At 35.1% G+C, this 72,089-nt stretch overlaps 6 protein-coding genes across 11 annotated transcripts in view; 5 read left to right on the top strand and 1 right to left on the bottom strand.

The window, feature by feature from the left end:
* The first annotated feature begins 25,442 nt into the window (after nucleotides 1-25,442).
* Nucleotides 25,443-29,705, top strand: LOC123883803. The gene is made up of 3 exons (XM_045932740.1): nucleotides 25,443-26,857; nucleotides 28,606-28,639; nucleotides 29,278-29,705. The coding sequence occupies exon 1, from the start codon at nucleotides 25,682-25,684 to the stop codon at nucleotides 26,843-26,845; it is 1,164 nt and encodes a 387-aa protein (XP_045788696.1). The 5' UTR covers nucleotides 25,443-25,681; the 3' UTR covers nucleotides 26,846-26,857; nucleotides 28,606-28,639; nucleotides 29,278-29,705.
* A 2,539-nt stretch (nucleotides 29,706-32,244) lies between these two features.
* On the top strand, nucleotides 32,245-37,633 carry LOC123883800. Of its 5 annotated transcripts, none has more exons than XR_006800462.1 (3): nucleotides 32,245-33,643; nucleotides 36,384-36,541; nucleotides 37,264-37,633. XR_006800462.1 is itself a non-coding variant. In XM_045932734.1 (2 exons), exon 1 carries the CDS (start codon nucleotides 32,342-32,344, stop codon nucleotides 33,629-33,631), a length of 1,290 nt encoding a protein of 429 aa, XP_045788690.1. In that variant the 5' UTR covers nucleotides 32,245-32,341; the 3' UTR covers nucleotides 33,632-33,643; nucleotides 36,384-37,383. The 5 variants fall into 5 exon arrangements, 2 of the variants coding, with proteins under 2 accessions (XP_045788690.1, XP_045788692.1); XR_006800461.1 differs by having other exon boundaries at nucleotides 37,191-37,383; XR_006800460.1 differs by having other exon boundaries at nucleotides 36,990-37,383.
* A 1,690-nt stretch (nucleotides 37,634-39,323) lies between these two features.
* LOC123883797 lies at nucleotides 39,324-46,519 on the top strand. Its single transcript, XM_045932732.1, has 11 exons — nucleotides 39,324-39,723; nucleotides 41,036-42,010; nucleotides 42,394-42,621; nucleotides 43,031-43,260; nucleotides 43,363-43,656; nucleotides 43,795-43,899; nucleotides 44,078-44,203; nucleotides 44,285-44,521; nucleotides 44,843-45,023; nucleotides 45,105-45,224; nucleotides 45,743-46,519. The coding sequence occupies exons 1-11, from the start codon at nucleotides 39,706-39,708 to the stop codon at nucleotides 46,229-46,231; spliced, it is 3,003 nt and encodes a 1,000-aa protein (XP_045788688.1). The 5' UTR covers nucleotides 39,324-39,705; the 3' UTR covers nucleotides 46,232-46,519.
* Nucleotides 46,520-57,376: 10,857 nt separating this feature from the next.
* On the bottom strand, nucleotides 57,377-59,800 carry LOC123883799 (protein FAR-RED IMPAIRED RESPONSE 1-like). Its single transcript, XM_045932733.1, has 2 exons — nucleotides 59,426-59,800; nucleotides 57,377-58,978 (listed from the first exon to the last, which is right to left on the bottom strand). The coding sequence occupies exons 1-2, from the start codon at nucleotides 59,751-59,753 to the stop codon at nucleotides 57,405-57,407; spliced, it is 1,902 nt and encodes a 633-aa protein (XP_045788689.1). The 5' UTR covers nucleotides 59,754-59,800; the 3' UTR covers nucleotides 57,377-57,404.
* Nucleotides 59,801-61,546: 1,746 nt separating this feature from the next.
* On the top strand, nucleotides 61,547-64,569 carry LOC123883802. 2 transcript variants are annotated; one of them, XM_045932738.1, is made up of 2 exons: nucleotides 61,547-62,908; nucleotides 63,957-64,569. In XM_045932738.1, exon 1 carries the CDS (start codon nucleotides 61,721-61,723, stop codon nucleotides 62,894-62,896), a length of 1,176 nt encoding a protein of 391 aa, XP_045788694.1. In that variant the 5' UTR covers nucleotides 61,547-61,720; the 3' UTR covers nucleotides 62,897-62,908; nucleotides 63,957-64,569. The 2 variants fall into 2 exon arrangements, with proteins under 2 accessions (XP_045788694.1, XP_045788695.1); XM_045932739.1 differs by lacking the exon at nucleotides 63,957-64,569 and adding an exon at nucleotides 63,437-63,907.
* Nucleotides 64,570-71,801: 7,232 nt separating this feature from the next.
* Nucleotides 71,802-72,089, top strand: part of LOC123883801 — a 1,656-nt gene continuing 1,368 nt past the window's right edge. The window contains exon 1 of the mRNA XM_045932737.1: nucleotides 71,802-72,089. This exon is cut by the window's right edge and continues 1,368 nt beyond it. Within this exon, the coding sequence (XP_045788693.1) occupies nucleotides 72,085-72,089 (5 nt within the window). The 5' untranslated portion in view covers nucleotides 71,802-72,084.

Below are 72,089 nucleotides of genomic sequence, written 5' to 3'. Positions count from 1 at the left end.
ATATATATATGTATATATATATGCATGCTTGGTTTGATTGGAATCCGCTGTTGCTTTTCATGTTAAATTTCATGATGCTCCGTGTGTATGCTTGTGTTTTAATTACCGCGTGGCACTCTGCCTTTACACTTGTTGAAAAGTTTTTAAAATTACGTTTTTAAGGGTAGTATGGGTTAGGGTGTTACAATAGTGGTATCAGAGCAGGTCGGTTCGTGTGAACCAATTAGGACTTTTCTTTTCCCCGTATGAGCATGTGTAGGGAACACTGTTAGTACTTTCTAACGTCTAGTTGTGATTCGTTCAGGAATCATGGCTGCTGCAAGAACGAATGCTCAGATTGCGGAGGCTTTGGCCGCACTCACCAACATAGTGGTTAGAGATCATCAACCTGGAAGAGAGGTGGAGATGAGGTTGGAACGGTTCATGAAGCAGAAACCGCCAACATTTACCGGAGGTTACAACCCGGATGGAGCTCACAAGTGGCTGGAGGAACTTGAAATAATTTTTGAAGCAATGGATTGTTCCGAGGAGGGGAAGACAACCCTTGGGACGTATGTGTTGCGTGAGGAAGCGAACGTGTGGTGGAAGAATGCCAAGTTGAGGCTAGGACCCGGTGGTATGGCTATACCATGGGCAATGTTTAAAAGAGAATTTTTGGTTAAGTATTTTCCTGTGGATGTGAAGAATAAGAAAGTGGTGGAATTCATGGAGTTGAAACAGGGAAATATGACGGTAGCTGACTATGCCGTCAAGTTTGAGACTTTGTGTGCGTTTAGTCCGCATTACAACACTATGGAAGCGGAGAACGACAAGTGTGTGAAGTTTGAAAGTGGTCTACGTCCAGACATTAAGCATATGATTGGATTTTCGCAGATAAGGGATTTTGCGACCCTTGTGAACAAAAGTAGGATTTGTGATGAAGATGGTAGGGCCAAGGTGAACTACTACAAGGCTGCGAATGACCGAAAAGGGAAAGGACAAGAGCGCGGAAAACCTTATGATAACCGTGGTAGGGGTAATACAAGTGGTGGTAAGAAGCCGGTGAATGGAAGTTGTTACAAATGTGGAGAGCGGGGTCATATGTCGTATGATTGCCAGAAGGAATTGGACAAGTGTTTGAATTGTGGGAAGTTAGGCCACAAAACTGAAGTGTGTAGGACAAGAGTGTTTTGTTTCAACTGTGGTGAGGAGGGCCACAAGAGTATAATCTGCAAGAAGCCCAAGAAGGTGATGGGCAAGGTGTTTGCTTTGAGTGGAGAGGATGCTAGCCTTGAGGACAATCTCATTAGAGGTACGTGTTTCATCTATGACACTCCTTTAATTGCGATTATAGATACGGGAGCGACGCATTCTTTTATTTCTTTGGATTGTGTGAAGCGTCTTAGTATTCCTTTAACGGATATGATGGGTAGGATGGAAATAGAAACTCCTGCTAATGGTTCAGTGATTACCCGACAAGTATGTCGTAACTGCCCCGTAACCATTTTTGGTAGGCATTTTGGTATGGATTTAGTGTGTATTCCACTTAGTGGTATGGATGTAATTTTTGGTATGAATTGGTTAATCTTCAACCGAATTCATATCAACTGTCGTGAGAAGGCCGTTGTTTTTCCGAAGCCGGAGGAGAACTTGCATTTGATGAGCGGGAAGGAAGTATCGGAAGCGTTGAAAGAACATGCCGAGATGTTCATGATGTTTGCATCATTGAAACTCGAAGGAGGAGTTAAGATAGAAGAGTTACCGATCGTATGTGAATTCCCAGATGTGTTTCCGGATGATATATCTGACGTGCCTCCAAAGCGAGAGGTAGAGTTTTCTATCGACCTAGTACCTGGAACTAGTCCGATATCGATGGCGCCGTATCGAATGTCAGCGTCTGAGTTGAATGAATTGAAGAAGCAACTTGAAGAGCTGCTTGAGAAGAGGTTTGTTCGACCGAGTGTTTCGCCATGGGGAGCGCCGGTATTGCTTGTGAAGAAGAAAGATGGAAGCATGAGATTATGTATAGACTATCGTCAGTTGAACAAAGTGACGATCAAGAATAAATATCCACTCCCGAGGATAGATGATTTGATGGATCAACTAGTTGGAGCTTGCGTGTTTAGTAAGATCGATTTGAGATCTGGATACCATCAGATTAGAGTGAAGACGGAAGACATACCTAAGACTGCATTTAGGACGAGGTATGGGCACTACGAGTATTCAGTTATGCCGTTTGGTGTGACCAATGCACCTGGAGTTTTCATGGAGTATATGAACCGAATTTTCCATTCATTTTTGGATAGATTCGTGGTGGTGTTCATCGACGACATTTTGATTTACTCAAAATCCGAGGAAGAGCACGAGGAGCACTTGAGGATTGTTTTGCAAGTCTTGAAGGAGAAGAAGTTGTATGCCAAGTTGTCTAAGTGTGAATTTTGGATGAAAGAGGTGAGTTTCCTAGGGCATATAATTTCAAGTGGAGGAATCGCGGTAGATCCCGCGAAGGTTGAAGCTGTGTCACAGTGGGGGACGCCGGAATCTGTCTCAGAGATTAGAAGTTTCCTTGGTTTGGCCGGTTATTATAGAAGATTCATCGAAGGTTTTTCGAAGTTGGCTTTACCGTTAACCAAGTTGACGAGGAAAGATCAAGCGTTTGTTTGGGATGGTATTTGTGAGAAGAGTTTCCAAGAGCTCAAGAGAAGATTGACTACTGCACCCGTGTTGATTTTACCCGATGCCAAAGAGTCGTTCGTCGTGTATTGCGATGCTTCGAAGTTAGGACTTGGTGGAGTGCTTATGCAAGGGGGTAATGTGGTAGCATATGCTTCAAGGCAACTGAAGGTTCACGAGAGGAACTATCCAACGCATGATTTGGAGTTAGCCGCAGTGGTGTTTGCTTTGAAAGTGTGGAGACACTACTTGTATGGATCGAGGTTTGAAGTGTTTAGTGATCACAAGAGTCTGAAGTACTTATTCGACCAGAAGGAGTTGAATATGAGGCAACGGAGATGGCTCGAATTCTTAAAGGACTACGATTTTGAATTGAGTTATCACCCCGGAAAAGCCAATGTAGTGGCCGATGCATTAAGTAGGAAAACTTTGCATATGTCATCATTGATGGTGAAAGAGTTAGAGTTGATTGAAGAATTCCGAGACTTGAGTCTTGTGTGTGAGGTTACTTCTTCAAGTGTGAAGCTTGGAATGTTGAGATTGACGAATCCTTTTCTTGAAGATATTAAAGAACGTCAGAAATCGGATAAGAAATTGATGGAGAAGATGGTACTCATCAATGAAGGTAAGGAGACCAATATCAAGATTGACGAAAGTGGAGTCATGAGATTTCACGGAAGAGTTTGTGTACCGGATGTACCCGAATTGAAGAGAATGATCATGGAAGAAGGTCACAGAAGTGGTTTGAGTATTCATCCTGGAGTAACCAAGATGTATCAGGATTTGAGGAAGTTGTTTTGGTGGCCGGGAATGAAGAGGCAAATTTCTGAATTTGTTTATTCATGCTTAACTTGTCAGAAATCGAAGATTGAGCATCAGAAACCGTTTGGTTTGTTACAACCAATGTTTATACCCGAATGGAAATGGGATAGCATTGCAATGGATTTTGTAGGAGGTTTACCGAAGACCAAGAAAAGTAACGAGGTGATTTGGGTAGTGGTAGATCGTCTGACGAAGTGTGCTCACTTCATTGCTATCAGGAAAGGTACTTTGGTGCCTAAGTTGGCCGAGATTTATGTGGAGCAGATTGTGAGGCTACATGGTATTCCAACAAGTATTATTTCGGATAGAGATCCGAGATTTACTTCCAGATTTTGGGAAAGCTTGCAAGAAGCTTTAGGAACGAAGTTGAGGTTGAGTTCAGCTTATCATCCTCAGAAAGATGGTCAGTCGGAGAGGACGATACAATCCTTAGAGGATTTGTTGAGGGCTTGTGTTTTGGAGCAAAACGTGAATTGGGATTCTTGTTTGCCGTTGGTAGAGTTTACATACAACAACAGTTACCATTCTAGTATCGGAATGGCACCGTTTGAGGCTTTGTATGGGAGAAGGTGTAGGACACCTCTGTGTTGGTATGAAACTGGAGAAGGTGCAATTCTTGGACCAGAGATTGTACAAGAGACAACAGAGAAGATTCGGATGATTCGTGAGAAGATGAAAGCGTCTCAGAGTCGACAGAAGAGTTATCACGATAAGAGGAGGAAGGACATTGAATTCCAAGAAGGGGATCATGTATTCCTACGAGTTAAATCGACTACTGGAGTAGGACGTGCGTTGAAGTCAAGGAAGTTAACATCGAGGTTTATTGGACCGTTTGAGATTTTGAAGCGAGTTGGGAAAGTTGCGTATAGGATTGCATTACCGCCATCATTGGCGAATTTGCACGATGTTTTTCATGTATCACAGTTGCGCAAGTATGTGTCTGATCCGACACACGTGATTGAATCGGACGATGTTCAAGTGAGGGATGACTTGACCATCGAGACTGTGCCTTTGAGAATCGAAGGAAGAGAAGTGAAGAGATTGAGAAACAAAGAGATTGCATCCGTGAAAGTCGTGTGGGGAGGACCGGCTGGTGAGAATGCAACGTGGGAGTTGGAAAGCAAGATGAGAGATTCGTATCCCGATCTGTTTCTAGGTAATTTCGAGGGCGAAATTCTTTTAAGGGGGGTAGGAATGTAACGACCCATTTTTCGTATTCGTATATTTTATTAAATATATTTTATTTATTAATTGGCTTTTATTATTTTAGTGAGCGGCGAATAATTATTTAGCCGAACGTAAGTTATTAGACGCGAGAACCATTGTTTTGGGCTTAAAGGGGCGTGAGAGGCATGGGCCTAAGCCATTTGGGCTTGGTTCATGACCATGAGAAGTAGTATAAGTAGCAAGTCAAACATATGAATAGTATCATAAATTCATTTCTTTGAGTTTGAGTGAGTAGAAGCAAGATAGAGCAAGAGCTAGGGTTTTGGCTAAGAGAAAGCTTGAGCAAGAGAAGGCTTGGATCATCATCTTTGCTTAAGGTAAGAGATTAGAATTCATGATTCTTGAGTGGTAAGGAGAGGGGAGATTGTCTATGTCTCCGTTCCCGAACTCTCCCACTCAATTTCTTTTAGACTTTTGATTAAGCTTTTGTATGTGAGGATGATGTTCTTCATCATCACTTTGTATGTGTTAATCATTAGCTTGATTCCATGAAGAATATTTATGTATTTGAACCATGTTTGAAAAGTTTGAGAAAGTTACTTAAAACTCAAGTAATTGGCATGATTTTGATCATTAGAGGTATTTGGATGTTTGGAAGGGATGATTAATGTTCCTTGATACCATATATGTTTGGAATGGCTGTTTATATGAATTTATAACATGTTTGAATGAATTTTTGAGTTGATTTAATGTTAAACCGCCTTAGAAACTCAAGAACAGATATTTTCTTTCTGGTGTAGTTCGCTAAGCGACCAGGAGTTCGCTGTAGCGAACAGGTTCGCTGAAGCTCGCCAATGCTCGCCATGAGCAGGTGACTTCCGGGTGAGGTTCGCGTAGGCTCGCTAAGCCTTCGCTCAGCGAATAGTTCGTTGAAGCTCGCCAATGCTCGCCATGAGCAGGTGACTTCCTGGTGTGGTTCGCTATGTCTCGCTAAGGCTTCGCTTAGCGAGGGCCTCTGTGACAGCAATTCTTGTTGATGTTTATAAGTGTGATTTGGCACTTGTAACATGGTTTAAGAGTATCCTTACATGATTGTTGATACATGTTGATACTGTTAATGCTTATTGTTAATCGTTATATGAATGATAAACGTGTATGCAATAAGTTGTAGCTTAAAGTGAGCAATGTTATGTTTTGGCATTAATTTGCAATGTTAAGTGAATGTGTTAGGATTGTGTTCCCGCATTCATAAAAGAGTAGCTTCGAGCTAGAGAAATATCATATTGATGATATGTGTAAACATACATGCATTCATGTATATATATGTTGAATTGGAAACTAGGGTTCCAATAGATTTAAATGGATTTTTGAGTCCATAAGGAAGCCGAGGATCGGATTAGATGAATCCATAAGATCTAGAGCAGCTATCCAGCAGGATATAAAACTGTTTAACTTATCCATGAGGGATATGAAGGTTTGGTAAGTTCCGAACAATCCGGCAAGATGTAAAACTGTTTAACTTATCCATGAGGGGTAAAAGGCAATTGGTACCACATGCATTAGTCGTGTCTAGGGATGGCATGACATAGAATGATTGGCATTAGATACATTAGGGTAAATGCGCATATATTTGATAAATGGTATGTGACATTATCTGGTTGAACTGTGCTAAACTTTATTAATTGATAATTGTTTAATGCGATGTTTTGGCATGAGATAGAATATGTATGAGGTAGTTCGAAAGTATAAGACTTTCTTATGCTCGTATGATATGCGATTATGTTTCTAACTCTCTGCTTTGTGTTATTTGCTGGACCTTTGGGGGTTCAGATATTCAGGCTGAGGACTGTGCCGACGTTTAGACTGCGGTATTAGCTGGGTGTTGAAGATACCTTTTGGTGAGGAGACTTAGCATAGATTACTCCTCTTAGTACTAGCTTTTGACTAGGGTTTGTAAATAGTAAATGCTCTGGTAATGTAACATCGAGTCGGGGTTACGCTTGGATTTCATCGTATATCGGTGTTACCTTTTGTTATGCTAGTTCTTGTATAAGTGGCATCCTTAGGGATGAATTTGGCTTATGTATATATATATATGTATATATATATGCATGCTTGGTTTGATTGGAATCCGCTGTTGCTTTTCATGTTAAATTTCATGATGCTCTGTGTGTATGCTTGTGTTTTAATTACCGCGTGGCACTCTGCCTTTACACTTGTTGAAAAGTTTTTAAAATTACGTTTTTAAGGGTAGTATGGGTTAGGGTGTTACAGTTTGGTCCACTTGCAGACGTAGGAATACTTTGACCACAATTTGATCCAAAGTTGTTAATTTCTTGTCTCCTATCTTGATGATGAACTAACTGTAAAGAAGGAAACACTAATTCAGAACAATAATGTAAGACATTTGAATGTAATTGATAATAACAAAGTTATGTTTTATCTTACGGGATCTGGAATGTTTGTGTTTATATCTATTGATAGTTCTTCATGATCCACTATCTGTAAAGAATAATAAAATTAACAATATTTTCAAATAAAAATAAATATCTATGTAATGTTTAAATGAAAAGTATGATATAGATTACCAAGTTTGGAGTGTTTGCATGTTCCAGATTGGGCTGCTCAATAGTAGTTCCAATTGTAATAATCTCTGGTACAATGTTATTAGTTTCAGGCTTATTATCAGGTAAAATTCTCATCCAAAATCTATTTTCTGCTGGGACATAACTCAAGGTAACTCTTGTTGTTTTCATAAAACCAAAACACCTTGAAACACTTGATACATTAGTCAGAACCATCCCAGTGTTAGTTTTTTGATAGAAGACCTCAACATTCTTATAGTTAGGTCCTCTAATCCAGCCAAACTCATGATTGTCAAAGGATGTTTTCCATTTCTTATAAAACTCACCAGGAATGGAAATGGCTGCCTAAATATAATGAACAATAATTAAATGAATAAGTATATATCAGAACTGTTATTAAAAACATTAAAATCCCAAATCAAATACAGACAACTATACCAATTTAGGGTCAATCACAGTGTCAAATTTGTTCCTGTATTTTTCAATATCTGCAGCAGTTGGTACTCTGAAAAAAACACAAAAAATGAGAACATATGAAACACATAGTAGTATACAATCTGATAAAAACTAACACCACAAATGAAACATAACCAAACACACATGATAGATGATAGATAAATTAAACATCAACATATGACACATATAGTACATCAAATTAAGTAAAATGACTTAAAAAATCACCTTTTGGAAGAAGAGCTTTTGTCTGGTAAAATTGTCATCCAAAATCTATTTTCTTCTGGGACATAACTAAATCCCACTCTGGTTGCTTTGACAAAACCAAAAAATTTTGAAACCGTTGATGCATTTGTCAGAAACATCCCAGTGTTAGTTTTTTTATAGAACACTTCAACCATCTTATAGTTAGCTCCTCGTATCCAGCCACATTTGTGCTTGTCAAAACTTGTTTTCAATTTGTTATAAAAATCATCAGGAATGGAAATTGTTGCCTAAATAGAATGAACATAATTTAAATGAATATTTATATCAGAAATGTAATTAAAACCATTAAAATCTCAAATAAAATACAGACAACTATACCAATTTAGGGTCAATCACAGTCTCAAATTTGTTCTTGTATTTTTCAATATCTGCAGCAGTTGGTACTCTGAAAAAAAGACAATAAATGAGAAGTTAGAATTTATCATTATTTCCTATTTCTAAAGATATAATATTTATTAGGTTTAATTACTCTATTGGTCCCTTAAAGACATTTTAGGTTTCACAATAGTCCCTTAAAGAAAAAACAGTCTGGATTGGTCCCTTATTAATATCACTATTGCCACATTGGTCCTTTCCATCCATTTTTTCTTGAAGACGTTAACTATTGACAGGTGGCATTGGAGTTGAGATCCCCTACAGTCATATATGCTTCATTTTTCCAATTGTTTTGATGGATGAGTGACACGTGGAATAGAAACTAATCAACGGTTGAAATTAAAAAACGAAAACCAGATTGAAAGATCTATTCCCCTTCTTCTCACTATAGTTTGTTACTTTCTCCCTGTGATCTTCCTCTTCTCCATTGAAACCCAGTTACCTCTTCATCTCTATGTCACCACTTCAGATCTCCTTATGTGTCTCCCACAGCCACGTTGTCTCATCTGTATCGCCACTTTCCCCTTTCAGTTTGAAGATGGGTTGATTGAAATCGAAGATTGTCATTGAAGATGGAAGTTTGTTTGATAGAAATTGAAGATTATTTCAATTTTATGCTGTAAATTTAGATTGTAATCTTCCCCTTTTGATTATTTTGAATCGTCTGAAATTTTTTATGCAGAAATAAAATTTGTACCAAATTTGTGTTATGTTGTAATCTTTCCACCTTTTGTGTTTTTTGTAACAATCTTGTACCTAGTGGTGATGGCGAATCTGAGATATGTGGTGGTGGTGTTGATGAATAACATGAAATTGGTGGTGGTGGTGGTGAAGAAGAATATGAAATTGGGTGTTGATTTGAGATTTTTTGGGTATTGTTTGAAGGAGTGAATTGAAAGGGAAGAGTTTGTGTTATTTGAAGGATCTTTGTTGAATTGGCAACTATGACAATTTTTTTAAAGATTTGGATATTTAGGGATTTATGAAGAAGATGATGAAGGATTTGATGAAGATGATGAAGAAATTTAGGGTTTTTGTTTCAACATTTTGGGATTTTGTGAGAAGTTAAAATTTAGAAAGTTTAATTTTTTTTCTCCTGGGTTTGTTTGAAGATGAAAGAAAATCCAGAAATGATTGATGAATATATGAATAATACGAAGATGAATGGAAGAAGAAGAAGAAGAAATAGAAAAATAATTTACTTGGTAATGGTACACCATTAGATTTCATGGAGATGCAAAATCCAATGGTTTCAATTTTTACAATAAGATCAAATGGTTACAATTAAAAGATTGATTGAAGTATATGGTGGACCGCCTATAATGTTGGTCCACTTAATATATTTTGGGTTAAAAATTTAACGGAAGGACCTTTTCGACTAACAGAGCTATCAATAAGGGACCAATCTGAACCTTTTTTTCTTTAAGGGACCAATGTGAAACCAAAAATGTCTTTAAGGGACCATTTTACTAATTAAGCCTATTTATTATTATCGCATAATATGCATACCCAAAAAGTCATTTATTACATGAAAAAATAAGGTGAATTCTTTTTTTTTTAATTTTATAAATTTTGTGGTGTTATGCATGTAGTAGTTGGTTGGAGGTGATTTTTTGTGATTGATAGGTTTGAATTCAAAGTCATATCTAATACTCCCTACGTCCCAAATTTTTAGTTCTTTTAAGAATCTAATGCACAATTAGTGATACTTTACCATTTGTATCCTTACTAAAGCTAAAATACTAATTAAATATATTTTCTCTTTCTTAATAAAATAAGGGTAAAAATGACTTAACTTATAAATCTTTATCATTTCTTAATCTCCGTGTAAAACTCTAAAATGACTAAAGTTTTGGGACGGAGGGTGTACATGAGAATAAAGGAAATGCAATTGTGTATGATTTATTAATATTCATATTTTAATTTAAACTTCATAATATATTGGTGGTGTCATGCATGTAGTTGATTAATGATGTTTTTGGAGCGACACAACTTATTGCTCTTTTTTTTTTATGGAGCAAGATAAACTTAATGTATTTCATTAATCAATAAAATGTTCAATACAAAAGGAATAAACTCAAATCTATAAAAACTATAGAATTGACTGCCCTAGCAAGCTGTCATAGCAAGAGTATGAACAACCAAATTTGTTTGTCTCATAACAAACTTTACCACAAAGTTTACAAACGAGGACATAATATAAGTAATATTAGCAACAATTAAACTAAACTTAGAATTGTCTGTTTGCTTCAATCGGATTGCATCTACCAACAATTGATAGTCGCTTTCAAATTGAACATGAACAAAACCTCGAGCACATGCCTCTTCCATTGCACGATGCAGAGCAATAGCTTCCCCCCTTCACAGTGGATAATAATGTGTGTTGTCGCGTGGTAACACAACCACAAACTAAACTTCATGGTTACAGAAAGAACACGTTGAAGTAGTAACACCTGTTTCAACCAAAAAACATGCATAGATATTACATTTTATCTATCCAACGCCTGGTTTCGTCCATTGATATACAATGCTAGTCACACTCAAGTCTCTTAAAGATTGTTGTAGTGTATTAACTTAAAACCACTCATTCCACATGACGAAAGTTGGCCTTCCTACCTGGCATGCACTGATTTTCATTCCAAACTTATTCATTTCGATTATTCCATATGCACTAGAACAATGTTGCAACACGCCTTACTATACCACTATCCTCATTGCAAATTGCAAAAATGCGAGCAGCTACAGACTCAGGTCAATACTCCATTGTATAGGACAACATCAACTCCTCAAGGCATGTTGCCTGCCAGCTATCTCACACATGCAAGTCATCTTCTCCATCATGATAAAAAATAGGGCATAGCAACGAACAATCCTTATGCCGTTGTGACAAACGAGATCTCGTTGGGAGACATCTCTACAAAAACACCAAAGTAAATGACTGGTCTAATTGGAAGCCTAAGTAAGACCTTTACTTTTTAGGGATGATGATTAACTTAGAGTTTAACTATTAATTACTAGGTCTATTTAAGGAGGTTGTGGATCTTTCCTCTATCGTGCTGGTAGCCTCTAGCTCCAGACTACTCCACTAGGCCATTAATACCAAGTTTAGGGTCTAAAGCAGTTTGACCAAATAAAATGCATGACTATTTCATGTGATTGGATCATCTCCTCCACTCTCCTCTCCATCTCTCTCCATCCTCTCTATCTCTATCTAAATCTCACTCTCTCGCATTATTATTTTAAAACTTTTTATTGAAGAGAGAGATTGAAATTAAGAGAGAGATAGAGAGGATGAAGAGAGATGGAGAGAAGACTGAAGGAGATGATCCAACTCCCTATTTCATGGCCCTTTTAATGAGTCCAACACAACAGGGCGAGATATCAAGTGGTTAGGAATTGACCTTTAATTTATGGGTTTTTAGGTTGAAAAAAGTGAGAAGAGTTTTTTAATGATGGTGGTGGCATGGGAGAAGATTTAGAATTGAAGAATGAGTTTTTCAGACTTCCGGATTTTAAATTTGATCACAATAATTTGAACAAATTTTGATTTTCGTCCTTATAATTTGTCAAATCAACGCACTCTGAACACGTAACAGTGGTCCGGTCAACAGATTCCAAACATACAGTGTTTGTGTGTGTGACATACATTAAAAACTAGGCTTTGTCTAACATGCACAACCACATTAAGTGGTGCATGGTGCACAAGTTAGCCATATCACTATAAAGAATACGAATTTTACAAAATTCACCGTTGGATGGAAAGTTTATATCGTTTAGATCATCCATAAATTTTTTAAATTTTTTTGAAAATCATTTGATATGTTATTGAGACCCATCAAGATTAACGATATTCAATAAATATCCATAAACCATTAATTTTGATGGATCTCAATAATATATCAAATTATTTTCAATTTTTTTCAAAAAATTTATGGATGATCTATACGATATAAACTTTCAATCCAACGGTGGATTTTGTAAAATTCGTATTCGTTATAATATTTTCGATTACTTGTGCATGATGCACAATTTGAGAGACTTGTGCACCATAGACTTTGCCTAAAAACTAAAACTCAAATTCATTAGAGGAACAAAAACACATTTTTACCCATAATCTTTTATATTATAAGCTTGTATACACAAGCAAACACTAAACCCTAATTTGTTTTTCTTGTTTTCCCTCCATTTTATCTTACAATTTTTATTAAAAAATAATACAATTTTGTCTTGACTAGGATTCGAACCTGCAACCCTTCAGTACAAGGCAATATTTCCAACCACTATGGCAAGTATACCAATTGTGATTAAAATTATGTGCAATAATTGATAAGCACCGTCAATTTTAAAAGTATATCATATCAAAATTATTGTTGACTATATTATTCATCACGAAATATTTTTATGTCTTTCCTGATCAATGATTTTTTTTTCTATCGGATCATAAATTTAGATGATAATTATCATGTGAGATTTGGAAAGTTATTATCACGTGTGATTTGGAAAGTTATTATCAAACTCAATTCTGCTAAATCAATTTTTTTTGCAATACAACCAAACACAATCATAGTCATGTCACTAATCACATTCATTATTTTGATTTTAACATTGCAGATTTAATATTAATCGATGATCAATTGATACAATATGCACTAGCAGATATTGAGATGATGTTACGTAGTTGTGGGAAGAGTTTAAAAGATTATCCTCCAATGCCTAGAGCAGACACGTCATTAGTTCCTGATATACAAAATAGTTTAATACACGATGAATTGAATTATAACAGACAATCATTAGCTGAGGAACATGTTAGATTGATGTCAACTATGACTTCAGAGCAACGTAAAGTATATGACACAATCATGACAAGAGTTAACGAAAACAAACCTGGTGTGTTTTTTATTTATGGTTATGGCGGTACAGGGAAGACATTTATCTGGAGGGCCATGTCAGCCGCATTACGCTCAAAATGTGAGATAGTTTTAACAGTTGCCTCAAGTGGGATCGCTGCATTGCTTATACCTGGCGGTAGAATAGCACATTCAAGGTTTTGTATTCCTTTAAATGTTGACGAGTTTTCAACATGTACCATAGTTCCTAAAAGACCTTTGACGCTATTAATACAAAAATCAAAGCTCATTATATGGGATTAAGCACCAATGATGCACAAATACTGTTTCGAAACTGTTGATCAAACTTTAAAAGATATTCTCAAGTCTGTTGATGAAAAAATAAACACATTCTCAAGTCCGGTGGAAATGTTGTTGTTTTTGGTGGAGATTTTAGACAAATTCTACCAGTAATACCCAAAGGTATAAAGCCAGAAGTTGTTCATGCTACTATTAATTCTTCGGTTCTTTGGAATTTTTGTGAAGTTTTAACATTTAGTAAAAACATGAGGCTTCTCGGTGGTGCTTCGAGTGCAAACGTTGAACAAAGAAAATTGTTTTCTGAATGGGTTTTGGGTGTTGGCGATGGAGAAATTGGAGATGACAACGACGATGATTTAGAACTTGACATTCCATCAGATCTATTGATTCCAAATTCAGGTGATCCTCTTGCTTCTATCGTTGAAAGCACTTATCCCCAATTTTTACAAAACATGAACGATATAACGTATTTCCAAAATAGAGCTATACTAGCTCCTAAAAATTCAATAGTCGACACAATAAATGATTATATGTTGGATTTAATTCCTGGTGAAGAAAAAACATATTTGAGTTATGATACTCCACTCACACAAAATGTAGACGGTCAAACAGTGGATGATGTTCATACTCCCGAATTTTTGAACATGATTTCTACGTCGGGACTTCCAAATCTCAAGTTGAGGCTTAAAGTTGGAGTTCCAGTTATGCTATTAAGGAATTTGAATAAAAAATTAGGATTATGCAATGGAACAAGACTTATTATTACGAGATTGGGAAAACGTGCTCTTGAAGGAAGTAATATTGGTGATCAGGTTTTCATACCTAGATTTTCTCTGACACCATCTAACGTGAGAATTCCTTTTAAATTTCAACGGATACAATTTCCTATAATGATTTCTTTTGTGATGACTATTAATAAGAGTCGGGGACAATCTTTAAAGCATGTTGGGATATATCTTCCGTCGCCAGTGTTTTGACATGGTCAGTTGTATGTTGCAATTTCAAGAGTTACTTCTTGAAAAAGACTAAAAATATTGATCATCGATGACAACGGTGAAGATACGACTAAGAATTTGAATGTGGTCTATAAGGAAGTCTTCCGTAATATAACATAATTTTCTTTGTATGAATATTTATCCAAAATTATTGTTGAACTATCGTTTAATGTTACTCAACTTTTTTTATATACCTTACATTATTGGAATTATCATATTTTATTTAATCATTATCTATATATTATATGTTTAGGAGTTTCTCTCTCTTGATCACTTTCATATGTGGCATCTGTTGGGAAATCGTTTCATAAAACACTTTTATAAACGCAGCGGAATTTTAAAATTAAAATTTCCCATCAATGGATTCTTGTGAATGAGCATGATCAGGTCTAGAATATTACCTTTGAAGAACAAATCTGTGGCCGCCTTTGTCGATCACAAGCGCCGCACTTGCAGCACCTCCACTTAGTCCACACGAACAGGAACCTTCGATCTCACAGTGCTAGCTGTTCTTGGATGAAGGCTGAGGGAATTTTGTGCGGTTTAGGGTTTAGAGAAATTCAGAATTTTTCTAAACTCAGTTAGGGTTTCAAAAAACGTAACTACTGAACTTCATAAGCCTCTATTTATAGAGTTTCTTATGAGGTCTTTAGTTTACACGAAATTGGGCTTCTCAAGCCCAATAACCGTTTTTCACTAACTGCACCCCCACAATAAGTCTTACTTATTTTTCCCTTCATAACTGTCCTTATGTGTGTGACCCTGTAGGTTCTTATGACGTTGGCAATAATATTAATCGAAATATTATAAACAGTGAGCGGTATCTAGCAACACATCACTGTTACCCAAGTCACAGGAATGTCACGTGATCTGACTAACCTTTCCGTGATAAATATCTTGTGCACAATTACCCTTTTGTCCTCATGTCTATATTGAACACAAGGCATAGTATGTCATCCTTGTCTAGTTCAATATTGGGCCCATAGACATATCTCCTGTTATGTAGGAGGGACAAATTCCATCTAGGTCACTCATGTCCCTCAGCATGATTCGTGGGATACCCATCAACCAACTTTATAATTATCCAGTTACGGATAACGTTTGAATGGCAACAAGGTATTACACTCCTGCATCTAGGGTACATAGTGGTTTCAGGTCGAAGGGTGGAATACACCTTTTATCACTATGAGAAAACTTATGACATTTCATAACACTCTATGTAGTATTCTCATGGTGGGTCAATCCGATATAAAGTTACCCTTAACATTTATATCTATGTGAAGACTTGATAACTCATTATCCATGATCAGTGAGATATGATCATCAGTCTACCAACATAATAGTCTTTATGCTTTAACGTTATCCCATTTCACAATAAAGCTCGACTATGGATATGTTTAAGAATAGTGTTCTTATATTTAATGGAATCTCACGATTAAGTCATACTTAACGTTCCATACAATGAACTTACTATTCTAGGGACTCTATTATTATTTAACACATAAACATAATAAAGAAAAGCCTTTATTTAATAAGTAAATTATTCAATACATTTATTATGCAATTATGAATAATTGGCCTCTAGGGCTTACACCAACAATCTCCCACTAGCACTAGAGCCAATCAGGCATACTCCTAATACCTATGCCCCTAGTGTGGCCCTCATGCTTCGGCTGAGCAAGAGGCTTTGTAAGTGGATCAGCATCATTGTCAAGTGTTGGTACTCTGCATATTTTCACATCTCCTCTATCAATTATTTCTCGAATAAGATGATAGCGCCTGAGTATGTGTTTGGACTTTTGATGAGATCTAGGTTCCTTAGCTTGTGCGATTGCACCATTGTTGTCACAAAATAATTCAATGGGATCCACAATGCTAGGGAATATGCCAAGTTCAGTAATGAACTTCTTTATCCAAACAGCTTCCTTTGCTGCATTTGATGCAGCGATGTACTCAGCTTCGGTTGTAGAATCAGCAACTATATCTTGCTTTGAACTCTTCCAGCTCACAGCGCCACCATTTATGCAAAACACATAGCCTGATTGCGACCTAAAGTCATCCCTATCTGTTTGGAAGCTAGCATCAGTATAACCAATTACATTTAGCTCTTCTTGGCCTCCATATATTAGGAATGATTCTTTAGTCCTCCTTAAGTATTTAAGGATGTTCTTGACAGCCACCCAATGAGCCTCACCAGGATCAGACTGATAACGGCTTGTTGCGCTTAAGGCATATGAAACATCTGGTCGAGTACATATCATGGCATACATGATAGATCTTATAGCCGATGCATAAGGGATCTTACTCATGCGGTCTCTTTCTTCCTTAGATGAGGGAGACTGTGTCTTTGAAAGACATAGGCCATGTTGCATAGGAATGAATCCTTTCTTGGAATCATGCATATTAAAGCGTCTTAACACTTTATCTATGTATGTACTCTGGCTCAGGCCAAGCAGTTTTTGTGATCTATCTCTATAGATTCTTATTCCTAATATATAGGCTGCTTCACCCAGATCTTTCATAGAAAAGCAATTCCCTAACCAAGTTTTAATTTGTTGCAAGGTAGGGATGTCGTTTCCTATTAGTAATATGTCATCTACATATAATACTAGGAATGCGACAATGCTCCCACTAACCTTCTTGTAAACACAAGGCTCATCTTCATTTTGAATGAATCCGTACTGTTTTACAGTTTCGTCAAAACGAAGATTCCAACTTCTGGAAGCTTGCTTCAATCCGTAGATTGATCGCTGTAATTTGCATATCTTTTTGGCTTCTCCTGGAATGCAAAAGCCTTCAGGTTGTGTCATATACACATCCTCAAGGAGACTCCCATTAAGGAAGGCAGTTTTTACATCCATCTGCCAGATTTCATAATCATAGTATGCAGCGATGGCAAGTAAGATCCGAATGGATTTGATCATCGCAACTGGTGAAAATGTTTCATCATAGTCTACCCCATGAATTTGTTTGAAACCTTTAGCAACCAATCGCGCTTTGTAGGTCTGTACCTTTCCATCCATGTCAGTCTTCTTCTTGAAGACCCACTTGCATCCTATGGGTTTAATCCCATCAGGAGTTTCCACCAAGTTCCAAACTTGATTTGTGTACATGGAATCCATTTCAGATTTCATGGCTTCAAGCCACTTCTCAGATTCAGGGCCAGTGATGGCCTCTTGGTAAGTCACAGGCTCATCTTGATCCATGAGTAATACATCACCTTGTTCCGATATGAAATATCCGTATCTTTCAGGTTCTTGACGTATCCTGTTGGACCTACGTGGTTCTTGTGTTACATGAGCAGGATTTTCTGTCACAACATCTTGTGCATCCTGCTCTTGTTCCTCCATTGGTGTGTCACTACTTTGTGGATCGTGAATTTCTTCAAGATCTACTTTCCTCCCACTGATTCCTTTGGAAACAAAGTCCTTTTCTAGGAATACTCCTGTTCGAGCGACAAACACTTTGCCCTCAGAAGGATTGTAGAAGTGATATCCTTTTGTTTCTTTTGGATATCCCACAAAGAAGCACTTGTCAGATTTAGGTTCAAGTTTAGTAGAAATTTGACGTTTTACATAAACTTCGCAACCCCAAATCTTTAAGTAAGACATATGTGGTTTCTTGCCACTCCATATCTCATATGGTGTCTTTTCAACCGTTTTAGAAGGAACACGGATAAGTGTATAAGCTGCTGTTAATAGGGCGTGTCCCCAAAAGGAGTTTGGAAGATCAGCGTGACTCATCATAGACCGCACCATGTCCAACAAGGTTCGGTTTCTTCTCTCAGACACACCATTCCATTGTGGTGTTCCAGGAGGAGTGAGTTGGGATAAGATCCCACACTCTTTTAGATGGTCATCAAACTCTAGGCTTAAATACTCACCTCCTCGATCTGATCGAAGGATTTTGATTTTCTTTCCTAGTTGGTTTTGTACTTCATTTTTAAATTCTTTGAACTTTTCAAAGGATTCGGATTTATGCTTCAATAGATACACATATCCATATCTACTGTAGTCATCAGTAAATGTGATGAAGTATTGAAAACCTCCTCTAGCATGTGTGTTCAATGGTCCACATACATCAGTATGTATGAGAGCCAAAAGATCACTTGCCCTTTCACCTTTACCAGTGAATGGGGTCTTTGTCATTTTTCCCAATAAGCAAGATCTGCATGTTTCAAAAGATTCATAATCAAATGAATCCAAGAGCCCATCTTTATGGAGCTTGGAAATGCGTTTCTCATTTATATGGCCTAAACGACAGTGCCAAAGGTATGTAGGATTTAACTCATTAGGTTTAATCCTTTTTGTATCAATGTTATATATTGGCATTTCAAGATCAAGAATATATAATCCATTACTCATTTGTGCTGTGGCATAAAAAATATCATTTAAATAAATGGAGCAACAATTGTTCTTTATTGTAAATGAAAAGCCAAGTTTATCCAAACAAGAAACAGAAATAATATTCCTGCTAATGGCAGGTACATAAAAACAGTTCTCTAACTGTATTATTAAACCAGAAGGTAAAGTCAAATTATAAACTCCTACAGCTAATGCGGCAACTCTTGCTCCATTTCCCACTCGTAGGTCGACTTCACCTTTAGCCAATCCTCTACTCCTTTGCAGCCCCTGCACATTAGTACAAATGTGAGAACCACATCCGGTATCTAATACCCATGTAGAAGAAGTAGATAAATTAATTTCAATAACAAAGATACCTGCTGAATTAGAGCTCTCTACTCCATTCTTTTTATCTTCCAGGTATTTTGGGCAGTTCCTCTTCCAATGTCCAGTCTTGTTACAGTGGAAGCACCTACCCTCCTTTGCAACTCCCCCAGTGGGCTTCAAGGCTTTAGGGGTAGGTTTGGGTTTGGCAACTTCCTTGCCCTTCCCTTTGACTCCCTTCCCTTTGTTGCCCTTCCCTTTGTTTCCATTGCCAATCATAAGAACATGGTTGGACTTCCCTTTTGTTTTCATATTCTGCTCAGCTTGCCTCAACATGCCTAGCAGTTGTGGCAGAGTCTTCTCCATGTCCGACATGGTGAAGTTCAGAACAAACTGATTAAAACTCTCCGGCAACGATTGCAAGATCAGATCAGTTGCAAGCTCATTTCCAAGTGGAAATCCCAATTTTTCTAAGTTCCCCACGTACCCAATCATCTTGAGCACATGTGGACTTACTAGAGATCCCTCAGATAGCTTGGCTGAAAACAGGGCTTTGGAAACCTCAAACCTCTCAATCCTGGCTTGCTCTTGATAGAGCGTTTTCAAGTGTTCGATCATATCGAACGCATTCATGTCCTCATGTTGCTTCTGAAGCTCAGAGGTCATGGTAGCCAGCATGAGGCACTTTGCATCCATGGCATCATCAAGACGCTTCTGATAAGCATCCCTTTGTGCCTTTGGAGCATTGGCGGCAGGTTCATCCTCAGGGTTAGGTTGGGGTTCCTCAATAGCATACAGCTTTTTCTCGTGCATGAGGACTATCCTCAAGTTACGATGCCAATCAAGAAAATTTGTCCCAGACAATTTCTCTTTGTCAAGAATGCTTCGCAAAATGTTGTTCGAAGTATTGGTGTTTGACATGGTGATCTACAATTATAAAAGTGAAAATATAAGTATTGAACAATTTTTAATACACATTTAATTAGGCCTTTAATTAAACATGCTCTCTCACTATTTTACTCAAAACAAATGACCCTCGACATTTGATTCGGAAAATCCCGTTGGAAGATTTTCTAGTGAGAATGAGATCCATATTTCACTTCGTTTTAAGTCAGCGTTGGGCTGATTACACAAAACTTAGTTATTTAGGTAGGAAACTCCTTTCCAATTGTATCTCATACAACTCTCATATCCTTTCTATTGGGTGAATAACACTTATTCTAATCCATCACATGGAATAACCCAATACTTGCTTCTAAAGTTATATAATCTTATTATATTTTCTTTAGTTAAGTTTGACCCATTAAATAGCGATCGGATAAATAAATTACCTCACCGCAACTTATCAATATTGACAATGCACTTCGCGTTGGCAAAACCTACATTGATCGATATTGATCTTGAAGGGCGCTATTCGTTGGAAAGCAATAAAACTTAATATTAATTCCTTTGAGGGCTTTTATAATTAATTTGATCTCACCTTACCACGGCTTACATACAATGACGTCACTCCATTCATAACATGCATCAACATACATAATATAATAAAATGATATGGTTATGGCCCCTAGCGTAATTGTTCCCTCAAGCCATTGAGAGAACCTATGCTATATCTAAGAATGACCTATACTTCTCCAAGATAGATCTTCATTGATGTCCTTCCTGTCCTATTTGCTAATCTTATATTACATCACTACAAGAAACTCGTGTTCATACGAGGGAGTGAGATGAGAAAAGAAATTACATCAAGAAAATATAAGAGAGGCACGACACGCAGGCCGTATTTAAAATCCCAAATAAAACGAAAAAGAACTAAGGCCATAACCATTCTTCATGCAACTTTAATAACAATAAACACACAATTTATTATTATTACATTAGTCCAATTAATAAAATACCATGATTGATCACCTTACGCAGAGTTAGCCGGGGGTTTCGCTGCCCGGAAGCTAAATTTCGATGAACACTTCATCAATGAATCCTAATCGCACCAACACTTGATGCTTCAGATACAAACCCTAGCCGTACTCTGTTTTTATAACGACACAACCCTTGTATTGTTACAGTAATTATTCATCAAAACGTTTCAGGATTTTGTTCACCATAGACGATTGGATATATGATGCTTCACCAGTTATCGGTTCCGAAGCTCACGCTCACAATCATTCATGCTCACGACAATCACTTAAAACTTTCAATGAACAATATGTTCTGTTTATATAACAACACAACACTTGTATTGTTATAAACCCTAATACAACCACCATTCATCAAAACGTTTCAGGACTGCTAGTTCTAGATGAACGATCGGATATATGATGCTTCACCATAAACGGTTCCGAAGCTCACGCTCACAATCATCCAAATTAAACGCCAATCACTCAAACATTCGAATGAATGACACGATCAATGTATCACATACACTGATGCGTCGTATCAGAAATATATATCACATATATATTTTAAACCGATCAATCAAATTTTATTAATCCTTGTTGTTCTTATTATTAATACCGATTCAAAATCATATTAATAAAACAGTAATAAAACAGCAAACCGATTCATGGTTTCACAAGTGGCTCTGATACCACTGTTGGGAAATCGTTTCATAAAACACTTTTATAAACGCAGCGGAATTTTAAAATTAAAATTTCCCATCAATGGATTCTTGTGAATGAGCATGATCAGGTCTAGAATATTACCTTTGAAGAACAAATCTGTGGCCGCCTTTGTCGATCACAAGCGCCGCACTTGCAGCACCTCCACTTAGTCCACACGAACAGGAACCTTCGATCTCACAGTGCTAGCTGTTCTTGGATGAAGGCTGAGGGAATTTTGTGCGGTTTAGGGTTTAGAGAAATTCAGAATTTTTCTAAACTCAGTTAGGGTTTCAAAAAACGTAACTACTGAACTTCATAAGGCTCTATTTATAGAGTTTCTTATGAGGTCTTTAGTTTACACGAAATTGGGCTTCTCAAGCCCAATAACCGTTTTTCACTAACTGCACCCCCACAATAAGTCTTACTTATTTTTCCCTTCATAATTGTCCTTATGTGTGTGACCCTGTAGGTTCTTATGACGTTGGCAATAATATTAATCGAAATATTATAAACAGTGAGCGGTATCTAGCAACACATCACTGTTACCCAAGTCACAGGAATGTCACGTGATCTGACTAACCTTTCCGTGATAAATATCTTGTGCACAATTACCCTTTTGTCCTCATGTCTATATTGAACACAAGGCATAGTATGTCATCCTTGTCTAGTTCAATATTGGGCCCATAGACATATCTCCCGTTATGTAGGAGGGACAAATTCCATCTAGGTCACTCATGTCCCTCAGCATGATTCGTGGGATACCCATCAACCAACTTTATAATTATCCAGTTACGGATAACGTTGAATGGCAACAAGGTATTACACTCTTGCATCTAGGGTACATAGTGGTTTCAGGTCGAAGGGTGGAATACACCTTTTATCACTATGAGAAAACTTATGACATTTCATAACACTCTATGTAGTATTCTCATGGTGGGTCAATCCGATATAAAGTTACCCTTAACATTTATATCTATGTGAAGACTTGATAACTCATTATCCATGATCAGTGAGATATGATCATCAGTCTACCAACATAATAGTCTTTATGCTTTAACGTTATCCCATTTCACAATAAAGCTCGACTATGGATATGTTTAAGAATAGTGTTCTTATATTTAATGGAATCTCACGATTAAGTCATACTTAACGTTCCATACAATGAACTTACTATTCTAGGGACTCTATTATTATTTAACACATAAACATAATAAAGAAAAGCCTTTATTTAATAAGTAAATTATTCAATACATTTATTATGCAATTATGAATAATTGGCCTCTAGGGCTTACACCAACAGCATCCTCTCATTTATCATAATCTATGTGGCAACTTGTGAGAGCATCTTTTCCTATGTGGCAACCTTTGAGAACTTCAATAGTATGTACTCATATAAGGGATTTTTTTTTTGTGTCCTTCTCAATCAAAATTTAATGCTAATTCAAAAATAATCATTCAAAAGGAAACAATTGAATACATTTCAATTTTTTTAATGACAATGTCAATTTTTACTTTTTTTTTGGTGTCCTTCTCAATCAAAATTTAATATTAATTCAAAAATAATCATTCAAAAGGAAACAATCGAATACATTTCAATTTTTTTAATGATAATGTCAATTTTTACTTCTAATTTGATTATTTGATATTTTATTCATTATTATTATTATTACATTATTATTATTATATTATATTTTAGAAACAAAGTCATTTTGTCCCATAATTTGTCAATTAGATAATTGCTATTAAATGACATTTATAATTTCGATCTTCATTCTATTAATATAAATAGCTGTGATTTGCAACCGATTTCACACACTATTGCAATTCAAAATTATACTTTTTGCAATCTTTTATCTCTATTCTTTTTTTGGGTGATTTCACTCTCATTTCCTTCAACTTTTTCGTTGTTCTATTTTCTTCTTTCCATGTTTTTTTTTTCAAGTTTAATATTATATAGTATATTTTTGTATTTTGATGCTATCCTTTTTTGTGCCTACATGGAGATAATCTTCTTTTCTTATTTTACCGCAGGTGCCCGTCTTTTTTGTGCTTACAAGGAGATAATCTTCAACTTTTTCGTTGTTCTATTTTCTTATTTTCGAAGATGTTATATGCATTTTTTTTATATATATATGCTTTGTATTTAAATGATGTTTATGATTAATCATAATTATACTAATTTTGAGCTATAATTTTTTATTAGCAGGTCCATATGGAAGAACATATTGTTCGTTATTCAAATTAGGATTAGGTATTATCAACTGATGTTAGAGTTTTAAGTATTTATTTATATTTTTTTATATTTTATTGTCATTTTTTTTAATCATGTTTACTTATTAAAAAACACTTTTTGTTCATATTATTTTTTATTGGTGTAAATCATGCTTATAAATGTTTTTTTACTATTATTAATAAATGTTGTACTCTTTTTTTTACTCATTATTGTTTTGTTTGTCTAATTTTTCATGTGATATTTAACAAATATACTGATAAAATAATAGAAAATCCTCGAAGGACTATACTATAGAACGAATTGCTTATCAAAAAAAATTATATAGAACGAATTGGCCAAATGTGGAACTGAGAAATTGAAGGCTTAATATGTTTCAAAACAAAATTGAAGACTTAAGAATCTCTGAACAAAAATACTCACCTTAAAAGGAATATAAAAAAAAATAAAAATAGTAATTTAATTGTTCACAAAAAAAGTTATTCTTAAACTTCATAATTATCGAACAGAGAAAATGGTTTGATTGTCTGAAATATAAAAGGAACGAAGTAATTGACTTCATAGATTATTTTTCTATTTTATTTTATTATTTTATTAATTTTATTAATAAAAAAAAGTTACATAGTGATTTATACCAAACATAATATTACAATAGGGGGTATTGATCAAAAAATAATCTACATGGAGGTATTAAGCAAAAAATAACTTACACGGGGTGAGACATACATTTGTAGATTTTATTATATAAAAAATACGATAAATATCAATTGAAAGTAAGGAAAGTAACAATGATTTTATATATAAAAAAAGAAAGAATTAAAAGTAATAATATCATGTATTACTTTGTTTTTATTTTCCAAACATCACTGTAAGATAAACAAATAGATAAATTTTTTAAAATTTGCACCATTAACAAATGAGATATGCATAAAAAAAATGATATAATTTTTTTTTTGTCAAGCAAATGATAAATAATTCTACTGTTCATTACACAAATGTGAAAATTTTTCACACGGGGACATGAGCTAAAATACTCAAGAATAAAACAAATGTCTAAAGGAGAGAGATGACGATTAAGAACTAATATATATTAACCGTTAGATTAGTTTTTGCTTAATGACATTTTTTTATGAAAATAAAAGAACAAATATACGAACATGTGGGTTGGGAACGGGGAGTGGAGTATCACTCTCCGTTCTACCATTTCTCCTTAAAATATCCAAAATTTGGATCATTTATCATATTTAAATAAATTATTACATTAAATATAAAATTAATTTTACAAATAATTAAAAAAAACCACAAAATATTAAAAATTTAATAATCCATATTTTTCATGTGTCAAAAAAAATATATTTTTCATTGAACATTAACCCGTGCATTTGCACGGGTAAGTTATACTAGTATATCTTACAACTAATCAGACCCGTGCACTGCACGGGTTGATGTTCTAGTTTTATCGGAGTATAATAATGCCATTGTGTGATGTGAAACCAAATCTCATGCTAGTATGACCCGCCGTGAAACCACCTAAGCTGAACCATGAAGTCACCATTCCACCGTCATCCTCCGAGAAGAATAGATTGAAGGTAACAACACAACACTATTCATCTTCATCACTTTCACTCTTTTAAATTTGAACCCTTTTCTTCAAAAGTTTCCACTTCAAAATAACAACGCTCATTTTCGTTCAATTTTCACCCCATCAATAATTCATCATAATGTTCAAATTGAATTCATGGCGCCACAAAACCCTAATCTATTATCTTAAGGAATTAACATTACAATCCCCAAACCCTAACCCTCTTTTGTTTTCTCTTCATTTCTGCACCAACACTTCCGATTCAACCTCATTTGCTGCTTCCTATCTCATCAACAATTTTGGGTTTTCCCCAAAATCTGCTCCCAAACTTTGCTCCACTTACAATGTTCGTTTCAAAACTGCTCAAAAACCTGATTCAGTTCTCAATTTCTTTAGAAACCATGGTTTCTCAGACACCCAATTACGTAATATCATTGCAAAATCACCATGGCTACTTTCCTGCAATCCCTCCAAAAGGGTTTTGCCAAAGTTTGAATTTTTCCTCTCCAAAGGTGCTTCTAACTCTGACATTGTTAACCTTGTCAGTAAGTACCCTATGGTCTTGTCTCCAAGCTTGGAGAATCATATAGTCCCAACCTATGAGTTGTTGTATAAATTCTTGAAATCTGACAAGGACGTTATTGCTTGTGCATTTGGCAATCCAACTTTACTTACTCACCATTTTGCGCCACATAACATTAGAGTGATGATTGAGAATGGAGTGACCGATTTAAACATTACAAGAGTGATTCGGAGACAAAGCAGCATACTATGCAGAAGTGACATTTTGATGGAGGTGGAGGAATTGAAGGGTTTGGGGTTTAATCTTTCACAATCATTTTTTTCTGAAGCACTGATTGCCAAAAGAAAAATAACCAAAACCAGATGGGAAGAGAAAGTTGATGCCATTAAGAAATGGGGTTGGTCTGATGCAGATGTTTTAGAAGCATTTAAAAAGCAGCCTCATATTATGTTAACATCCATTGATAAAATTAATTCAGTGATGAGCTTTTGGGTCAATCAGTTAGGTTGGGATGCTAGGGCCATTGTCAAACTACCAAGGGTTTTTGGGTCCTGTCTAGAGAGAAGGATCATACCAAGGGCCGCAATTCTGCAATATATTCTGAAAAAAGGTTTACTGAATAAGAAAGCAAGCTTAACTACTCCATTTGTAGTCAGCGATAAGTTGTTCCTTGAAAGGTATATAAACCGTTATAAGGAGCAGTCATCTTATCTATTAAAGCTTTATGAAGAAAAACTGAATCTTGCACACGCCAGGGACGAAACTGATACTATGTCATGAACAACTTTTCAGGTATTTTAGCCTTAATTTGTATCTTATATCTTGTTCGATTTGAATACTTAATCAAATGTTGGTTTTGATTGATATTTTTTTTCAAAATTATGATGTATATCATTCTGAAAGTAATGCCTGATAGTTTCGTAGTAATACAGGTAAAAGTTGAAATTTTCTTGCATTTATGGGCATGGAATATTTTTTTTTTATTGTGTCATTTCTTCATCCATGTTTGTATAGTCCAATAATGTATTGCATAAGTTAAGCTATACCAGATTAGGTTGCTGAGTTCAAACTAATTTTAGGTTCCAGTAGCTATGGTAGTAATTTCCCAAATGCCAAAAATGCAAATAATTGTTCACTGATGCAGTTGTCAGTTGTCATAATGGTCACGGTATAATTGTTAAGAGCTCCCAAACTTAATATTAAGGTTGTAATTATGATTATCAACTACAATTATTCAAAACACTATGCAATTGTCCTATGTTGTCAACAGAGCACTATAACAAAATAGCATAGCGTGGTAGGATTCGGCACAACGCCATCTCTCCTTGTGGCGCCAAGTAATGGCGGTTGTAGCAGATGCAAATTGCGGAAATCCCACTTTCTGCTATACCGCTATGGAATTCTAGACTCACTAAAGTTGTGCCTAATGGAGATGAGATGAGGAGTTGGAGGTGGAAGAACAATAGTTTGAATCAAGTGATGAACAAGAGAATATTGATATGGTGAAGTGAAAATGAGGCAGACGAAGATGCAAAGCATGCTTTGGATTTCCTTTAGGCTATGTTTGGATTGATGGAAAACAACGGAATGGAATGGAATGGAATAGAGTGGTATGGAATGAGATTCCATTGTTTGGATATTTTAAAATTGAATGGAATGGAATGGAACACAATGGAATCTATTCCATCTCATTCCATCCTTTTTCTTATTTTCTTCCCTTCCAATTTGGGGTGTATGTGTATGGGATGGAATGGAAGCTATTAAAATTTTTTTTTAACCAAACAAACTTACTGCATTTCATTAATTATCAAAAGTTCAATACATGAAGGAATAATCTCAAATCTATGGAAACTAGTCCAAGAATTGGCCGCCCTAGCTAAAGTGTGAGCAACCGAATTGGAAGCTATTAAAATTTTAATGACCAAAATATCCCTTTTTTATTACTGTATATATATTTCATCATAAAAATAAAAACAGGGAAGTAGTGTTCTATGTTCACCACATATCGCAATAATACCACGTGGCAACACAAACTAGCAGTATCGTAATAACTCGTAACATTAGCACAATTTTAGAACTGGATTTTAATGGCTTGTCATTTTGTTTACCTAGAAGTTAGAACTTGATTTTGTCATTGTTTCTTAGTCTTCACAATAAAGGTGTATTTTACTATTTTTAGTATCTATGTTTCTTGTTGGAGTTTATGTTTACTTTGTACATTGTTTTTTAGTCTTCACAACAGCGGTCATCCTGCTATCCGCTATACCGCTATAGCATTTTGGGGTTCGGGGCTACACGCCACTATCTGGGATTAACAGCATAGCAATTAGCATTATGACATAGTCACATAGTTCATAAGTATTATTTTGATGAATGCCCCTTGGTATTTTGTCCATGTTCTGTAGTTTAGTTGATATGACTACATCATTCATTCAACAACAAAATTTCTCTAATAACTTATTAAAGAAAACAATAGTTGATATGTTTCATTTGATTCAATTGCTACGTTTCCAACCAACAATGTAAACTCGTTATTGCAGGTTCACACAATTCCTGAGGATGACTTATGTATTGGTAAGTAATATTTCTGATTTCTATATACTTTTCCTCCGGTTCTCTAAACATCATTATTCCAAGGGAATATTTAATGTATTTTCTATTACTGATGTACATTGAGATTCAACATTTTTGCGGTCTTCTTGAGCCACTAAGGCTCATTGTTTTATTTAATTTTCCCATTTTAGACGAATATCTTATCCACCTCTTAGATATAGTTTGCAATATATTTTTCTTCTATAAAAAATGGAAATGGAAAAATTCCCATTGAGAGACTGTTTGGCAGATTTCACTTCTGTTTTAGATCAAATTTTGACTGTCTGTATGTGAAGAGGAGTGATGTATTCGTTTTACGGATTGACGTTTCTGTTCAATTGACATTCTACAGAAAAAGTATCAGCATCATCATCTACTTTCATAACTTTATTTGAAGTTGAATGATAAGTTCTATAGTAATATTGTGGAGCTTATACTGCTACATAAGCATGTGCAAATATACATTGTAGTTGAAGTAACTTAACTTATCGTTTAGAAGTGAATCAAATCTATTAGCAATTGGATATATTCATGTTTTAATGAACAGCTTGGAGTTTTTACTATGATCTTATAGTCCCTGGTAGAGTTAACATTTTACAAAAATTGCTGTATGGTCCCAGGTTGATGTATTGATGTAAATGGTTGGTTGCCTGAAGTGACAACTTCCTAAATTTTCAAAGTGAATCCGAGGCTTTCAGAAAGATCGTGTCGTGGCTGTAGCTATCATGTGTCAAACTAGAAAAAGTGCATTCTTACCTCCAAAAACCATCAATGACCAGCCCTCTCAGATTTTGTCGCTAGATGCGCTTTTAATTGCAAGACTAATGTTTATGTTTTATGTATCACATCTTTTCATCGTAATATTCGAATTACTTGTGTGTGAAGTCATTTTATTTTGTACCATTTGTCTTCTTTAAAGGTACAACCAGTTTTCAAAAAATGAAATGATACATTGCATTGTTTGGTCTGTACAGTGTTAGAATGAATTGATAGATAGATCATGGATGCTAATAATGGTAGGCTTGTGAATTGTGATGTTTGCGGTAAACAAGTAGAGTGTTCGGGGTTCGAATTCAGACTCTGTATATATAATTTGATGTCCCTATCAATTGGAGACGTGGCTAGAAGGAAGATGAGGAGAGGCGACGATTCTCATAAACATTTTTAATTTTTTTTTATATTAGTATGATACTACTTCATCCATCCCAAAATAAATGACTCAAATAGAAGAGAAATTTGTTCCAAAATATTTGACCTATTCGACTTTCAATGCAATATTTTACAATAATACTCTCTAATCATTACTAATTTCATGACTCAAATAAGTCATCAATACTTTTTAAGGAAAAAATAAATAAAAGTAACGATATTTCTCTTCTTCTTTTTTGGTACAAATAATCGTTATTTTTTTTTTTTTTTTGTTAAGTAGCCTAGTGATTAGAGTTTTACACATTTAAATGTGGAGAAATGTGGAATTTGGGGTTCGAACACCGGCCACTCCAATAATGTTCCCGGTAGCTACGATTTGAGCTACACGGGACGATCGTTATTTCTCTTTAATTATTACAAATAAGTCATTTAAAATGGGAAGTGTGAATTATATTATTTGTTTAGTTTCACTTATGATTCTTCTATTTTATTAAATCCGTGAAAAATGTCCCCTTTTTTAATTCAATCTTTCACCTCTATTTTTATATTGGTGTAAATTTGATCCCAACCGATGTTTTTCTAACTAAAATTAGTATTTTTTTTTTATCCATAAAGTGATTTATCGTCCTAGCATTGAATTTAATGAAAATATCTCTTGAAATTAGAATTCACATTTTTTATGGAAAAAAAATCATAGTTTTTATGCCAAAGTGCATGAGCTAAAATTTAAGACCAAAATTACAATAAATATGAAAATAGAGACCAAAAATTTGATTTTAAAAAAGTTGCCTATAAATTGTAAATTCACAGTATTAACTATAGATTTATCTTAGAATTTCTTTGATATGTTTCTTTTTTTTTTCTTTGACAGAATAACTTGAATATGTTGTGCTTTCAAAAGTTAATTTTTTTTTTTTTTGTCAAAATATAAGTTAATTTTTTTTCTTTACTAAATTATATTTCTATGTGAGTAGTTAAATAGAACATTACTTCCTTAATTCTCATATATAAACGAGGGTTAAATATGTTTTTGGTAATTAACCAAAAAAGTAATATGTTTTCTGTCAATATAAATATCTCAAATTTTATGTTTAGTCTCTATAAAATTTTTCTAGCAACTTTTGGTCCCTAAAGTATTTTTTATCATGATTTATTGTCCCTACTTTTTATTCAACTCATGCATATCATTTTACATTTTAAAATTTTTTCCGCAGTCATGTTTAGTACATTATATGAACCTCTCTTGCAAAAATTTAATTTTTTTTAAGAGATGAATAAAATAAGAATATTTCAATTTTTTGCACATAAAATTCATAAATAATTAATCTTATGGTAAAAAAATTCTAAATATTTTATGTGAGATGTTTTTATAATATTATAAAAATACGAAAAATTATTAAAAAATGTGAAATTACACAAGAGTTTGATTAAAAGTAGGAACAAAAAATTGTGATAGAAAATACTAGTTGAGAGACCAAAAGTTTCTAGAAAATTTTATAGGAACTAAAAACAAAATTCGAAATATTTATAGAGACCAAAAACTTATTTAAACTAAAAACAAAATTCGAAATATTTATAAAAATCAGAAATTTATTTAACCATCTCCCAAGACGTCACTTGGTTGAGGAGTGAATCTTCAACTTAGAGGAATTCGGCACCGAGAAAAAAAGTTATTTAACCATGTAAACAAAAATTCTTTTTGTAGATTTATTGAATAATTACTTATTTACCATATACATTAATTTTTCAATAAAATTGAAAAAACAAAGTTTCCTTATACAAAGCCTGCCAATATGCCATAAGTAGAGGTGGGAACAAGCCAGGCCGGCCTACATGGCCTTAAGGCCTAGCCTACATAGGCTCAGGCCAGGCCAGCCTATTTCTTTAAATAGAGCAGGCCAATGCTTTTTTATAAGCCTATTTAGCTAAAAAGGCCAGGCCGCATGCCATTAAAAAAGCCTTTGAGGCCTACTAGGCCGGCCTATTTAAGTTAACATGAATAATATTTTTATTACGATTATTATTTATATATTAAAATTTATACTTTGATTAAATTATAAATCTATTAACTTTTTAAGTAATTTAAGTTTATTAATCTACATTAGTTTTTAACATATATAAATGTATTATTATAAACTAGAATTGAAATATGATGACATATATAGTCAAATTCTCTAAAATATCAAATGGAACATTATTTTATTAGTTCATAAGTATATTTCAAAATAAATATAATTATTTATTTAAATATGTTCATATGAAATAGGCTTTTAAACAGGCTAACAGGCCACATCAGACTTTCAAAAGGCCAGGCTCAGGCCTAGAATTTAAGCCTATGATAGGCCACAGGCCAGGCTCAGACCTTCAATTTTTTGACAGGTCAGGCTCAGACTTGGCAAAGCCTAGCTCGGCCTAGCCTATTCCCACCTCTAGCCATAAGTGTGAAACCAAATCTCATGCTGAACAGCCGTGAAAGCACCTGAGCTGAACCATGATGAAGTATTCATCTTTTTCCCTTTCATTCTTTCAAATTTGATGGTAACAACACATCACTATTCATCTTCTTCTCTTTCACTCTTTCAAATTTCAACTCTTTTCTTCAAAATTTTCCACTTCAAAATAACAACTCTCATTTTCGTTCAATTTTCACCACAATTCATCATCATGTTCAAGTTCAATTCATTTTGCCACAAAACCCTAATCTATTATCTCAACGGATTAACATTACTATCCCCAAACCCTAACCCTCTTTTGTTTTCTCTTCATTTCTGCACCAACACTTCCGATTCAACCTCATTTGCAGTTTCCTACCTCATCAACAATTTTGGGTTTTCTCCAAAATCTGCTCCCAAACTTTGCTCCACTTACAATGTTCGTTTCAAGACTGCTCAAAAACCTGATTCAGTTCTCAATTTCTTTAGAAACCATGGTTTCTCAGACACCCAATTACGTCATATCATTGCAAAATCACCATGGCTACTTTCCTGCAATCCCTCCAAAAGGGTTTTGCCAAAGTTTGAATTTTTCCTCTCCAAAGGTGCTTCTAACTCTGACATTGTTAACATTGTCAGTAAGAACCCTGCTGTCCTGTCTGCAAGCCTCGAGAATCGTATAGTCCCAGCCTATGAATTGGTTTATAGATTTTTGCAATCAGACAAGGACACTATTGCTTTGTTGAAGTACAATCCAACTATCTTTGGAACAAGTTATGTGGTAGATAACATCAAAGTGCTTACTGAGAGTGGAGTAACTGACTCAAATATTGCAAGATCGCTTCGGACCTGGATTAAGTTATTCTACAGGACGGACTTGCATGAGTTGGTGGAGGAATTGAAGGATTTGGGGTTTGATCCTTCGCGGTCAATTTTCACAATAGCATTGATCGCCAAAACATCAATAACCAAAACGTTGTGGAAAGAAAAAGTTGATGTTTTTAAGAAATGGGGTTGGTCTAATGAAGATGCTCTTAAAGCATTTAGAAAGCAACCTCATTGTATGTTAACATCCATTGATAAAATTAATTTAGTGATGAGCTATTGGGTCAATCAGTTGGGTTGGGATGCTCTTGCCATTGCCAAAACGCCAAGGGTTTTTGGGGCCAGTCTGGAAAAAACGATCATACCAAGAGCCTCGGTTGTGCAATATCTTTTGAAGAAAGGTTTGCTAAATAAAGAAGCAAGTTTAACTTCTCCATTTGTAGTCACGGAGAAGATTTTCCTTGACATGTATATAAATCGTTTTAAGGAGGAGTCTTCGTATCTATTAAAGCTCTATGAAGAAAAACTGAATCTTGCACAAACCACGGAAGAAACTGGCATGATATGAACAAATTTTCAGGTATTTTAGCCTTAATTTGTATTTTGTTCCTTATTTGATATGGATACTTGTTCAGAACTTGATTGGAGCTAAGATAGTTTAGTTAACTTGTTGAATTTCCTACTTGCACAAATGCTGTTCAGAACTGTAATAAAAGTTGAAATTTTCAGCTATACTGGATTCAAAATGGTTTCGAATAGCAGTTGCAACTGTGTTTACTTTGCAAATACCGAAATGGAAAATAATTGTGGACAAATGCAGTTGTAACTCGTAATTATGATAGTTGTGTAATGTCAAGACACAAGAGCTACTAAAGTTCTGTATTAAGTCTGCAACTGTGGTTGTGGACTGGAATGATTTATATCACTTTGCAGTTACCAATATGGCATAGTCCATCCTTATGTAGTGTTTGATTTTGTCACATATTTGGTTGCTGCTTCTTATCTTTACATTTTGGCCAACTGATATGTATATGGAGTCAGGTTATAAATATTATAGGTCATAGATATTTGATAGTTGCTCCTCTAGTTTCCATTATTCTTGCTTCCAGTTTCCTTACTCTATTTCTTGCTTGTCGCGTTTTGCGTTTTCACGTTGGCGTGTTGGTTTTCACGTCGCATTTTGTTCTGTTTATTTTATGCTCTCTGTTTAGACTTTAGATAGTGCAAGTGATGATGATGATGATGGTGGTGGTAGTGGTAGTGGTGGTGATGATGATAAGATTAATGAAGATTTCAATCTTGACATTATAGGAGATGATACAAGTAGACGGCGCATTAGTGATCTAATTTAGCATCTAGGCTTTAATATTTTGTTTTATATTGAAGATTTGAGACATTAGTGATCTAATTTAGCATCTAGGGTTTAATATTTTGTTTTATATTTAAGATTTGAGACTTGGTTGTTTTATGATTTTAAACTTTGAGTACTTTGCACTTTATAATATATATTTACTATGTAATACCCTCTAATTTTATTTGATTAATTAATTTAATTAAATTAACAAAGGTAATTTTAATTTTATATTTGTGGGCATATTTTAATTTATTGTATTGTATGAGAGAAAATTAAATAAAAAATAAACATGTTTCCTCCAGAAGCATCACGTGAGAACCTTTTGAAAAAATAAAATAAATAAATAAATGAATAGAATTTGCTTCCTATTCCTCTCGGGGTACACCGACCGACCGATCCTTCTTCATCACAAAAATGCATTTTCTTCTCCATTCCGATTGTAAGAGTCTTGCATGCAAAAATCAAGTGGTAGTTTGTGTTTCAATGGGTAATTAGAAGATTCAATGGAAAAGATAGAAGAAGCTGTGGGGTAAAGATTAAATTAGGGGTTTTAATTGGGAACCAAAATGAAGAGTAGAGATTTTATTCATTTTCCTTCACCCTTCTTCTGTACCACCGAACTCATAAACTCTCCATACTTTCTATTTCATCAAATTTCCTCTTATAATCATCATTGCATGTAATTTGTTATTGAAGAGCAAGTTTTATCTGAGTATCTCACTAGCTAGTAGATTCACTAGAAGGAAACTAGAGACTAAAGCTTCAAGATCTGAATTTGTAAAAGAAAAGAGGGTTTTAAAACCCACAAAGCTCAAAGAACTCCATGGTCATCCTTATCATTAAGTTTTTCCATAATAAGTCATCCTCACATAACTAAGGCGAGTTCTTATTAAGTTTAGTTTTGATAGAAAATAGAGTTTTTGAATAATAGATATGAGAAATTGCATTTGTGGAAATGTTAGATTCATAAATTGTTATGAGTTAATTATAATCTAGTTGAAATTTCATGTCATTTGATATGTGAATAGTTTTGGGACTGTTTTGGAACTATTGGTATTATTTTGAAATTAATAGAGAATGACAAGTATATATGAAGTCATAGTTAGCTACTAGTAAGCAATAACTGACTAATGATGCTCAGAGACTATATTTTCCCTCCATTTTACATTAGTTCACTTAGTTCTGTTTGGATATTTAAAGGATAAAATTAGTGGTTTTGTTCAAATTGTTTTAAAGTGATATTTTGATTCTTTATTTGGAATACAAAGATATAGCCGTTCGCCACAACGAAGAGATAATGTGGTATAGCCGTTCGCCACAACGAAGAGATAATGTGGTATATCCGTTCCCCACAACGAAGAGATAATGTGGTATAGGTATCCGTTCGCCACAACGAAGAGATAATGTGGTATATGTATCCATTCGCCACAACGAAGAGATAATGTGGTATAGCCGTTCGCCACAACGAAGAGATAATGTGGTATATCCGTTCACCACAACGAAGAGATAATGTGGTATAGGTATCCGTTCACCACAACGAAGAGATAATGTGGTATAGGTATCCGTTCATCACAACGAAGAGATAATGTGGTCTATGTGTACATAATGAAATGAGATAATTTTTTTTATACTTTGTTGATAGTTAACCAACACTTAGAGAACTACGTAAGGGACCAAATTGATACTTTTTAAACGTAAGGGACCAAATTGAAACCTAAAATAAACGTAAGGGACCAAATGTGTAGTTAAGCCTAGTTGTGTAATGTCAAGACTCAAGAGCTACTAAAGCTCTGTATTAAGTCTGCCACTGTAGTTGTGGACTGCCATGATTTAAACGCTTTGGAGTTAGCATTATGGCATAGTCCATCCTTCCTTACATAGTGTTTGATTTTGTCACATATTTGGTTGCTGCTTCTTATCTATCCTAAGGAAGGCCTATATTGATTGGTATTATTCTGATTTCTAGATACTTTTCCTTTGGTTAAACATCATTGTTCCAAGCGAAGATTTTATGTAGTTTCTGTTACCGATGTAGAACAAGATTCAACAGTTTTGCTGTCTTCTTGATCCAATAAGGTTCTTTCCAAGGAGGAAGAGGGTTTGTTACAAAATACTGCCAGGCTGGTATGCAGTTTTCCATTGCTTATTACTTGTAAATAATCAGAAGCTATATATGTTTGTTTCTGCTAGTCTAGCAACACATCTTCCACTTAAAAATAATGATAAAAATTACCTTTTTAAATAACAATACATTGAATATTTTGTTAATGCAATGTTTCTCACCATGTTTTCATTTAGGATTACAGACCATCCTATATACTAATATTGACATTTATCCCAAAAAAAGAAGAAAGAAAACCAAGTCCCTTAGATGACCCTAAGGGCTTAAGCCAATGCAAATCTTACATCAATCTACATATTTGAACTGCTATACACTGATAAGTTCCATGTATAAAAATGCTGCACACATCATAGAACCACCCAATTTTTTATTTGTATTTTTGTAAACACATGTCATGGCTTTTCAAATGCACCTAATCCTTGATTATTATGACTTTATGAGAATATACAGTTATTGCCACACTTACTAAAATGAAGGTTGGGTAGAGCCTTCATAGTCATACCAATTGAAGTCCAAACAAGCATATAATATAAAGCAGAAGTTGTATTTGATTACAAATATTTTAATCTTATGTTACTCACTTGTCAACCGGGTGAAGCCGGCATTAGAGCTGTTTTGACTTTTGAGGAATGAGTGTGAATGTAATAGCAGATTTGCGGTATCAGTTGGAGTTAAGGATTCAAATGAATCTAAGTTCTTAGCTATTGTTTTTGCTCTTGAGCAGTCTTTGGGCAAAGAGTGGCTATCTGGTGGCTTGGGTGGATAATGGTGAAGCTTGCCCTTGGAGTTTGCGGTTTGCAAGTATATTCTGATGTCGAAAAAATGATCTTGCGATGATGCTAGGGTGGACCCTTTTTCTTTCTTAAAATTATAATTATAGAAAAAAATGCTACTGGCTTATCGAAATATTTAGACTTTTGTTTGTTTTCTAGATTTTGATTTATTTTAAAAGTTCAAAAAGCATGGACAAGATTAAAATATCTGATTTAATCTTCGTCAAGTTCCTGTTATGTCTAATTTAAAATTCAAATATTTGAACTATCTCAATCTTATATGTAACTGAGATTTTCAAGTCAATGCAGTTAATCCATAAATGAGGTGCTGAGCCAAGTCCTTGTTCTTTAAATTCTTAGCATTCTTGTGCCAGGCTAATGATTTGGGTTGATCTTATACATGGAAAACCACTTGTGTTACTTCCTTTTTCTTAAATCAATTATAAGATCAACGCCCTGATTATTTAAGAAAAATACTATGTGGGTAGTTATATATTTTGAAAAAAATAATAAAATAAAAATAATAAGGATAAAATGGAATAAATTTCTCCCGTGAATTTAACTCAGTTGTCAAGGACATTGCATTTTATACGCAGGGGGTTGGGGTTCAAAACCCGGTCATCCCACTTATCCAATCCACCTTAGGTGGAATAAATTTAAAAAGCTATAAATTCAAATATTACTTATAGGGTGCGTTTGATTCACAAAACAACAAGTACCACATAAAATAGTACATGAGAGAACAAGGTAGTACAAGACATGACAAAACTGTATCGGAGAGAAATAGAGCGATAATATTTTTAATATTCGAATATAAAATGAGTATTTCCATATTTTTTATAGTTGTATTGAGAACAAAAAATTGTTCTGTGGTCCTGTAAGGGACAAAAATTCTTGTTTTTGTCATGTTCCTTGCTACCTATTTTATTCAATCTCATAACCAGTTTCTTAATCAAACAGGGTACAAGTATAGTTTTCTAGTCCAGTCCCTTTATAGCAGACTATGAAGCCCTGATACGTGACACGATACCAATACAACACCGATACGGGAAAATTTTCAAAATTCCCGATACGATACGTCCGGGATACGTTATTTAAAAATTATATTTAAAATTAAATATATAAATGCACAATATATAAACATAACTAAAATCGATAATGATAAAAATTAACATTCAAATTACTCAAGATAAGAAAACAAGTGACAGTTATATATATTAAATTAAGTACTACCCAAAAAGAGGGGTGAGATGTGTAATTCAACTGATTAAGCTAGTTAAACTAAGGGTTAAGGAGTTGGAAGTTCAGAGTTCAAGTCATGACAAGGAGAAAAACTAATAAAGACATAGTTGATAACATCATACTCTAACATTCAATACTTAAGAGCTTATAAAAAAAAAATTCAATACTTGAGAAAATACAAATTGTATCAGTCTTCTCTCCTACGTTTCCATCATAAAAAAACATTAATTGTTCGATATGTATATCAGAGAAATATCCGACAAGTATTGGTAATATTTTATTTTAAAAAATAATATTAATTTCCGATACTACTATGATACGATACTTCTCTAATACGTGTATCGAAAAATATCAAACAAGTATCGATATTGAGTACGTATCGGACTTCACAAACAGCATATCAAAGATTCTAGGTTTAATTAATAAAATGGTCCCTTAAAGACATTTTTGGTTTCATATTGGTCCCTTAAAGAAAAAAAGGTCCAAATAGGTCCCTTAAAGAAAAAAAAGTCCGAATAGGTCCCTTAAAGACATCTTCGTTAATCAGTTTGATCCCTAAAAAGATGTCTAAATAGGACCAAACTGATTAACGGATATGTCTTTAAGGGATCTATTCGGACCTTTTTTTCTTTAAGGGACCAATATAAAACCAAAAATATCTTTAAGGGACCATTTTATTAATTAAGCGAAGATTCTATAAGCTTGTTACAACACCTACATTGCGTAGATGTAGGTACCGTGTACGATATGTTACAACACCTACATTGGGTCCGGTTATTATACATAAACAAATACTTATGCACGCTGCATAAGTCCAGCCCACTAGCCGAGCCCAACACGCCTAGCCCAACCCATTCCTTCCTACAACGGCTTCCCACTAACGACGTTAACTCCAAAAGTAACGGTTATCTCGCAACTAACATTTTTCTGTCCAAAACCAACAACAATCGTTCATCATCACCATCGCCGGAATCAACATCATCACCGGAAGCTACATTCATCATCACCGTCACTGAAATCTACAATCATTTCCATCAGAGTTCACTCCTTCATCATCACTGTCACCGAAATCAATCTTCAAACCCAAATACTGTTGATTTCTTACACGCAAGTAAAGGATCATCATCAACGATTCACTTCCAAAAAGCAAAATGAAGAAAACGACACAGGTTTGAACTTCCCTAATGCTTTTGCAAGTGTAACTGTTAGTTGGAAAATGCTTTTGTTTTGTTTGGAAAGAAATTGCATTGGTGTAACCTAGATTCCAATTTGGGGAAAATCATAATCTGAAATGGTTATGGTTTTGTTTAGTTTGGTTGTTTTGAAAAAGAATTGATGAAACTAAAAGTAGAGATGATTTTGTTTAGTTTGGTTGTTTTGAAAAAGAATTGATCAGTGTCTCTTTGTGATAATTGGTTGCTTTGAAAAAGTATAATTGTACACTTTTAGTGTATCTGAAACCAAAGTAGCCCTCTTGTGGTTTCCATGAAAGAATTCTTACTAGTTTATGTAGTGATATGAGAAAAGTAGAGATGGTTTTGTTTAGTTTGGTTGTTTTGAAAAAGAATTGATCAGTGTCTCTTTGTGATAATTGGTTGCTTTGATAAGGTATAATTGTACACTTTTAGTGTATCTGAAACCAAAGTAGCCCTCTTATGGTTTACATGAAAGAATTCTTACTAGTTTATGTAGTGATATGAAAAAATATAGATGGTTTTGTTTAGTTTGGTTGTTTTGAAAAAGAATTGATCAGTGTCTCTTTGTGATAATTGGTTGCTTTGAAAAAGTATAATTGTACACTTTTAGTGTATCTGAAACCAAAGTAGCCCTCTTATGGTTTACATGAAAGAATTCTTACTAGTTTATGTAGTGATATGAAAAAATAGAGATGGTTTTGTTTAGTTTGGTTGTTTTGAAAAAGAATTGATCAGTGTCTCTTTGTGATAATTGGTTGCTTTGAAAAAGTATAATTGTACACTTTTAGTGTATCTGAAACCAAAGTAGCCCTCTTGTGGTTTCCATGAAAGAATTCTTACTAGTTTATGTAGTGATATGAAAAAAGTAGAGATGGTTTTGTTTAGTTTGGTTGTTTTGAAGAAGAATTGATCAGTGTCTCTTTGTGATAATTGGTTGCTTTGAAAAAGTATAATTGTACACTTTTAGTGTATCTGAAACCAAAGTAGCCCTCTTGTGGTTTCCATGAGAGAATTTTTACTAGTTTATGTAGTGATATGAAAAAAGTAGAGATGGTTTTGTTTAGTTTGGTTGTTTTGAAGAAGAATTGATCAGTGTCTCTTTGTGATAATTGGTTGCTTTGAAAAAGTATAATTGTACACTTTTAGTGTATCTGAAACCAAAGTAGCCCTCTTGTGGTTTCCATGAGAGAATTTTTACTAGTTTATGTAGTGATATGAAAAAAGTAGAGAATTTAACTTATTATCTGCCATGTGAAACCATACTTACTAGTTTCCTTTGATCCAGGTGAAAAAATCAAAGAACGTACAGGAATTGCCATCCTTCAGTATCGGGCTGACACCGTCAGATGAGGATAAAAGGAATGACACCGATTCATCATCCAGTGGTGGTCAAAAAATTAAGCGAAAAACAGGAGCTGCAAAAGGTAATGAAAAGAAGAATAAAAAAAAGAAGGAACATAAAAAGGGTGATGAAAGCATTGCTTCTCGTGGTCGTAATAAGAAACCACAAATAGAGGCACAAGATTCCGATGAGACAAGTTCGGATGATGAAAATGAAAGGAATGGTAAGAAAGTTTCTTGTGCTGTTGAAAATGTGAAACAAGATATGGTAAAGAAAGATTCTGATGCAGATGCAAGACTGAGACATAAGATGAGTGTACCTAAGGTCTATGACCTTATGCATTCAGTACATGTCAAAAAAAGGAGAGACGAAATAATTGACCAACTAAACAACTGTGGCTTTGGAGGGATGCTACATATCTGTAACTGGACAAGGATCCACACCTTTTTTATCGATTGGGTTGTCAGAAGATTTGAAAAGGAACATATGTGGATAAGATTGAGCGATACGGAGGTCCTAGAGTTGAAAGAGGATGATGTGCATAGAGTCTATGAACTTCCAATGGCTGGAAAGAAGATAGACACTAATCTTTGCTCTGATGGAGCAATTAGAAGGCTAAGGAAGGAATTGGGATTGACTGGAGATTATTCTCCAGTTGTGAAGGTTGCTGAATTAGAAAGGATACTGAAGACTACAGAAAAACCTAAAACATGGGTGAAGGGTATAATTTGTTTCATCATTCATAACATTTTGTGCCCGACTAATAAAGGCAATGTGTCACTGCAGTATGCAGATATTTTAGAAGATCCAGCCGGTGTATCTTCATATAACTGGTGCTCACATGTTCTAGACTATATGAAAAAAGGCCTGCAATCTCCAGGAGTTTTAAATCCATTAGCAGATTTCCACTTCCTAATGGTAATGATGTCCACTCAATGATTTGAATTAAAAGTCAATTTTACAAACACATACTTATTCATATTTTATCCAACACAATCTTATAACTGAAACCATGAGTGTGGTTTAATGGTTTCTCTAGTTTTATATCTGTAACCAAAATAGTCCTCTTATGGTTTCCAATAAATATTCATATTTCATATCTCATTTATGTCTTTTATTCTTAATACAATCAACACATACTTGTCACATGCATATTTATTCATTTACTTTTGAGCATGTCTTTCATTTGAGCAATATTTATACAATCAACACATACTTGCCTTCATTCCTATATGTATATTCCTTTTGAATTGAATGTGTCATGTTTCCCAATTTGAGGCAATATTAACTAATTGTTGCAGATTAACTACATGGATAAAATGGGGAAACGAAGCCCATTTTTGACGGGCAAATACAAGCGGCCATCCCTTCGTGATTGGGATGTCAAGGCGGCAAACCAGGAACTTGCCAAGATCCATGATATCATGGGGCTTGAAAATGGATTGACAGCCGGGGTAACAAGTCTGTACAGACCCGCAGAAGGTCCGCTTGTACTGTGTTTTGATGCAGACACATGCCCACTGTCTAAGGTAAATGTTATTGCTCTTATGTTTGGATTATTTAGTTTAAGTTTTTATCGATATTTGTATACCAAATCCTATTTAATGGTGGAAATCGTGAATTATCGATACTCATGTACCGTCTTTTCTTTTCGAATCCTAATTTAACATAAACTTATTATAACTGAGACCAGAAGTGTGTCTTAATGGTTTCACTTGTGTTGTGTCTGAAACCACAATAGCCCTCTTATGGTTTCCAACAAAATATTCATATTAAATTTAACATAAAATATTATAACTGCAACATAAAGTGTGTCTTAATGGTTTCACTTGTGTTGTGTCTGAAACCAAAATAGCCCTCTTATGGTTGCCAACAAAATATTCATATTAAATTTAACATAAAAATTATAACTGAAACCATAAGTGATTGTCCTTGCAGGCAGAAATGTATCTTAATCACTGTAGGTCTTGTATAAATATCTATACTAGATCCGCAACAACATTGGAACGACGAATAGCTGAGGCAACTGTCGGAACTTCTGGGAAAAAAGATGCAGTCCCAGAAGAAACAAAAACTGACAAGGACAATCCAATGGAAGCCCAGGCTGAAACTGAAAAGAATAACAGTTCCAATAAAGACAATGATGCAGACAAGCACAATGATGAAGGGTACTGCATTTAGTCAATATCGCTTTGTCAAAAATCAATGTTGAAGCATTAGTTTAACTTTTTTATGTCAAGTGCTAAAACAAATCACATCAATGGTTTCAGGTTGAATAATGACAATGATGCAGAAGATGAGATCAATGCCAAAAGCATTGATGAAGATGACAATGATGAAAAGGATGAGATCAATGCCGTGATAATTGATGAGGATGACAATGATGAAGATGAGATCATTACCAAGATGATTGATGATTCAGTTAAGGCAGCAACCAAAATCATTGATGATTCAGTGAAGCTGACAATGACACCGGAAACAAACAATGTTGGACTCACATTAACACAGGAAACTATCATCAAGTTTCCGGAGTTTTTTGATGGGGCTGAAGCTTCAAACGCAGGGTAAGCAATGAATATGTATGATGTCTCTATTTAAAGGAAACATATTAGTTTAACATCTTAAACAATAACTTTAAAAGTGTTTGCCAATAGTTTTGATATGTGATTTCTGACAAACAAAATGATGTTTAATGGTTTCAGGTTCGATAAAAATCATTCAGTGTCACAAGGAACAGATTCAGTTACACAGGAAACTATCTCCAAGTTTCCAGAATTGTTTGATGGGGCTGAAGCTTCATATGCAGAGTAAAAATGAATATATATGATGTCTTTTAATGGTTTTTATTTGTGATTCTTATAATAACTTTGAAGATATTTAAAGGCAATATATTAATCTAACATCTTAAACCATAACTTTAAAAGCGTTTATCAATGGTTTTGATATGCGATGTTTGAAAACTAAAATCATTTTTAATGGTTTCAGGTTGAATAACGATGATTTAGTGAAAAAAGATTCAGTGCCACAGGAAACAGATTCTGAGCTAGTGTTGGTACCACATGCGATGCATCAGGAGAACCCTACAAAATCTGACTCGAATGTAGTCATAAAGTAAGAATCAAACAGTGTGATAATTGTAATATTATTTGAATTTTGCAAAAATTAACACTATTATGTAATATTATTTCACAGTGCAATTCCATTAAAGTCAATACAGCCAGATGAAATAATTGACTTGGACAATGTCACTCCAAAGAAAAGAAAAAAGCATAATATGCTTTATTCTGATAATACATATCCTGAGCGTCGACGGGCGGTGAAGAAATCGAAATACCTTGCAAGCCCATATGATGACGCTGTCCACAAGTCTGCTGCAACGGAGTTGCAGAAAAAATTATCAACATATGCTTGGAACCCGGAGCTTGATGAGTAAGTGAAAATGGTTGTTTTATTTGGTTTTTAAGCTGTTGTTTTGAACAAAATTATTATCTTGGCTGTTTGTGAATTCAAAACCATTTTTCGCAATGAATGGTTTCCAAGAAGTTTCCCTACAGTAGTAAAAAGTTGAACATGATATTTCTCAATTATTAGTATTCTTAAATGGGTGAAACCATTACTAATATTAAATGGTTTCAAGATGTTATACACTGAAACCATTGGTAATTGGTAAATGGTTTCAAGATCTTTGCTTAAGATTGTTCTAGTAGTTTGTTTGCTTATCCTAAATACTTATACTTAATTATTGTATAGGGATCACATTATGTACTGCTCAGACAACAAGGCTCATTTGTATTCTCTACAAAGGGCTGACTTCTGGACCCTTCAAAAAGATGAATGGGTATCATGCTTTGTCATAAACAGTTGGGTTAATTGTTTAAATTGGAATCAGCAGGACAACATGACAAGACTAGTGACACCATTGGTTAATTATGTATGTATTATATCCCTTTAATATTAACAATTTCAATACTTTTACATAATCTTATTGATTTTACTCATTTTATATAACCAGTTTGACATGGAAAGAATGCCTCCTGTAACTAAATCAATTGCGCACTGGAGATTCGTTGACAGACTGAAAAATTTTAAGTACATGGATTGGAAGGCCATTGACCCTACAAAGCTAGAATACGTAAGTAAATCAATTTTGTACTGTTTGGTTAATTTGTTAATACATTAAGTATAAATGCATAATCAGTAATCTGCATGTTGGGAGACCATCCTTTAGTAGGTTTCAACTAATGCTATTTCAATACAAGTGTATATATATAACTGAAACCATTTATCAAGAGTAATGGTTTCAGTGTGCAAATTAATGAAACCATTTATCAAGAATAATGGTTTCAGTGTAAAAATCCATCATAGGCTAATAACAATTTGACTTTTTTATGTATACATTGTTGAGTCTCTAACATGTGAGTTGGTGTATGAAGAAAGAATCTGACTTTCACATTGTTGAAAATCAGTAATCTACATAATCTATCATTGTTTCTGGATTTGTACACTGAAACCATTACTCTTGTAAAATGGTTTCATTAATTTGTAATATGTTTGATATGATGATTTAAGTATGATAAATTTAGTTTAGTAATATGATTTTAGACATCGTTTTATTTTAATTTTAATAATATGTTTGACATGATGGAACAGATCATGACACCAGCAATAGCTGGCAATCCAGGAAGCCATTATGTCTGCTTTGTCGTCAATTTTAAAAGCCACAAATTTGAATTCCTAAACAGCTTGACGGGGGGAGGAGAGAAATTGCAGTTACCAAATGGTGAACCTAGCTTATACAAACAGATGTTTGATGTTTGGCTGAATGAGGTGGAAGCATTTGTGACAGAATTATATAAGTTATGGAAAATCAAAATGCCTTTCCAATTCACCACATTCAATTGGGATACACCAAAGGTGCCTACTCAAGTTGATTCAGACAATTGTGGAGTGTTTTGCATGAAGTTTCTTGATGAATGGGGTGGTGAAATGCAATCTTTCAAAGGTTGGTCCAAACTTAGGAAACATGGGGACAATGGAAAGATTGCAAAAATTATGGATCTCCGCATTGATCTATGTTCAGCTATATTAACCAACTCTAGCAATTCCAGAAAAGAACAAGTCCTGAAGGATGCAACTTGATGGTTTTTTTTTTTGACAAAGAAGCAACTTGATGGTTAAGCACTACAATTTGTAAAATGGTTTGATGCTTCTCTGTAAAATGGTTAGAAACCATTAGTGGTATTAAATGGTTTCAAGCTGTTGGACAAAGAAACCATTTGGCAACAGGGTTTAGGATGTTTTAAACATTTTAATATTTGTTTACATAACATTTTAGTTTTAATGGATTTTACTTTGTATGGTAAAATGTAGTTGTTTATGTTGATGCTATGATTAACTTCTTATTTAAACTTTATGGTATCCGGAGCGTTGTCGACGAAGTAGATACACTTCTTATTTAAAACGTAATGATTCCAGCATTCAACTAATCAATCTCTGCGTTATTCGTACCATATAATATACACAAATGACAGTGTAGTTTGTAAACCATTCTGCCCAATGAATGGTTCCATACAGTTATCCTACAAAACCATTTGATGTACTTAATGGTTGCAGACAATTATTTGGAAGCTGTGATGTAATTTAGAGTATGTCATTGAGCAATATGAAACAAGCTAAGATTAATGGGTAAAAGTTAATTAGTGGAACGTCAAGTTTTTTTAAGATTAGTTTAAACAAGTGTGTTGAATAGACTCATTGATTCATTGAATTTGATTTATGAATCAAATAAGTCAAATTTGAGCTAAACTTAAATTATATATAGTTCAATTAGTTTGATTCACGAATTAGCTCGATTATATATGTACTAGTGTATCAGACTGTATTCTTCCTCCTTGGGTGTGTCTTCTGTCTTAATTTATTTAATCTTCTTTGGCCTACGAAACCATTCTGCCCAATGAATGGTTCCAGACAGTTGGCCTACGAAACCATTTGATGTACTTAATGGTTGCAGACAACTATTAGCAATATAACCATTATATTAGGAAGCTGTGATGTAACTTACAGTATGTCATTGAACAATAAAATTTAAAAGTAACATAATAATCAAATATCTCTTAGCAATAAACTTATAGTATGTGTTGGATATTTGAATTGGCTTAATTTTGCTAAAACAAATATACTAACAAGATGTTGAAAAACATGTTACAACATCATATTTATTCAAGGAAATCTCGCGCATTTATGAGAGCATCTGCTATATATGGAAATCCACTTTAAGAGCACGCTCAATGGAGATTTGATCTGATCAGGTATTTTAAGGATAAGATAAGACTTAATGGTACAACGGTATGATCACAATTATCCTATAAAGTCCTTAAACACTTTTGGAAAGTTTCTATACATTCTTGATGAAGATCAAAATAGAATCAGATCATCCTTTATGATTCTCTAGGAGCGTCTGAGCATTTGTGAAGAAAGAGGAGCGTGCCTAATCATTATATATACGAAGACCAAGCTCAAGACTAAGTATCTCATTGAAAAATATTAGTTCACATATTGAGTCTTTGTTGAGTCTTTTATTGTTTGATTGTAATTCTTGCTTGTGGATTCTATAACACGAGTTAAGAAGTAAGTTTATTATTTTAAGGTGACTCCTAAGCTTTGAAGTACGGAGTTTACCGTGTGTCATTCACTTGAAGCTTTTAAGCAAAAGTGAAGTGTTGTCTTGGCAAGTTGTCGCCACATCATTCCCAACATTGTATAATCAACACAGGTTGTGTTGTGTGAGTGGAAGTGAGATGGGATCTCATGTCTAGGAGTTCCTAGGCAGAAGTTGCATGAGTAGTGTCGAGGTTATAAGACGTAAACCAGGGGTTTGCTGGAGGTCTTAGTGTAAGGCGTAAATCCTAGGGTTTGCTGGAGGTCTTAGCAACTAGAGCTATTAGTGGATTTCCTTCCTGGATTGGTATCCCCCAGAGTAGGCAGTTGGCTGAACTGGGTTAACAATTACTTGTGTCATTTATTTATTTTCTGTCAGTTTTTATATGTTATATAAGATGTGCCAACAAAAGAAACAACATTAATCATAAAGTAGTTGTTGGGACATCTTAGGCAACATCATTCTAGTGATACCAGAATTTCAATTGGCATCAGAGCAGGCACCCTGTTCTGTTATTTTTGGGTGAGCTCCAGGGAAAGTACTTTCTGGTACAATGGATAAAGAAGGAGGGTCAGTGTCTAAACCCCCTCTACTGACAGGTCCTGAGAACTATGATTATTGGAAATCTAAAATGGAGGCTTTCATAAAATCAATTGACAGCAGGACATGGAAGGCTGTGTTACGTGGATGGGAACCACCAATGGTTCTTGACAAAGATGGCAATAAAACTGATGTCAAGAAGCCAAATGATGAATGGACTAAAGATGAGGATGATCTGGCACTTGGCAACTCCAAAGCCTTGTATGCTATTTTTAATGGTGTGGATGCAAACATGTTCAGGCTTGTTAAGAGATGTATTACTGCTAAGCATGCCTGGGAAGTTCTGAGAAAAGCTCATGAAGGAACATCAAAAGTTAAGCTATCTAAACTTCAGATGCTCAAAACCAATTTTGAGAATCTCAGAATGAAGGAGGAAGAAACCATTCATGACTTTCAAATGAATGTGCTTGACTTTGCAAATTCGTTTGATGCACTTGGAAAACCTATCTCAGATGAGGAGCTAGTTGGAAAAATACTCAGATCTTTGCCTAAAAGATTTGATATGAAGGTGACAGCCATTGAGGAGGCTCATGATCTTTCAAGTCTAAATCTAGATGAACTCATAGGATCACTTCAGACCTATGAAATTGGCCTAAACAGGAGAAATGAAAAGAAAGATAAGAATCTAGCCTTTGCTTCAAAAAGTGCTGCTGATGATTTACAAATTGAATCTGAAGGTGAAGAAAGCTTAGCTGAGTCTATGGCTATGCTTGGGAGACAGTTCAACAAGTTGATGAAGAAAGTGGATCAAAGGCACAAGCCAAATGGTCGATTCAACAACAACAACAAACAGTCCAGCCTTCAGAAAAAGACAAATGAAGATGAAAGAGGAGTAAAATGCCACGAATGTGAAGGTTTTGGACATATCAGACCTGAATGTCCAACCTTTCTAAAAAGGCAAAAGAAAGGTCTTGTGGTTTCATGGTCTGATACAGATTCAGAGGAGGAAGAATCTGCCAAATTTGTTAATGCCTTAACAGGAGTTTGTGAATCTGACTCAGAATCATGTGATGAGGAGGTAACATATGAGGAACTAGCTGCTACTTATAAAGATCTTCATACTAGAAGTATAGAAGTTTGCAAAGCATTAGAGAAACAAAAGAAGATCAATGGTAAACTACAAGCTGAGAAAAATGACTTACTCATAAACATTGATAATCTCAATGCTAAGGTTGAAGATCAGAATAGTCAAATTCAACAGCTGGAAATGGAGAAGACTAACCTCCTGTGTAAAGTTGCTGAACAGAATGAAGAAGTAACCAAATTAAATGCTGATTTAGATCAAGTCACTAAAGTGGCTAAAATGATGACCAAAGGTACTGATGCCTTTGAGGAAATGTTACAGAGACAAAACTATGGGAAACCTAAGCCCATTGGTTTCGAACATGAAAGAGTAAAGCAGCAGATGAAGTTCAACAATGCTACTATACATACTCCAATCAGCAGCACGTTTGTGTCAGGAGGATTGTCGCAACATCTGATGGGACATTCTATGCCCAGGTTCTATAACTGGACATGTCATCATTGTGGCAGGAAAGGACACATTAGGCCTTTCTGCTATAGGCTGCACGGATATCCAAGGAGAGTTCATCAAGAATTCTATACTCCTGTCTTTCCTAATGTTACGACAAGACAAGAATGGAGAGAAAAGAAGAAGATCACAGGTCTAATAGCCCATACATCCTTGAGAGCTTCTTCAAGAGAAACCTGGTACTTTGATAGTGGCTGCTCTAGACACATGACAGGTGTTGAACATTATCTTGAAGACTTGAAGTCATATGCTACCAGTTTTGTAACCTTTGGAGATGGAGCTAAAGGGGAGATCAAGGGAGTTGGCAAACTTGCAAACCATGGCTTACCAAAGCTGGATAATGTACTGCTTGTAAAAGGGCTTAAAGCAAATCTAATCAGCATAAGCCAACTTTGTGATCAAGGCATGAAAGTTAACTTCACGAAAGCTGAATGTCTAGTTACAAATGAGCAAGGAGAGTTGTTAATGAAAGGAGTAAGGTCAAGAGACAACTGCTATCTCTGGATTCCTAAAGAAGAAGATGTAGCAACATGTCATATTAGCAAAGAAGATGAGGTAAAGTTGTGGCACCAAAAACTTGGCCACCTGCACCTTAAAGGCATGAAGAAGGCAATAGCTAAAGAGGCTATCAGAGGACTTCCAAAACTCAAAATAGAAGAAGGAAGTATATGTGGAGAATGTCAAATAGGGAAGCAAACAAAGATGTCGCATCCAAAGTTGCAACATCTGACCACAACAAGGGTTCTAGAATTACTACACATAGACTTGATGGGGCCAATGCAAGTAGAGAGCCTTGGAGGAAAAAGGTATGCATTTGTCATGGTAGATGACTTTTCAAGGTTCACATGGATTGAATTTCTAAAAGACAAATCTGAAAGTTTTGATGCATTCAAAGAACTTTGTCTTCAACTCCAAAGAGAAAAGAACTCTGCTATTGTTAGGATACGAAGTGATCATGGTAAAGAGTTTGAGAATGCAAGCTTTCTTGAATTCTGCATCTCTGAAGGAATCAAGCATGAATTTTCAGCTCCAATCACACCTCAACAAAATGGTGTTGTTGAGAGGAAGAACAGGACAATACAAGAGTCAGCCAGAGTGATGTTGCATGCAAAACATCTTCCATATCAATTCTGGGCTGAGGCTATGCATACTGCTTGTTATATTCACAATCGTGTCACACTCAGAACTGGAACTTCTACTACACTATATGAACTGTGGAAAGGCAGAAAACCAACTGTCAAACACTTTCATGTATTTGGAAGTAAGTGCTATATCCTATCTGATAGAGAGCACAGAAGAAAAATGGATCCTAAAAGTGAAGAAGGATTGTTTCTTGGATACTCAACAAACAGCAGGGCCTACAGAGTTTACAACCAGAGAACTAAGGTAATAGTAGAATCTATCAATGTTGTGATAGATGATTTGACATCTGCTAAAACATCTGATACTGAAGATGATGTTGCAACAACTTTGCCAACATCTGAAGAAGCTGTAGCAGAGAAAGAATCAGATTCAGATGATGAATCAACCATTCCTACACCTCGCCCTGTGAGTAAAGTTCCTTCAATAAGAATACAGAAGAACCATCCCAAGGATCTCATCATAGGAAATCCTAACCAGGGAATTGCTACAAGAAGGACAAATGAAGTGGTTACTAATTCATGTTTTGTCTCAAAGGTTGAGCCTAAAAATGTAAAAGAGGCTCTCACTGATGAGTTCTGGATAGAAGCCATGCAAGATGAATTAACTCAGTTTAGAAGAAGTAATGTGTGGGATCTTGTTCCTAGACCCAATGGTGTTAATGTCATAGGCACAAAATGGGTGTTCAAGAACAAGTCAGATGAAAATGGTGTTGTAACAAGAAACAAGGCAAGGTTAGTGGCTCAAGGGTACACTCAGGTAGAAGGACTTGACTTTGATGAAACATTTGCGCCAGTTGCAAGACTGGAATCTATTAGGCTACTTCTTGGTATAGCATGCATCTTCAAATTTAAGCTGTACCAAATGGATGTCAAGAGTGCCTTCCTTAATGGGTACTTACATGAAGAAGTTTATGTGGAGCAGCCAAAAGGTTTTGTAGATCCTGCTAATCCTGATCATGTGTACAAGCTAAAGAAGGCTCTTTATGGACTGAAACAGGCTCCAAGGGCCTGGTATGAAAGGCTGACAAATTTTCTTGTTAGTCAAGGATACAGAAAAGGAGGCCATGACAAAACCTTGTTTGTTAAAGAACAAGAAGAGAAGCTGATGATTGCCCAGATTTATGTTGATGACATAGTATTTGGTGGAATGTCTGAAAAGATGGTGCAACATTTTGTACAACAAATGCAATCAGAGTTTGAAATGAGTTTGGTAGGTGAGCTGACATATTTCCTTGGTCTGCAAGTAAAACAAATGGAAGACACCATATTTGTCTCTCAAAGCAAATATGCGAAGAACATGATCAAAAAGTTTGGAATGGACACTGCAGCACACAAGAGAACACCAGCTGCTACTCATCTAAAGCTAACCAAAGATGAAAATGGCATTGATGTTGATCAAAGCCTATACAGGAGCATGATTGGCAGTCTATTGTATCTTACAGCTAGCAGACCAGACATCACCTTTGCTGTGGGTGTTTGTGCAAGATATCAAGCCAAGCCAAAGATGAGCCATCTTGTACAAGTCAAAAGGATTCTGAAATATATTAAGGGCACGAGTAATTATGGGATTCTGTATTCCCAGACCAAGAACTCAACTTTGATAGGGTATTGTGATGCAGATTGGGCTGGAAGTGCTGATGATAGGAAGAGCACTTCAGGAGGATGCTTCTTTTTGGGTGATAATTTAATCTCATGGTTCAGCAAGAAGCAGAATTGTGTGTCTCTATCTACTGCAGAGGCTGAATATATTGCTGCAGGTAGCAGTTGTTCCCAGCTAATGTGGATGAAACAGATGCTGAAAGAATATAATGTCGACCAAGATGTCATGACATTATATTGCGACAACTTGAGTGCAATCAATATATCAAAAAATCCAGTTCAACACTCAAGAACCAAACACATAGACATCAGGCACCATTTCATCAGAGACCTTGTTGAAGAAAATTGTGTGGAACTCAAACACATTGGTACGAGTGAACAGCTAGCTGACATTTTTACAAAGGCGCTTGATGCTAATCAGTTTGAATTTTTAAGGGGCAAATTGGGAATTTGCCTGCATGAAGATGCATAGCAGTTACAGCAGTTGAGGCGTGCAAAAGGAAACCGTTTTCTCTCCCATCATTCAATGCACGCTAATTTAGGGAAATCATTACAAACTTCCCTTAAATATGTCTGTACACGCAATCAATGCACTTTCATTAAAATCCTAATTTTCTACCGTGAACCCTATTCTTCCACTTCCAACCTCAACTTTCATCCATTCAACTTCCTAAACCTCAAAAATCATCATCCAAACATGTCTGAATCTTCCCAAACTACAAAGTCCGGCCGTTCTACTCGATCAAAGGCACTAATCATCAAGGATGCTGTACCTGTTACAACTGTTCGTGCTTCCAAATCTAAAGCCCAAACAAATGTCGCTGAGAAGAAAGGGAAAGGAAAAACTGCTGAAAAGAAAGAAACTCCAAAAGTAAGTGATGATATCTCTCCTTCAACTGTGAAATCTAGTAAAGGAACTTCTAAAAGGAAGAGAAGGGATTATAAATCTAAGTTTGCTCTGTCTATGTCCGATTTGGTTTTTGAATCGAATGTTAACACATCCGAGAAAGCAACCAAAGTAGAATCGCAGAACCCTAAATCTGTCTCCGAAGTTGTTGAAACACTTATTTCAATTGCTGGAAACCCTAATCAAGATAATTTGGGATCTGATGCTGAGAAGAGAGATCTGAATAATGTGCCTGTTGATACTGAGATGGAAGACACTCCTACAGAGGTTGAGCCTAATATTGCTGAGAAATCACCAACAATTGCTGAGATGGTGGCTGAAAAATCAACCCCTGCTGTTACTGAAGAAGTTGTTATGAAGGATGTTGAAACATCTTTGAATGAGAATGAAGAAGTTAATACTGCAACTGCTGAGGAAGAACCTGTGAAGGAAACTGCTGCTGAAAAAGATGTTGAGACAACTGACACAACATCTGAGTCCACAGATGAAGAAACTGGAACTGCTGATGAGGGTACTTCTGATAATGAAGGGGACACTCAATCTGAAGAAAGTAACCAGTCCATTCCTACAGATGAGCAAGAGGTTGAAGCTGACAAGCCTGCAGAACCTGAGAAAGAAAAAGAGAAAGATGTTGTTGATGTTGATGATTATGTCACCACCAAAACTGCTGAAAAATCAACTGGTGGTATAACAAAGAGATTGAGAAGCTGTACAGGGAAGGCTGTGGCCACTGCAAGCAAGACTCCTGCACCAAGAGTAAAAACAAAAGGTGTTGGACCAGTCAAGGGTTGGAGCAAAGTTCTCTCCCCTCCTGTCAAGAAGAAGGAGACACTGAAGAGAAAGAAGGAGTCATCCAGTGACTCAGATTATGATGCTGCTGAAGATGTTGCTAACATCTCATCTCCAAATCCTAAGAAGACTACTGTGAAGAAGGCTCCACAAGGTGTTGAAGAAGCCCCCTGTGACAACATTTCCTTCCATCGTGCTGCCTTTGCACTGAGATGGGACTACATTTACCAAAGGAGATTGGCTGTTGAAAGGGAACTGACCAAAGATGCTCTCAAATGTCAAGACATCTTTGACTACATCAAGGAAGCTGGTCTGATGAAGACAGTCTGTGACTTCAGTCCCTGCTATGAGCTGCTTGTGAAAGAATTTCTGGTGAACATCCCTGAAGAATGTGATAATCCACTGAGCAAGGACTACCACAAAGTTTTTGTCAGAGGTAAATGTATCAATTTCTCTCCTGTTGTCATCAATGAATACTTAGGTAGGTCTGTAGAACCTAAGGCTGAATTAGAGGTTGCTAATGATGTTGTGAGTACTGAGATAACTGGTGGTAAGGTTAAGGTCTGGCCTACAAAGAAGCTGATACCCACTAGTAAATTGAATGTCAAATATGCCATCCTCAATAGGATAGGGTCAACCAATTGGGTACCAACCAAGCATGCAACCAATGTTGCAACCAACCTGGGTAGATTTATATATGCTGTAGGAACTAAGTTTGACTATGACTATGGGACCTTTATTTTTGATCAAACCATTAAGCATATTAGATCAACTGCTGTGAAAATGCCAATAGCATTCCCATCTTTGCTGTGTGGAATTATCTTGGCCCAATACCCAGACATCAAGGCTGTAACTGACACACCTAAGAAGAGGGAATCAGGTTTTACTTTTCATCATAAGCTCTTTGGTAATCACAATGTTACTGATCATGTTGGGACATCTGCTGCTGGAGCTGGTGTTATGACCCAAAGGGAGATTATTGCTGGTTTGAAAATTCAATGTCAGGACATTGATAAACAGCAGGCTGAGCTTGAGGAGAGGAAGAATGTGTTCTTAAAGATGATTGAAGGATTGGAAGCTGATGAGGTACCTGTGAAAGCTAGTGCAAATGTGGCTGCTACAGGTGATCAAAACAATGCTGATGAGGATGAAGGTTATGCTACTGCTACAGATGAGGATGAAGCCTCTGACAGTAGTGATGATGAATGATTTTGTAATCTGTTTCATGTTTTACTGTACTTTGTTATTTGGTTTGTGGGTTGTTTGTGCCCTGGATTTTAGCACCTTCTGAGTGCATGGTCTGTACTTTTAAATTCTGCACCTTGGATACTTAACTTTCCTGTTTTGGCACATTTTGTGGCTAAAAAGGGGGAGTAGTACTTTGATTTGTTTGTTTCTGCTACATGTTGTTGTGTCTTTTGTTATGACATGTTTTAAGTAGCAGTAAGCAAGTATTCAGGGGGAGTAAATTTTTTTTACCCTGAGATGATGCACAAGCTGATGAAGTCAGGGGGAGAGTTTGCTACTGGAAGGATGCTGCCCTGATTGGACGAACATGTGCTAGAAGTTGCGCTCCCATATGTCACAACATCTTTGATGACATCTGACATATGATATATGTTTTGCTCCGATACCACGTTTTTATTTTGCTCGAGGCACTTTGATGATAACTCCGCTGCTGCCGCCTCTGATGCATATACTTTCACCTATGTGAAATTTTGTTTAAATGATGCTCTAACATTCCTTCTTTTGTGTGACCATGGTGATTTGAAGGATTGCGCTCTTTATATCTCTCAAGGTAATGGCCTGAAATTGTTTTAGCCAAAAATTGCCAAAGGGGGAGATTGTTGGATATTTGAATTGGCTTAATTTTGCTAAAACAAATATACTAACAAGATGTTGAAAAACATGTTACAACATCATATTTATTCAAGGAAATCTCGCGCATTTATGAGAGCATCTGCTATATATGGAAATCCACTTTAAGAGCACGCTCAATGGAGATTTGATCTGATCAGGTATTTTAAGGATAAGATAAGACTTAATGGTACAACGGTATGATCACAATTATCCTATAAAGTCCTTAAACACTTTTGGAAAGTTTCTATACATTCTTGATGAAGATCAAAATAGAATCAGATCATCCTTTATGATTCTCTAGGAGCGTCTGAGCATTTGTGAAGAAAGAGGAGCGTGCCTAATCATTATATATACGAAGACCAAGCTCAAGACTAAGTATCTCATTGAAAAATATTAGTTCACATATTGAGTCTTTGTTGAGTCTTTTATTGTTTGATTGTAATTCTTGCTTGTGGATTCTATAACACGAGTTAAGAAGTAAGTTTATTATTTTAAGGTGACTCCTAAGCTTTGAAGTACGGAGTTTACCGTGTGTCATTCACTTGAAGCTTTTAAGCAAAAGTGAAGTGTTGTCTTGGCAAGTTGTCGCCACATCATTCCCAACATTGTATAATCAACACAGGTTGTGTTGTGTGAGTGGAAGTGAGATGGGATCTCATGTCTAGGAGTTCCTAGGCAGAAGTTGCATGAGTAGTGTCGAGGTTATAAGACGTAAACCAGGGGTTTGCTGGAGGTCTTAGTGTAAGGCGTAAATCCTAGGGTTTGCTGGAGGTCTTAGCAACTAGAGCTATTAGTGGATTTCCTTCCTGGATTGGTATCCCCCAGAGTAGGCAGTTGGCTGAACTGGGTTAACAATTACTTGTGTCATTTATTTATTTTCTGTCAGTTTTTATATGTTATATAAGATGTGCCAACAAAAGAAACAACATTAATCATAAAGTAGTTGTTGGGACATCTTAGGCAACATCATTCTAGTGATACCAGAATTTCAGTATGGTTTCCAATAAAATATAGTCGATGGTTATTGAAACCATTTAGCAATAACAATGGTTTCGCTGTATAATATTGGGGAACCATTTGATGTACTTAATGGTTTCAGTGTAGTTAAAATATAGACGATGGTTATTATAATACCAACAAAAAAACATGAAATGACCAAGTACGTTTAATACAAGTCTAATGCTTCTGTAACAAAGTCTAATACAAAATTATAACATGTAAAAATATCAATCAGCAGACTCTTTCCCCTTTAAATCCTCAGCCCCTCTCTGTTTTCTCTTCCGGTGTATAAGCAATTTCTGGTGTTCTCTAGCCAATTCATAATCACTTTTAAGTCGTTTCTTTGATCTAATTGGATTTGGTCTTTTTTTGAACTTTGGACCAGTCGACTTTTGAGCATCAGATGCTTCACTGACAGCTGTTGTATTGCAAGACTTAGATGGCGTAACGGAAGATGACTTAGGTGGCGTCACGGAAGATTGAACTGTATGAATACCTTTCGAATTAAGCAACTCTTCTGCCTTTCTCCCAGCTTCAAGAACACCATTAAGAAAAATTTGAGAAGCCTCAGGATCTGCACAAACACGTGTACAAAGGTTAACTGTAACAGCACAAATTTGTTGATATCGTTGTGCTTGAGTCGCGCCTTCAGTGGCAACATTGATAGTAGATTTAACAGACTGACGCACATCTCTACACCAACGCTTTAACACATATTCTGCAGGTATTGTCTTCAAACCATGATATTGCACAGAACCACCTAAAAACTCCAATATTTTGAAAATATGTCGACACAAGAAACCCCTGTTCTCAAACATACGGCATGTGCAGCTAATACGTTTGGCCCTAATATCAATTGTCACAAGCCGTTCATCAAGTCGATCATGCTTTTCAAAGTTTGGGGAAAGGTTTTCAGCAACTTCTTCATCCAAAACATCACGGTTTGAAGGCCCATCATTACAAGCATCATCATAATTAACACCATCTACTTCCTCAGGTTCATCAACATGTACAATTGTAAAAACTTTGAAAACCTTATCAATTGCAGAAACTTGGGGTGTGACCTCTTCATAAAAGTATTTGAAAGAAAAATCATACTGCCTATGAATGAATGCAAAGCAAGTTGGGGTGTATTTGTTTACAACTGACCGCATCAGTTGACTGTTGGGATAATTGTTTTTTGCTCTAGTGTTTGCAGCCTTAAAGTCTAACTCAGTATGATTATCCCTCATTCTCTGGACCATAATATTAAAATGATTGAAGAATATAACAAGTGAATGATCAGGCTGCAGAAAATGACGGAGAAAGGCATTGAAGGACTCACTTAATTGAGTTGTTTTCAAACCAGCAGTAAAATGATTTTTGACCCAAGCTGAAGACCAATGCATACGATTCCTGTAAGTTTGAACAAGCCACTTAAAGTCTGCAGTTGGCCTTCCATCAAAACAGGTTTTCATCATCTGATCCCAATTGTAATCAAAATCTGATTCAGTCTCAACATGTGAAATCAAAATATTCAACTCATCAAAAAAAGCACTATTTGCACGAGACCCGAGATTCTTCTTTGCATTCTCTGCCATATGCCATGAGCAAAGTCCATGAAAAACACCTTCAAAAATATTTGGAACTGACTTCAACAATGCAGTCGCCTGATCCGTGTATATCGATTGTGGTTTTTTATTGGACATACATTTCAAAAATGTTGTAAACAACCAGTCAAAAGTTGCTGCAGTCTCGTCATACAACAGGGCAGCGCCAAATAACACACTTGTACGATGATTGTCAAAGCCCATGAATGCAGCTGAAATGTAAAAATGAACCAAATCAGAAAAAAAAAAAAGCATATATCAAAGTTACAGTATAGCAAAACCATTAGAGTGGTCAAATGGTTTAAACATGTTATACAATGAAACCATAACTGTGGCTAAATGGTTTACCAATGACCTACATTAGAAATTATAAGAAATATATAAGAAAAACACCTCTGATAACATCACAAGACTACAAATCTCATAAGGTACAAATTTGGTTAGATGAAAACAATGATGGAACTACTATTCATATGTTATTCTGCTAGAAACCATTAGAGTGGTCAAATGGTTTAAACATGTTATACAATGAAACCATAACTGTGGCTAAATGGTTTCAATAAGTTCAAATTACCTATACTATTCATGGCAACACAGTGCATAACATAATGATATCAAACCAGTAATTTCAAAACCTGATAGAAGTTCAAAAAACTAACCTAAAGGGCGATACTGATTATTGGTTCGGTAAGTTGTATCAAAGCTTATAACATCACCAAATAAGGCATAATCAAGCTGCATAATCCCATCTGCCCAAAAAATACTAGCTATATCTTCCGCAGCATCAACTTGAATATCATAATAAAAGGATGGTTTCGACAAAGCTTCATTTCTAAAAAAATCTTGAATCACGGTTGCCTCACCAACTAGCATCTCTTTTTGCCGATTTGTCATCAGATAATTCTTTAAATCTGAAAATCGAAAAGGCAAGTTATCTGTTCCTCCAACTCCCTGACCCATGACTTCATAAGAAGTTCTCATCGACATCCCGGCTTTCGAATTTATTACAGCAAGCTGTCCTTGCACTTCATTGACTTGTCTGAATGATCTCAAGTAACATCCATGTTCCGGTTTATGTAACGGATGACAATGGGGCACATCCCATTTGTATATCTTAAAGACATTCAGAGTTTCATCCAACTTCAAAGATATGGCAGCTGTACAACCAACCCTTTCCTCAGGTTTTTCTTTTACTTTCTCAAATTCAACCACAACCGGACTCTCTGATTTTGGCTTGTTCTTCGGATCAAGCAAACTTCCTTTCTTGTAACCTTGTTTGTTACATCCATATCGTAGATAGTGTATTTTATCAGTTCGCTGATTCTGTGAATTGTTTCTTGATTTCAACAAAATCCGAATTGAAAACCCACTTTTAAGTGCATAATCACCATAAAATTTTTCAACCTCTTCAACCGATTTAAAAGCAAGATACTCCCAAGTTTCTTTTTTAGTAGGAGAGTAGCATTGCAAACTATCAGCAAGTGTGTCTGAACTATCAACAACAGGCATTGGGCAATTCCAGATGAAGTTGATGTCAAATCCATTGAAAACAGAAACAATACCCTATAAACGACAATCATTTAACATTAAATTAACCACTGAAAACACCAAGCAAAGTAACATGCATGCAATAGTATACTTAAAATACCATTTACATACACAAGCGTTGTTCTTTAAACCATTGAACAGTCTTAATGGTTGTACTGTTGCACATCTGGAAACCATTTAACAATAATAATGGTTGCATTTAATTTAAATCAGATGACAATAATGATGATGATGCTGATAATGATACATTAGAATTAATCCACTAATATGAAGACATACAACCCAAAAATTCATCAACATTACAATTAATTGAATAATAGTAATATGCATCACCAATGACTAAAGCAGCAGTTCATTGCCCTGTATAGAAGCTTGCAAACATAGAGAATGTGATACCATACTCTAGTTACATGATTAAGCAGCAGTTTATGCTAAAAAATAGACTAATTACATGATTAATAATTCAGTTACCATACTCTAGTTATACTGAATTCATTTATTTAAATGGTTTCAATGTGTTGTCTCCTGAAACCATTACTAGTGCAAAAATGGCTTATCAATGGCCTCCATGCAAAAATTGTTAAAAACATAAATCCATCAGAAAAAAACACCCTCCCTCTGATAAAATCAGCAGACTAGCAATTTCTTAAACACCCAAACTAGTGATTCTTGTACCTCTTCATGCAAATCAATAAATAACCACAACCATTCACAGATTTAACAAATACTGAAAAACACATAATAATCAAAATCAGTAGAAAAAAAGCTCATGAAACAACCTCCAAATCAAATGTGATCACTGTGATTTGAACTGTGTTTGAAGTAATGTTGCCGGCGATGTCGATTAATGATGAAATCGATTTCGGTGATGATGATTTCAGCGAATCATGGAATAGGTGACCGTGATGATGATTTGGATGATGATGATTCCGGCGAATGATGCAATCGGTGACAGAGATGATGATTCCGGCGGCAGAAATCGTCTGAGAAGGTTTGATAAGCTCGTGTGAAATCGTTTGAAGAATTCTGTTAATTTTGGTGACGGAATCCGTTAGCTCCTGTGAAAGAGTGTGATTATTACACGTGTCACGTAATCTGAAGGCTGAGGTTCAATTCCTTTGACAGGCTGAGATTGTAACACGTGTAAAAATGACATCTGGTGGTTGTCCTTTACTTATGCACCGTGCATAAGTATCAGGTTTATGTATAATAACTTCAGCCACCTACATTGTCCTAAAAGGAGTGACGCCTACTCCTTATCATATGAAGGACACGTCACTCCACTTGAGAAGCTCACCGTTGCAATGAACCAAGGTAACGACGACACTACACTATTCATCTTCATTCTTTTCAATATTTGATACTATTTCTCATCATTCATTTGTTTCCCCCTTCAATTCATCATAATGTTCAAGTTCAAATCATGGCGCCATAAAACCCTAATCTATTATCTCAAGGGATTAACATTACAATCCCCAAACCCTAACCCTTTTTTCCAACATTACCCATTACCATTTTCTCTGCATTTCTCCACCACTACTTCCGATGATTCAACCTCATTTGCAGCCTCCTACCTCATCAACAATCTTGGGTTTTCCACACAATCTGCTTCCAAACTCTGTTCCACTTACAATTTTACTTTCAAGACTGCTCAAAACCCTGATTCTGTTCTCAACGTCTTTAGAAACCATGGTTTCTCAGATTCCCAACTTCGCCATATGATTGCCAAGTTACCAGAACTACTTTCCTGCAACCCCTCCAAAAGGGTGTTGCCAAAGTTTCAATTTTTTCTCTCCAAAGGTGCATCTAACTCTGACATTGTTAACCTTATCAGTCAGAACCCTAGAATCTTATCTCCAAGCCTGAACAATCATATAGTTCCAACCTATGAATTGGTTTATAGATTCTTGAAATCTCATAAGGAGACTATTGCTCGTGTAATTCTTAATTCAGCTTTTCATGGAGACTATCATGTCCCTTCTAACATCAAATTGCTTATTGAGAACGGAGTGTCTGAGTCAAACATTGCAAGATTGCTTCGGAGCTGGCCCCTGGCATTGCGGACACGATACAACATGGTGAAGTTGGTGGAGGAATTAAAGGATTTAGGGTTTAATCCTTCAAAAACAACTTTCTCAATAGCAGTGGTTGCCAAAACATATGTAAGCGAAACCCGGTGGAAAGAGAAAGTTGATGCTTTTAAGAAATGGGGTTGGTCTGATGAAGATGTTGTGAATGCATTTAAAAAGCAGCCTTACTGTATGTTAGTATCAATTGATAAAATTAATTTATTGATGAATTTTTGGGTCGAACAGTTGGGTTGGGATCCTCTTGTCCTCGCCAAAGGACCGTCGCTTTTTTTGTTAAGTTTGGAAAAAAGGATCATTCCTAGGGCCCAAGTAGTGCAATTTCTGCTGAAGAAAGGTCTGCGAGAAAAGAATGCAAGCTTAACTTCTCCATTTATAGACAGCAATAAGTTGTTCCTTGATAGATATATCAAACGTTATAAGGAGGAGTCATCTTATCTATTAAAGCTTTATGAAGAAAAATTGACTCTTGAGGACAAAACTGAAATGTCATGAACAAATTTTCAGGTATTTTAACCTTAATTTGTTATCCTGTTCCTTATTGGATTTGAATACTTTTTTTTGTACATACTGTTGTTGCACTTGCAGCTAGTTAAGCTAATTTGTTTCACTTCCTACTTGGATACATGGTTGTAGTTAGTCCAATAATATGTGACACAAAGTAAGCTATATTAGGTTGCTGAATTCAGACTGATTTTAGGTTGCAATTGTAGTTACTTTTCAAATTCGAAAAAATGCAAATAATTGTGGACAAATTCACTTCTAAATCTAATAATGGTGATGGTACGATTGTGTAGACTGTAGAGCTCCCAAAACTGTATTAAGGCTGTAATTATGGTTTACTGAGATAGAGTTCATACTTCATAGGTATTATTATTTTGATTATGGCAAATAAGATTTTGAAATTATTTATACGACTGCGACCAAATTAGTTGATTTGTTCTACTGATCTTTTGTATGTGCAGCCTTGCTATTCCAATTGACACTAAATTATTTTCATTGGTTGTAATTTTTTTTTTTGGCTTTCACCACCAGTTTAATCTAGTTCGGGGGTCAGTTCTGACATCCAGTGGTTCCAGCCTCCTCCCGATCGCAGTTGCAGGGGTTCGAACCGTGGTCCTCCCTACCAAGTTCAGCGTCAATCACTACTGAACCAACCAACGATTGGTCTAGTTGTAATGTTTTTGTTCATTGAAAAACTTATCATACATGCCAGAGAATAGTTGCATTCATGTTTACGTATCTCTCTCCTTAATTTTGGTGCAAAAAGCATGATTTTAGGTTTTGTGGAGAAAGTGGATTACTTCTTTCTGTTAGTTTATATATCAGTCTAAGTATATTATGGATCTCATACATAAGAATGTGAAAATAAAAAGGATATAGCTCTGTCTAAGGCGAGGAAACTTATTAGATTTCATGTACTTTCAAAATGTGTTATGTGTTCCCTGATTGAATGTAAATTGTTGGGTGACTTGTGTCCGTAAACCGACAAAACTTTAAAAAAAAGCCTAAGAAGTTACATAGATTTGAACCACAATTTTCTTTGCTTCTGCAGCTTCTTTCTTTCACTATGCTCACACAAAGAATAAGGTTAGCGAGGAGCTACCAAGTTTGTCATATCCAACCAGAGGAAGTTGGTAACTAGAACCTTGGTCAAGATGAGGAGTGAGAAAAGTGTATTCTGAATTGCTTAGTTGGAAGAAATATTTAGAGGGTATGACTATGTATATGCTAGTTGGAATTTTGACAACTTCTTGAATTTCCCTTTAGGATGTTGTGGTAATAGAAATGACCCCCCTTCCTGATTTTCCTCTTACAAATATTTTTTTTTTCTATAAAGAATAGACTAATTTGAAACTGTATGGGCTATGTTTGTTTTCATTACATGAAATAGAATAGTTGAGACAGCCGTGCGGTAACACCGTGAATCTGAGACAGCCATTCCGTGACACCGTGAATCTGACACTTTCCGATCGGTGAACCCTCCATTTATGAAAGCGCTTATCTAAGTCCATATTCTTTAAGAAGTTGGGTTTATAGCATTGTTTGTTTCCTAGGCTCATGACTTGGATTGATCTTAAATTTGGAAAACCACTTGTGTTACTTCATTTTCCTTAATCAATCATATTATGGGCACTTGTTCTAGTAGACTCACATTTCAGTGTGGAAAAGTGGGGAATTTCGAGTTCGAATTCAGGCCCCGTGAAATAATCTATTTGAAAGCTACCAAGTGAACTATATTTACGATATTTACAGGACAATTCATTCAGTCTCTATCATTTGACAAAGTAAACATTTTGAGCTTACATGTTTAAGGCATGCTCAATGGGAATATATTTCCTTTTTTTTGGAGTGAATAGGCTCCTTCGCCCTCGAATTTGTCACCATTGGTCAACTTTTTTTGTTTGTTTTGTTTTTGAAATAGTCAAATTGTCTCTCAATTTACTTGACGTGCAACTTTAAATGTTGATATTTCTATTTGCGTCACAACCCAGACATGGGGGATGGAGAGGATCCTTTCCCTAATTTGATAGCCAAATTTGCATGGACCAATTTGATGGTCGTAGTAAATATGTGTTTATCTCTTTTACGGGTTAGGAGAAGATGATGAAAAAAAATTGATGAATATTGAGGTGTTTGTTAAGATTTCCATTGTTTGGAGAAAATGGAGAAAACTTTAGAAAATCTTCGAGATAGTAAAAATCACAAAGGGTTCATATTTGATAAAAGATGGTGAAAATAGTACAATGGTAGCTCTTATATAGAGCAATTTAGGGGTTAACTAACTAACCACTTAATAACAAACTCTAACAAACTAATATAAACTCTAACTAACTAATGGAAGATACTAGCTAATCACCACTATTCTTAACAGTGTTGTTCGGACTTCTTATGAGTAAGTTTTCGGTCCAATCTGGCAATTACTCGAATTGGTCGGTTCATTGCAGTTTTTAAAACATTGAGCAAAAATGGTTGACAAATTCCGGTTTATTCACCTTTGGGATAAGGCAAATATCCGTGAAATTCACAAACTTCCTGCAACAATATTCCAGCCACCTTGATAACAAAAATAGCTTCTTCAATTTCGCTGCAGTTCGGTGATTCCTTCATTCAACAATTGGCGCCATTAACTTACAAGAATTGATGTTATTCAACAAAACATTTCCTCAACAATATTGATACTCTACTTTTTCTTTTTTCTTAGTATTAACCCTTAGGTTCTCAGAGAAAGGACCTCGATAATATAAAGTTCGACCGCAAAGTAAGTATAGTCTAACTAAAAATTGGTCTTATAAAAAATTGAATTTCAATTCTTCCGAATAATTCCTCCTAGAGGGAGCTCAATACTACTAATGCTCCACATTTTTTCTCAGTTTGAGATGTAATGTCATAAAATTCATCTGCCAAAAGCAACCTTCCCCTAAAATATGACTAATGTCATTCAATTTCATCCACAACTCTTTTCAAAATTGTTCCCTTGAACTACTATTCAAAGAAATTTGAACATGTGTGTAGGAATTAAAAATCAATTATCTTCACATTAACAATATTAACAACTGCACTATTTACTCTTCTATACGCCAGAACAATCCCTCGTGCATATTCTCAAGTTGAATAACGCATCTCACCAAAACCTAGAAGCTTAATCGAACTTATAAGTTTCGAGAGTGAACTTTAGTTTTCATGATCATCATTTCTTATTAATTTAATGGTGAGATTTAACGATCCAAATGAACATTGCATAAGATTTAGAAATCAATCGTTAGATAGTTCAATTATGATTGATGTTGAACTTGGTAAGGAGGACCACAGTTCGATCTCCCCGCAACTGTGAGCGATAAAGGGCCGAAAGTGAAAGCCAAAAAATATTTAGAATTGACAATGTAGTACTCCATCCGGTCCTTATAAGAAAAGTTTTATTTTCTAGATTCATGAAATCATTGATGTATTTGGTCTAAAAAATGGATCAGATACACTAATCATTCGATGTATCTAAAATGCAAAAGTTTTCTTATATAAGGGACCGGATGAAGTACTTAGTAAAACTATTTTTTTTTTTCTTATGATTAAAAGTAGGGACAAAATTTATGATAAAAAATTTTCGAGATCAAAATGTGTGAAAAAATCTATAGAGACTAAAAAAATTCTGAAAAATTATATAGTCCATTTACTTATATATTTAAAAAAACATTTCTCCTCGTCACAACACAACCGCGAACCACTAATGCGTCACAAGATCAGACCTCTGACATTGTTAACCTTGTCAGTAAGAACCCCTTTATCCTGTCTCCAAGCTTGGAGAATCATATAGTCCCAACCTATGAATTGCTGTATAGATTCATGCAATCAGATAAGGAAACTATTGATTGTGTAATTGGCAATCCAACTTTATTTTGTGACCGTCATGTGAAACGTAACATCACAATGCTGATTGAGACTGGAGTAGCTGACACAAACATTGCATGATTGCTTCGGGACCGTAGTCGGATATTCAAAAATTTGTCGTCAAATCTTTTTCTATTGTCTAGTTTCGGGGACGAAACTAATTTTTGGTGGGTAGAATGTAAGATTCGAGAATTTTATTTTACTTTTGCATATAGATAAATATTTTATTTATGTGTTAGAACACTTTAACTTTATCTTTTATAAAAGTAGTTTTACTATCTAAGAATTTATTTGATGAAATAACTATATCCTAATCTTTTTACCTTCTAGTTTCGAGGACGAAACTATTTTAAGGGGGTGAGAATGTAACATCCCAAAATTTTACTTATGATTTTCTTAATATTTTCTTGATTTGTGATTTAAGAAAAGTATAGCACCTTCAATTTTATATAAATTGCGAGACTTATTTCTCTTTATTTATTTAGGTTATCAATTTGCTGTGAAAATTATATAATAGTCATTTTGCTTGATTAGTTATTTGATAAATAAAATTCTATAGTAATTATTTTATATTCTATTTTATTATAGTATTTGATGAGACAATAGTTATTTTAATTATTTAACTAATTTGTGAGTTTTTGAAATTAATTTTATATTAGTCTTAGATGGGGAGTGGCAAGTAAAATTTTTACTAGGTCTTTTTATTCTAGTGAGTTGCAAGTGTGGTATATCACACGTGCATGTCCTCAACAAGCATTGACTACCTTATTGTTTTTTAAGTTATAATCCTAAAACCAATTACCCTACTTAATAGCATTACTTAAGCTAATTTTCCACTTACTCAAAGCCACTCACATAGTCAAAATTATTGACCATTGATATCATGAAAATTTCTCTCACCCACGTTTCCCATGATCTGCATCATTATTATAGCTTAACTAATTGTTTCTCTCATGTAAGTGCCTAACTTATGCCACTTAATCCTAATTACGTTTATACATATGATTTGCCTGACATTTCTTTCTCTGATCATCAATGAACCTGATGAGAACTAATCCACATAAAACCCAAATGAATGGCTATCCCCTATTTCTTTCCTCTGCTCTATCATCTCGTTTCTTCCTTAAACCTATAAGCAACTTCTTTCAACAATTCTTGGTTCACACTTTCTTTTGCATAAAAATATGCCAAGACCATTAATCAATTCATAGCATCTACTTCTCCTATATTTCATTAGGGTTATGGCACGTGATTCTTCATATTTAGCGGTCGAATAGTCGAAACGGACTCTGTTGTTAGAGATATTGCATGAGTACTATAGCTGCAAATTTTAGGCTTAGAGTATTGTGCTTGGAAGGAAAGCGGCTAAGGTAAGGGCTTTTTCCCCATACACTCGTGCACTTAAGGTTTATGTTATAGATTGATAATGGAGTATTTAACCGATAGAGAGAGATGGAAATAGAAGGAATGGCGAAGACTTATTTTTATAACATTTTATGCTATGTTAATATATGGAGTACTTATGTGTGTGGCTGATTGTATATTTATTTTTATGATTTTGTGTGAGGTTGATTGTCAATTTGAGTATTCTGTCAGTTTCGATAAATGGTGAATTTATCGGGTTTAAAAGAAAGTTCTACACTTTCAATTGATTTAATCAAATGGTGCTGGTTTTAAAAGGTGTCTATAGTATGCACAGCATAGCATATAGTTATTGTTATAGGTTTGGTGTGGTTCGGAACAATACCCAACGGTGGGGTACCGAACCTTAATACCCAACGGTGGGGTATTGTGTCCAACGGTGGGACACTGTCCAATGGTGGGACACTTTATTTTGCTCTGTAGAGAAGTGATATCCGGATCATGGTTTAGATGCATTTCATGCATTATTAACTGGTATAGTGTTATTAAGAATAGTTTCTGGTATCGATCTTATTTTATTTCTTCTTTATGGCCGAGTATTTTATTGTTATTTTATGACATTTACCTTCTGTTCGGCATGATTCAATTTGGATAAGGAAATTGACCCTGACATTAAATACGGTTGTAGGTACCAAAGAAAAATGAAGTTGGTGTGTTGCTTGTACGTGCGTCGGGATAAATCAAAGGGTTTTTATTAGAGTATAATTGTAAATTTAAATAAGGCTTCTTAACAATTGTATAGCTACTTTATTGTAAATTTAACATATTTTGAAGTTGATGACTTGTAGTATTCTGGACTCAATAAGTCTTTTTAAATTTTTACAATAAATAGATAACTATATATCTTACAATTTTGAGAAAATAATTATGATGACTTGTTTTCAAATGAATTATAAAACTAAAAAGGAAAACAGTGTAGTGTTTTTCAATTAAATGAAAGAATTGGTCTTAATGTCTCGGATTAAAAATTCGGGATGTTACATTATAATTATCAGATTAATTGGTACAGTGAGCTAATAATTGAGAATCAATGAGATATGCCAAGGCCAACTTGTGCCTATCATGAGTTTAAGGTTTTGCTTCTAATGCTGTTGATCAGACAGAACCTCATCCTCCAACCCTTCTTAAAAGCTTAATTTAAATTTCACCTTGCTTTTGACAATGATGTTATTTAAAGTTCAGTTTTAAATTTGTACCCAAAAAAAGTTCAATGTGATATTTTTTTGATATTAACCCTCTGATTTCCGGTGAAGGGACCCGGTAAACCACAATTCAAACTAAAGGGCAAACATGAAACACATTCAATTGTTTTGGACAAGTCCAGGATGAATGTATTGATGATGAATTACTATCATTCTAAATATCTTAAATGAATTTATTTAATTTTTAATTGTTAGAAAAATAGAGAATAAAAACAAAAGATAGTTTGAAAAAAATATTTAATACACGGAAGGAAAATGATATATAGAATTCGTATGATGATAATTTATTGTTTAATAAAAGAAACATTTTAAAGAAATTTTTTTTTCCTACCCCAACAATCTTCACTTTACCCCAACATTTTTTTAAAAATACCCAATATACCCTTATCAAAAATTAATATATTTTAAAAAAAAAATTTTTGTCGTATTATACTGTTCCGGTAGAATTTTCATCCTCACGAAATACTGTTCCGGTAAGCAATTATCCATACCGGTAAGTTAACTTTACCGGTACACTTTTTTAACAGTGTTCCGGTATGTTAATTATACCGGTACACTTTTTAAAACGTTTCCGGTATGTTTATATTACCGGTACACTTTTTAAAAAGTGTTCTGGTACGTTAATGTTACCGGCACACTTTTTAAAAAGTGTACCGGTATGTTAATTATATTTCATTTATCATTATACATACCGGTACACTTTTTTAGAGTGTTCCGGTAGTCAAAGTGTTCCGGTATGTAATAAGTGTACCGGTATGTTATTCTTAATTTTTTTAATTTTAATTTATTTTTTTATTTTTAAACAGATATGGCTTATCTCGGCGATACAAGTCAAATGTTGGTAGATACTACGGATGTTTTTACAACTCATCAAAAATCTGCTCCTCAACCTGCTCCTCAACCTGCTCCTGATGCACTGGCGGCATCTCATCGTCTTCCGGCTCCTCCTGATGTGGCCGAGACTCTCCGCGTCCTCTGTTATGCCTAATTCTACCGTCTCCTCCTCTTGTACGCACCACTGAAAAAAAAAAAAAATTTAAAAAAAAAAAAAAATCACTGTGAACCGGTACACTTTTTTTCAAGTGTACTGGTATGTAATCAGATACGCAAAGGTCGAATATACCGGTACACTTTTTTTCAAGTGTACCGGTATGAATATTCATACCGGAACACTTGAAAAAAAGTGTACCGGTATGCATATTCATACCGGTACACTTGAAAACAAGTGTTCCGGTATGAATATGCATACCGGTACACTTTTTTCAAGTGTACCGGTATGAATATTCATACCGGAACACTTGTTTTCAAGTGTACCGGTAAAGGAATCGAACCGGCACACTTCGAAAAAGTGTACCGGTATGTAAAATTGCACATACTCTCTCAAATTCGCCGACTCACACCGGAACACTTTTTTGACTAGGGTAAATAATGATTTTTTTTTTTCCAGTTTTACATTATATATGAGGGTATATTTGTCATTTCAAATAGGATTGTTGGGGTAAAGTGAAGATTGTTGGGGTAGGAAAAAAAATTTTCCATTTTAAATCGTTTAATTGAACAGAACTAGGGGTGCTCGCGGTTCGGTTTGGATCGGTTTTGAGGCAAAAACTCATCCGATCCAAAAATAAATTCATTTGCGGTTTGGTTCGGTTTTGGATGACAAATAAAAAAAATCCGATCCAATATTATGCGGTTTAATTTGGATCGGTTTTTGGATATCCAAATTATAAATTGTAATTTTTTTTAATAAATATAAATATTATAAAAAACGCTAAAAAATATTGGTTTGACATTTTTTACAAAATAAATAGTAAGTTTGATTTAAAATATAACATATAATATATTGAAAATTAATATTTTGGAATGACAATTACCAATTATATTCGAAACATATAAAAAGTAAAAAAAATAGATTAAATTAAACTAACATATAGTATTAACAAAATTTAAAATGAAAAAAAAGGTTAATGCAATATATATATTTATACTAATAAAAAGATAAATAAATATTAAAATATATGTTTGCGGTTTGGTTCGGTTTGGATCGGTTTTAAGAAATCAATCCGAAATCCGATCCGATCCAGCGGTTTTCACAAAAGAACATCCAAACACATCCAAAAAACTTCGGTTTTTTGCGGTTTTCGATTTTTTTTGATCGGTTTTCGGTTTTTATTTGGATTGGTTTGGATTTGAGCACCCCTAAACAGAACTAAACCAGTTTTTTTTTTTTTACAGTATCTGATTCAATTAGCAGATCAGATGTGGGTGGCATTGAATCTTTCGATCCCAAACATAAAAATATAGATCACTAGCATCCGGCTCTTCCTAACGATCACGAAAGAACTAAACTAGTTAAGAATCGAATCAACGACCAAAATCATTACCACTTAGAATTGGTGATCGAATAAATAAAAATTTAATCAATTTAGATATTTTTTGCATCATTAAAAACCGGTAGAAACCGAAGTACCGAACAATTTGCACACCAATCTTTTGAACCGAGAGACATCATCGCCGCTACACTATGCATCACATCGGAAATTGCACTTCCGTCGCACCGCCGCCGTGATTCGCCGTCCACCACCGACATGAATAGATTGAAGGTAACAAAAATAGTTTTATTCTTCTCTTTCACATTTCGATTTTGAAACCATTTTCGCTATTGCTTTCAATATGTT

The sequence above is a fragment of the Trifolium pratense genome, linkage group LG5 (genome assembly GCF_020283565.1).
Source record: "Trifolium pratense cultivar HEN17-A07 linkage group LG5, ARS_RC_1.1, whole genome shotgun sequence".
Classification (NCBI taxonomy): domain Eukaryota; kingdom Viridiplantae; phylum Streptophyta; class Magnoliopsida; order Fabales; family Fabaceae; genus Trifolium; species Trifolium pratense.
This window is presented reverse-complemented; position numbering and strand designations above follow the sequence as displayed.

Excerpts from the sequence above, each read along its gene's own strand:
- LOC123883803 (XM_045932740.1), top strand. The coding sequence starts at position 25,682 with ATGTTCAAATTGAATTCATGGCGCCACAAAACCCTAATCTATTATCTT.
- LOC123883800 (XM_045932734.1), top strand. The coding sequence starts at position 32,342 with ATGGTAACAACACATCACTATTCATCTTCTTCTCTTTCACTCTTTCAA.
- LOC123883797 (XM_045932732.1), top strand. Across the intron at positions 44,204-44,284 it reads GACTCGAATGTAGTCATAAA|TGCAATTCCATTAAAGTCAA; the intron begins GTAAGAATCAAA and ends ATTATTTCACAG. Across the intron at positions 45,225-45,742 it reads ACCCTACAAAGCTAGAATAC|ATCATGACACCAGCAATAGC; the intron begins GTAAGTAAATCA and ends ATGATGGAACAG.
- LOC123883799 (XM_045932733.1), bottom strand. The coding sequence starts at position 59,753 with ATGTCGATGAGAACTTCTTATGAAGTCATGGGTCAGGGAGTTGGAGGA. Across the intron at positions 58,979-59,425 it reads TAATCAGTATCGCCCTTTAG|CTGCATTCATGGGCTTTGAC; the intron begins GTTAGTTTTTTG and ends TTTACATTTCAG.
- LOC123883802 (XM_045932738.1), top strand. The coding sequence starts at position 61,721 with ATGTTCAAGTTCAAATCATGGCGCCATAAAACCCTAATCTATTATCTC.